This window comes from Amphiprion ocellaris, chromosome 11 (assembly GCF_022539595.1).
Source record: "Amphiprion ocellaris isolate individual 3 ecotype Okinawa chromosome 11, ASM2253959v1, whole genome shotgun sequence".
Lineage (NCBI taxonomy): Eukaryota > Metazoa > Chordata > Actinopteri > Pomacentridae > Amphiprion > Amphiprion ocellaris.
The window spans coordinates 9,940,695-10,003,292 of record NC_072776.1 but is presented as its reverse complement, the minus strand read 5'-3'; the positions used below and the strand labels follow the sequence as shown (position 1 = coordinate 10,003,292).

The following is a 62,598-nucleotide window of genomic DNA, read 5'->3' as shown; positions in this document are numbered from 1 at the left end:
ATGGTAGAGAGCACTGTCTCACATGTTGGTCCACAATCTGAAATTGTGCAACACTGACTGGTCTTTTAATTTATCACCTGTCCAGATCTTTTGTAAGCATGAGTCAGCATTTTAAGTTCCCCTTAGTTTCTCCTATTTACAACCTCTGAATGTGCACTGAGAAACACGTTTCAGTTGACAGATGATGCACATAAATCAATTTATTCAAATGTACTTCTCCCTTATATAAACATGTCTTGTGATACAATTGACTCAAGTTAGATTAATATAATCTGAGGAAAAGGATTTTTATCACATTTGTTTGATAACATGATTTGTAAGTCAAAGCATGCCTGTTCATTTCCTAACAAACGCTTTTCTTATGTTGAGATTTACCAAAGCCACATATTTTAGAAGCCAGGGCTTTGCATCAACACTACCTCATTTTTATTTGGTCACCAACATCTGGAACGACAAGCAGGCGATTTCAGAGATTCACGTTCATTAATGAATGAAGTTGATGCATAACTTTCAGTTGTCTGTGGGTATTTAATTCGTAAAAAAATGGATCTAAAGTGCAAACCACAGAGATGACTCAGAGGCATTAAGTATCAACTTTTACAGTAATAAGCTGTCGAACTGTTGCAATACTCATAGCAACCAAACCACAGTCAGCATTAGTTTCTTTCCAGAAAATGTAAAAGGTTGAAGTTATCCATGTCCATTTCCAAAATGAAGTAAGCACTCAAACTGTAATTGGTTCGGCTTATATTATTGTCTTGAATGTCTTGATATATTGAAAGCACTTATGAATGATTGTCTTTCAGCAAATGATTTTGAGTGGCATGACAATTTACTGTGTCAATATTTCTTCAAAATATTTACTCACTTCTGGCCAGAAAGGGAGCTTCAGAACTGACAATGTGTACAAGTTTATTATGTTTTCATTTCAATGGCTGCATGTTTGAGCAAACACCCATACAAAAAGCTAGAATCTGGTTTCTGAGTGTGCTTTGTGGCTTCTGGAAACTAAAGCATCTTAAGTGGGTGGAACATTTTATTAATTATTAATGACAATCCAAATATTCATTATAGTCCAACATTGCTTTTGCCTACTGTGGCTGCTGAACCCTGAGGGCAGTAAACAGGACGCTGATGGCAAAGTGCTGATTATTCCTGCCATTCTGTCTAACAACGATGATGTGATTATCACTTTGTGCCACACCCACTCACAGCACTTAATGGCTCGCATGTTGTTTCCCTAACAAGGCAGTGAGCACAGCAATTGAACTCTGAATAATTTTTTTGCCAGCCTGCTCCCAGAACTCAAGACATTATCACTGAAACCAGCTGGCAATTAAAATGTCACGATTCTTCTCCTTTAAAAATGTTCGCTTATTGTGTCAACCACCAACTGATGCAAGAGAGATTATGAAACGTAGTGAGCGACTGAAACCTGCACACAGCCTCACGAATTGCAACAAGTGGAGTTACAGATTGCCCATTTTAATGACCAGTAAATCAAGAATGATTCTGCAGATTCTCCCTGCTGGTTGCCCAGCAACAAGACATCAAACTCCTTGTTAAACTGCATTAGGGTGGAAGGTCGGAAGTTGGTCTGCCGTCCCCACCCCTGGAGTCTCGCTAGCCGGGCAGTGATATGTGGACATGTTTATGTGAAAGGATGTGTATTTGGCCTGGGACCTCGCCACTGGTATGCATGGAGGGCCTTAGTCAAAAACGTTTCAGAGAGAAATCTGAGAATGCTACCTATAACAGCTCTATAATTTTATTTACTGCAGATAGATGGGAAGAAAATCCCATTAGATTAGATAGTGGTGAGTTCCCCCCCTACCTTCCCAATGTGCTAATAGAGAGACACACAGACTGACAGAAAGACACACATGCATTCACTTTTTTAACTCAACTTTGAAATCGCGCACACAGACACAGGCGAACCACTCCCAAGTCAAAACAGCACATACAAATACTGCAGTTCACTGACAATAGCTTCTCAGGTACAAATATAATCATCAGATATTAGAATGATATATTTGGTGCAAATGTGTAAGAAAGCAGAAATTCCCAACTAACAATATTATACCTGTATGTTGACATTAGCAAATTAGCACATGCATGAGTGCAAAGCAAATTTCAAGTAACTTTTTTTTAATTATTATTACTGCAACACGTGGAAAAAGAAATAAAAGAGTTCATTAGCAAGTGAGCTGCTTGTATTATTGGGCATGGCGCTTTGATCAATAATGGTCTCTACAAACCACAATGGATATAGCCATTAGAATGCTATAGCAGTGTATCCCAGGGGGTCCATATTCCATCGTCTTCCTCTAATAGGTTTTCAGATGCATTCTTTGAAAGTGCAACAACACATACAGCATTTATTGCTCAATGCTAAGTACAACACCTCAGTTGTTCACCATGTAACTACTGTGTATTACTGAAAATATCTTTTGGATTTATTTATAAAGGACATAAAAGAGTTTGTGTTAATAAATGGACACTATTTATCACGTGTAATTACTCTTGTTAAGTAATCACGAGCAATATTAGTTGAAAAGTGTGACCAAAACTTGTGTGGCACTACACAGAAACATTTCCCATGGCTGAGCATACACAGAGCTCGATACCAACCTGATTTACTCTTTCATTGATGTGTGCTGTAGAGAGTAATGATTATGTGCCAGAGTTAGTGCTAAATAGTACCTGACAAGGCATGGAAAGGTCTCTCCTGGAACAGTTGCACCCATAGCTGGTCCGGCCATGGACTCAACATTGTAGACATCATACTTAACAGTCAATGCATGCTGTTACATAACGCTGGACCAACAATTCCCACTGGCTGGACAGAAATATCTTTCCACTGCACATGGTAAACTATGTAAAGATGTGCTAATGGTTGAGAATGTGTGCAAAAAGACGGGGTGAATGACAATATAGCTGCACAGTAACAAAAATGAGACGCACAAGTTTTTCCTTAGCCAAACAGAAAAAAAACAGAAGCCCAGCCCTACAAAAAGCCAACCACATTAATCCTACGTATGTGAGTGTAATCCAAGCCACTGGGCTCGCTCACATTATTTCCATTTATTCAAAGTAAGCTAAACTTACTTTGACCTTTGACATGCACTGTTTTTTTTTCTTGATGTTGCTTCACATGCATCTGGGTGGAGTTGTGGGAAATTGGGTGAAATGTACAATTGTCTATATTGTACAATATATATTCTTGGATAAAATATAGCATATTTTGGCACGATGTATTTTCCTTATTTTAACTTTTTATTTTATTTAAGAGAATTTTCTTTTGCAGAATGTTAACTAAGCTAACACGTTTTTATTAATAATGAGCTACTATTATTAGTAGTAGCAGTGGTGGTGGAGGTGGTTCTGTATTAAAAAATATTTAAAAGGGTAGTTACGCCACCTAGTGACGCAAATGTAAAGATGGGAGCAATGTAGTTTGTATGCCCCAAGTTTAGTCTGTCAGGCTTCTTTGCAGCCTAAGAGACCTTTTACGCTTGGCCAATTGTGGTACCACAAATTGAACCAAGTTTTTTTTTTTTTTTTTTTAGATTTACAAAGTCTTTAAACTAATCTAGCATTTTAATCTGCCATTTATAGCATAAAGAAGCAACATACAATAACCGTAGAAGAAGAAGTAGAGCCTGAAAGTAGTGACACAGGGAAGAAATACTTCCATATTTCTGCTTGTTCCTAAGTTACCGGACAACGCTAAAGGAGTTAGAGCAAGATGGCGAAAACACAATGAAAACTACAGTAAATATAGCTCTTATCTTAAGTTGTAGTGTAGCGAGAGACTAACAACAACCGTTATATTTACGTTTTCGGTTACTGCTGCAGCACAGTGTTTGAGCCAAGATGGAGGATGAAGAGACGAGCTTGGTAAGCGAACATGATAAAAACAACACCCGAAACTGCACATTAAAGCGAATGACAGAAAAGCCTAAATATCCTAGAGAAGCAACCCAAGTTGGTGTACATTTTAGAGAACGGTTCGTAAGTTAAGACTGTTCTCTCGTAAGTTAAAGTTAAACGGTAATGATGGGCCGTTAGCCGTGACGGCGACTGACATCGGCTAACGTGAACTAGCTAACATGTACAGTGGCTGTAAACGCAGCATCCCTCTCTCAGTTTGGCTTTGCATATTCAGTTACATCAAGAAAAATGCACTAGTCGCACAATGTGAGTGTTTAAAAGCTGTTTTTCTATCATCTCTTTTAAATCCCTGCAAATGCAATCACCTCTTTCTATCTTTTCCACAGGCTTTGATCAAGTATTACTGCTATGAGAAGTATTTCAACCACGCTGTAAACGCTGCAGCAGCTGCTCAAAGGAAATTCAGCAATGATCCTATCTACACTTTTTTCCACGCTTATGGTACCCTCATGCAAGGTGAGCTCAAATAGAGTAATATGTTCTGCTTAGATAAGAGCCTCCTGACATGCATTTATCTCGTTTTTTTATTGTTATTATTATTATTGTTATTATTATTATTATTGCAGATCAAATCCAAGAAGCTTCAGCAGAATTGGACACAATCAGAGATGATCGAGACATGTCTCTCTGCACGTTAATGGCTCTTGTCTATGCAGAGAAGAAAAAGACAAACCCAGGTGAGTGAGCAGAGTCCAGAGATTCATGCCGTAAATGTTTCTTGTAATGGACTGAACACACTTGTCTACGTGTCTTCGCTTCACAGACAGAGAAGTTATTCAAGAACTTGACGCTAAGGTCAAAGAGGATCGTAAAAGTGCACCTCCCAAGAGTCTGTACTACGCTGGAACTTTTCTCTGGCTATTAGGAAGAAATGATAAGGCGAGGGACTACACAGAGAGAATGATCAAATTCTCCAATGGCTCTAGAGAGGTGAGGTTTATGCTTTTGACATATGGCTGAGAGATGCATCAGTACTGCTTTTCAATTTTATGAAAAGGCTTGAAGCGTGTGGAATGATAAGAGGGATCTGTTTGCACTTTCGAGAAATGTGAATTGATATTTGTGTTTTTTTAGGGGATAATCCTAAAAGCTTGGATTGATGTGACATCTGGTAAAGACGCCTACGCCAGAAAGGCTGGAAAATACTTTGATGAGGGACTGAAAGAGAGAGCAGATGTTTTCGCCTTGATGGGAAAGGTGACATGGGAAATACAGCTCCATGCTGAATAGCCCTCCTCAACCACGGCTGCAGATGTTATGATGCTATAATTCCTCATAGTCCCTACACATTTTACATTACTTATTGGGTCTCTAATTGACTCGGTTCTTGATTTAATTTATCCCTTGCTATCATCTGTGTGTTTTTATGGTTTCTTGAAAATTCTTGCAGTTCTTTTCTACAGTATGCTATTTAAATGAGTCACATGACTTTTGAGATGGAATTTCTGCTTAAGACACTTGGATATTTCAGTTATATTGCTAGTCATTTGCTTTTGTTCATGTTCCTTTTTTAAATTCTGTACAACTTCCATGATGTTTTGTCTGTTCTAGGCACAATACTATGAATATCGTCAGAACTACTCTGGAGCATTAGAGATAGTTAACCAAGTCATCGTGAGTTTCCCAGGATTCATACCTGCTCTCATCAAGAAGATGAAAGTATTACTGAACCTTCAAGACTGGGAGCAAACTGTAGATGCAGCACACAGGTATCTCGTTAAGTGGTTTAGAGGTTTCTCCCAAATCATACCAGATTTACAAATTTTCCTTTACAAAAATCCTAAGGAATGGTAACAATGTCTCTGGTGAAATCAAAACATGCAAAAACATTTAGAATCACCACCAGGCATATGAGAAAAAAAAACAGTCTGCCTTTACAAATGGCCCAGCATTCAAGTGCAAATGAAACACCACCGTGATGCCTCAAACCAGTGCATACTGACTAAGCCATTGTTTGTGCTTGCTCCTCTGGACCTTAGCCAGTGTCAGACAGCATAAAAAGGCCTTTGAGCCAATGTGCTGGAATCACATACAGTTCCAAGGAGTCACAGTTCAGGTTTTCTGAACAGGAGGAAGAAATTACTCAGGTTACACCAAGTTCAGAACCGCTGGGGTGCCCTCAGCGTGATGTTGTGAATTTGGGGGGTGCAAGCAGCAAACAGTATTCCTGACATCCTTTGGACGCCTTCACAATTCCTTTTAGTTTTAATGTTATTTGTGTGGGAGCTCAACACAGTGCTGCAGGAGTATCAGATATTCTATGGCTATCAATAAAAGAAATCCAAGCTTATTAAGTGTTGGAAATGGACTTTATTCACAGCACCTTGTGTCATGTTTCAGGCTTTTACAGAAGGATAAAAATAACCCGGAGGCCTTACGGATGTTAGCTCTGCATTCTTTATGTAGAGATGGCGATATTACTGAGGTAAAATTTGCACGTTTTCACACGTTCAAACTTTGAATTCATGCAGTTACAATCCACATGAATCAAAATAAACGGTCGATAATTACATTGATGATGGAGCTGGGGCTCATCAGCTGTCATTAAAAGTTTTTTCATACCTTTTTTCAGTCTGTCAAACAGCTTTCAAACCTCATCAGCAGTTTGGACATTCTGGAACCACACAACCCTGAGCTTTACTACAAAATGTCACTCGCCTTCACCCGCGTTGTAAGACCATTTTCAGTGTTCTTTTTCAATTCAATACTACAGGTGTGATCTTTTGTTACTTCTTAAGGCTTTTTCAACTTGTACAGAATTACAACTTTTCTTGGTTTTGTGTTTTTACAGTGTGGACGAAATGAGAAAGTAATTGAGCAGACACTCAGAATGGTGGAAAGAGCTTTTTCTGTGGCATCAGGGGACTCAGATTTAGCAACAGAGCTCGGCTACCAGATGGTGCTTCAGGGCAGAATCAGGGAGGCTATGAAGTGGTACATTATCGACAGGGATAGGACTAGTGTTTCAGCTATGACTGGTAACATGTTTAAATATTTTTTTTGCTGTCTGTGTGATATTTTGGGTGTATTCACGCTTACAAAATATATGTTTTCATTTTCATTATGCAGGTATAATTCGCTGCCAGCTGATAGAGGGACATCTTGAAGATGCAGAACAAAAGTTGGAATTTCTTACAGAGATTCAACAATCTATTGGAAAATCAGGGGTAAAGTTGTTTTTTTAAGAGTATGCTAGAGAAAAAGGCTTATCAGAATTTGGAACTGTTTGCGAGGAATTAAGAGCTTCTGGCAGGATAAAGAGCAACTCTACATGTAGATCCTCAGTATTTTTTCTTCAGTTATTGTTCCTGATTGACTTTATGTTTTAATAATGTCATCTTTGTTCTTGAACAGAATACTCTTGTCAAAGGCTGCTTTTCTTTTATGAAACTAATTACTTTTTCTTTTTTCATTTCTTTATTATACTAGGAATTATCATACCTACGTGCTGTGCTGGCAGCGAAAAAGCGCCGTTCCCAGGAGGAGGTGACCAACCTGCTGAACGATGCGGTGGACACACACTTCTCCTCCCTACAGGGTCTGCCTCTGGGAGTAGAGTACCTTGAGAGGCTGAACCCTGACTTCCTGTTGGAGATTGTCAAAGAGTATCTTGCGCTGTGTCCTGCTAAGGTACAACTGGAAGAATCATCAGTGACAGGATGTCTTTTGCTCTTCCAAATGTACATGTAAATCTTGGCTCTTAAATTTAGTCAGTGCAAGACAGCCTCAATCAATAGTGTATTTACTTATCAACTATAGGCATTTTTTGTTTTACACATTTCTGGTTGAGTATGGGGATCTGCTACTAAACCCTCTTGCAATGAGACTCATCATAAAAGTATGTTCAAGACTGTCTGCAGTAAATAACACTTAGACTGTTTTAGCCTCCTGCCCAGGGCCAGGCTTCTGCTCCTCAGCTCCAGCAATGTGCCTCCTTGTTGGATAAAGTGGTCAAGATTGTGCCAGGTCTTCTTCAAGGGGTCTTCCTGCTAGCCAAAGTCAGATATCAGTCTGGTGAGTACTGCAATTAAAAATGTGAATTTTTTATTGTTATTTTTTTACAGATGTTGTTCTATATCAAATTGTTTCTGTGTTCATTCAGGCGACATTGACGCTGCTCAGAGCAGTCTACAGCACTGCCTGGACCAGTGTCCTTCTCTTGCAGATGCTCATCTGCTAATGGCACAGATTCACCTGCAGCAGGGTAGCGTGGCGTTGTGTTCCCAGTCTCTTGAACTCTGCCTCAGCCATAACTTTGAGGTAAAATCACCATCAACATAAAAATATATTTGACTTTGTCTATCACTTTTTTTAACCCACTGTAAAACAATAAATGTATAGTAAGTGTGTGCTTTGTTAGGTATATTACCTGCAGCAGAGGATGTGGATGAAAGGATGAAGCAAGTTTTATTGAATGCATAACCTCTATTGCAGGATGCTTTGAAGAATTTCTTAGTGCATCTTATTAAACTTATAGTCCATGTCTGTGTGTTTTGGATGTATGTTTGTGTGTAAGTAAGACGATGAGTGTGTTCTGAAAAAGAATGTTTCTTTATCACATTTCACAAAGTCCTGAAACCCTTTTGTAGATTTTTCCTGGTCCTTGGGTTTAGTGACAGCGATAGTTCCTTCAGTGATTCATAATTTTGATGAATAATGTGTTACTACAAGTTTTGGAAGTTAAACCAGGGTTTCCTTGTTTTTATATTTTTCCGACATTTATAGGCCAGAGAATTGGAAAGGTCACTGAAATGTTTGGTCATTACCAAAACAAGGTCTTTCTCCTGGTATGAGAGTTAGTTCACTGTTCATCCTTATCAAGGAGAACAATGGGCCTTTTGATATATTGAGGTCTCAATACTTTTTGTCAAATTACAAGCTGTAGTGGTTTGAGACGAAGCCAGGTCAGTGCAGAATCAGTATTAGTGTGATCAGTGAGAGTTCAGCAGAGTCAGACTGACATCCTGTGGTGATTATTATTATTTGCTCAAGTCTAGAACACAGTCAGAAATGAATCCATAGGAATTTATCCATATTGATGCAGGGATTGCTTATTCAAATTACTTGCTGTTTATTCCAGATTCGAGATCATCCGCTATACCACTTGATCAAGGCTCAGGCAAAAAAGAAAATGGGTGAACTTACTGAGGCTATTCAGACGTTGCAGATGGCCATGAGTCTTCCAGGTATCCGCAGAGCTGGATCCTCGTCCAAGTCCAAGAACAAGAAGACTGAACTGAGCTCTGCTGACTGTGTCTCTGTCTTCTTGGAGTTGGCTGAGGCCCTGTGGCTTAATGGAGAACAGGTAAAATAGTGAGTTTTGACTTAACAAGACTAGTGCATAATATTATTCTTTTTAGGTTTCTACATAAGTCTGGCATCAAAGGAAACAATACCGTATAACCTAATGAATGGATTTTATATTTTAGCATGAAGCAGCAAAGATGATGCAGGATGCCATCAATGAATTCTCAGGAACACCTGAGGAGCTGCGTGTCACAATAGCTAATGCAGACCTGGCCCTGCTGCGTGGTGATACTGAGCTGGCACTGAGTATGCTCAGAAACATTACCCCTGAGCAGCCTTATTACATCCAAGCTAAGGAGAAAATGGCAGACATATATCTGAACCACAGAAACGAAAAACGTCTGTATGCAAGCTGTTACAGGTGAGCAGTAACTCTGGATACAAATGAATGCAAAAACACCACACTGAAATCTAAGATAGTAGCTAAATATATATCCTATCTGAAACCTAATGCTTTGTAAATATTTGTCTGAATAGAAGTGGCTGGAACTTAATTGAATACAAAGCCATTGAATATCCAGCCAAAGTGCACCCACATGCCATCCAGTTAAGTCTGTAGTAGAATTTAGAAGACCACAAGCATAAGGTAAATGAAATAAAAGCTTAAATGAAGCCATTCATGCAGTTGAGAGGAAATGTACAGTTTCCTCCAATTGCCTCAAGTCTTCCTCTGCTCTCAGATGTCCCTTCTTATTGACAGCTGAGACTTAGTAGAGTATGACTTAACCACAGACTAGCAGAGACATATGTCTCCGTAATGAAGTAGAGCATATGTGATGTGATACCTCTTTCTTTCTCCAGAGAAATGGTGGAGAAGCTGCCCAGCCCGCACACATATCTCTTACTTGGTGATGCCTACATGAACATTCAAGAAGTAAGTGGATGGGATTCAGCTGTGCCATATGATATATTTTCTTTGGTTTGTTTGTATTTTAGCCAACCTATTTTGGCTGTAAATGTACAATTTCTTCAATCTACGACTTGCATTACATTGTTAGAGACACAGGTTTACCCAAGCTTTATAATCAGACAGTGTGCATCTCAGAGACTGAGTGGGAACAAATTCTAAGCATTCACTGGACATTAAGTAAGCAAATGTACTTCCTCTCTACACAGAGTTAAAATGCATTTATCTCAATAATTTATCATCAAGGATTTTATAAATCACCCACTTCATGGTAGTTCACGGGGGATCACAGGCAACACAGGAAGTGATCGTTTAGTTGTCTCATCCCTCTTCTCGTAAGGGAAATATCTGTTAGACCAAAGTACAAGAAAAGGAGAATTGACCTGAGGCTGGTGGTGTTGTAGTTTCTAGCTCTCACTGGTGATCAGGTAAAACAAAAACCTAGCCTTAAGTACAATAATGGTTGACAGTAAAAAGGACAGAGTGTATTAAATTAAATCAAAGACCTGGATACCAGCATTATTGTTTGGGTGGCAACCCAAGCGTCCTAAGATTAGTCATGTTGACACATATTTTGGTTGTGATGATGGGCAAGATAACGTCATTCTAGTCCAAAACAGACCTTCCCCCCTTGACTATGAGAAATAGTGTCTTTATATCAGCCTCCACAAAAACTCTGACTAGGTGCAGCAGCTTATAAGGTGTTTACCACATATTCAAAACTATTTATATTTACAAAAACTTAAAACCAGCAACCAGTTGTGACTCCACTTGTCGTCATGTGTGTTTATCCTCAGCCAGAGAAAGCCATTGAGGTTTACGAGCAGGCTCTCAAGAAAAACCCCAAAGATGGTGCTTTAGCCAGCAAGATTGGGAAAGCCCTGGTGAAGACGCATAACTACGTCAAGGTTTGTTTTGTACACTCATTTAAGAACGGAAACACAATTCACATAAACATAGATAAATTGTGTTTACCCATTTCTATTCTTACACAGGCAATCAATTACTATGAAGCAGCCCTAAAGACTGAGCAACAGAACTTCCTACGCTATGACCTGGCCGAGCTTCTGATGAAGATGAAGCAATATGAGCGCTGTGAGAGAGTCCTGCACGATGCTCTGGCCCATGAACCAGGTAATAAAAGGCCAATTCATGGTTTCTGTGTCCGTGTGAGCTGATGGATGCAGGCTTTGAATGCAGATGGTGTGTGCACACATGGTTCTGTTGATACGAAAAAAATAGGTTACGCATCAGTCTGCTACATAGACACTTTGCATTGCGTCTCACATCGAAAAACCTACAGGGCTGCTGTATATGGTTATTTAAAAATATAATTTTGGCTTTAATTTATGGACAGCTGAAGAGAAACAGGAGTAGGGGGAGCCAGAGAGGGGATGACATGCACCAAAGGGGTAGGAACTGAGCCCAGGCTTATTGCATGGTGTACACACTCTACTGGGGCGCCCTCCCATGGATGTTTCTGAAAGGCTGGCTGTGACTTTGCACTTTGTACAGGATATTGCAACTAGTTACAGCAGGGCTTGTAGGCTGTAGGGCTGTGTCAATGATTTTTCCTGGGGTGTGCCGAGAGCCATGGAAAAATCTGCATCTGGAGTTCGTTGTCTTCCCGTCTTAAGCACAGTGAGCGGACATAGCACAGGATTTTTGGAGAATTTGGAACTTCCTACTGTGTTTGGGTGCCATTGCTGGAAAGCATGTACAATTCAAAGCACGTCCAAAGTCTGGCAGTGACTACTTCAATTACAGCTCAGTTAATTGTGAACTATGAAAGTGTGGATAACAGCAAATCTCACTGAGCTGCTCCTCAAAACAAGCATTAACTTTGCTTTCCTGGCACTTGTGCCGATAGTGGGCAGATGGCAACTCTCACATCATGCTGAACCATGCAAACATGCGGATGTGGAAAGCATCACGGTGTTTTATATGCAGTGAACTCCTAATGTCAATCTCCTTAATAAAGAAGAATTACACAATCTAGTCATTATACTAGTTTGCGCACAGATGTTAAGAGCAGATAATTCTTCAGTTTAAACACCCTGATACAAAGATGGAAATTAAATATTCGCAAATATTTATTGTTCTAATGCCGCACACTGCTTGAATTTATGAAACGTGTTGTACTTATGTGATAGTGATAATGGCTTGTTGTGTTGCTGTTATTTCTTCTCAGTGAATGAACTGCCTACACTCTCAGATGACTGCCGTTATCTGGTTCTGTTGGCAAAGATCCAAAATAAAGTTGACAAAAAAGAGGAAGCACTACTTTCCTTACAAAGAGTAAGTGACGCCAGTTATTTGGCTCTCAGACACTTTGTGTTTCTTTTGCATTTTGTATGAGATATTTTGCTTGTTTTCTTTGAGGTACGCTTGCTGTTCTGCCTAAATAGTCAGAAAATAACATAAAATGAAGAAAACATTTTTAAAAAGTCTGTCTTCTTTTACTTGAGTCCACAGAGATGATATGTGATGTTTGTTACTGCTGTTATTTCCGTAATGAGGTTGTGTATTTGGTGTCCATAGGCCCGGGATGTCCAGGCCAAGGTACTGAAGCGCGTGCAGTTGGAGCAGCCTGACGCTGTCCCCATGCAGAAGCAACTTGCTGCCGAGATCTGTGCTGAGATCGCTAAACACTACACAAGTCAGAGAGGCTATGAGAGAGCAGTCAAATTCTACAAAGAAGCTCTTGTGTATTGTGAGACAGATCGCAAGGTCAGTGCAGCTGAATCAAAAACGTTCTGTGTACTTACTGCAGCTGTGGTTAACAAACACTGGCGTCTTTTTGAGTCTCTCGCCTGCATTTTTAAAATTTTGTGATTTTAGTTGTTGATAGTTTGATTTAAGCAGAGAGTCTGATTTATGTACTCTATATTGTTGGACCAGGAATTTTTGTCACATCAGCTTCTTCAAATGAATGCGCTCCCTGTTTCTAGGTGATGCTGGAGTTGGCACGGTTGTACCTCACTCTAGGCGAGGTTGATGCGTGCCAGGAGCAATGCAGCGTCATTTTGAAGAACGACCAATTTAATGAAGACGCAACTCTGGTTAGTTATTTCCTTCTGCCAACACAATTATGGCCATTACCTTTTTTAAAATGAATGTAAAGAACTAATTTCTTTCATATGTTTTTCCTTAGATGATGGCAGACATTATGTTTAGGAAAGAAGACTATAAACAGGCGGTTTTCCATTTTCAACAACTCCTGGAGCGTGAACCAGGTGCAAATGGGTCACATTTCTCTTGTTTTTGTGCTGAATGTAAATGTGAATTGATGGTTTGCCATTTTCTAAATGGAAAGCATAATAACTTACACCTGTTGTGTCCAGACAACTACCCAACTCTGTCACGACTGATTGACTTGTTGAGGAGATCGGGAAAGTTGGAAGACATCCCGAGATTTCTTGATATGGCAGAGAAACATTCTTCCAGGACTAAGTTTGAGCCTGGGTTTAACTACTGCAAAGGACTTCATTTGTGGTAAATTGCAAGAGTGTCTTCTTCAGATAATGGGGACATCTGTTTCAAGCTCGTTGACTAAACTTGTGCTTCCTGCTCAGGTACACAGGAGAACCCAATGATGCTCTTCGACACTTTAATAAGGCGCGGAAAGACAATGATTGGGGTCAAAACGCTGTGTATAACATGATTGAAATCTACCTAAACCCTGACAATGACACAATTGGAGGAGAAGTGTTTGAGACTTTAGACGGTGAAATTGGGTAAGTGGACTTAATTAACAGAGCAGAGCAGAAATCTCACACTTCACATTTGCGCCTAATGCTAAGGTGGTGCAACTTCGTCTCTCTACAGGAACTCCACGGAGAAGCAGGAGTCGGAGCAACATGCTGTGAGAACAGCTGAGAAGCTGCTGAAGGAGATAAAACCTCAGACGCCAGGCGGATACACACAGCTCCGCATCCTGGAGAACTACTGCTTTCTGGCGACTAAACAGAAGGCCAACGTAGAGAAAGCCCTCAGTGTTTTCACAGAGATCGCAAACAATGAGGTAAGTAAACTCCAGATGGTGCACACGACTTACATCACTCTGTCCTGTGTAAATATACCCACACCAGGAGCTTTGCATTATTTTAGGGTCCCTCTTAATGCCAACCACACCATTTGGTTATAAAGTGCACAATAAAGTGTCTCAGGCTGAATTACAATCACTGATGTTCGTCATTGGTTGCATGGTCATGCTGTGTAAGTTTTCTTACATCTCATTGAAGTAAATGCTGTGGTCAGATTCAACCCATGTGATCCTAATTCTTTGGTTCAATACAGAAAGATCACGTGCCAGCACTGTTGGCCATGGCAACAGCTTACATGATGCTAAAACAAACTCCTCGAGCCAGGAACCAGCTCAAACGCATAGCTAAGATGGACTGGAGCATTGCTGATGCTGATGAGTTTGAGAAGAGCTGGCTGCTCCTGGCAGACATCTACATCCATTCGGGGAAGTATGACATGGCCAGCGACCTCTTGACAAAATGCCTCAATCGTAACAAGGTCAGCCTGGAATTAAATCAGCACAGCTCCATTCACATTTAACTCTTTTTTTCCTTTTTTCGACATTTTGTGTTTCTTTATAATGCAGAAGTTGACTTTCATGTAAATTTCCAATTGCACTTTTTTCCAGTCATGCTGTAAGGCTTATGAATATCGGGGCTACATACAGGAAAAAGAGCAGGCATTCCGTGATGCAGCACTCAGTTATGAAATGGCTTGGAAATATGGAAATCGGACAAACCCTACTATTGGTATGTCAACCAAAATCGCATGACTAGTTCTGTTTACAAGGACAAATATTTCTAACATGAAGCGTCTGCTTTTATTTCAGGATACAAGCTTGCTTTTAACTACTTAAAAGCAAAGAGGCACGTCGATGCCATAGACGTGTGTCATAAGGTGAGTTGCCTGCGGATGTTTTCATTTTAAAATCCTCAATATGTTTTTATCCTGTGAATCACCTTCATTTTTGTCCGCAGGTTCTGGCTGCTCATCCAAATTATCCAAGAATGCGAAAGGACATCCTGGACAAAGCTCGAGCTGCACTGAGGTCTTAGTGCTGGAAACCACTGTTTCAGTAATGAAATGGCTTAGTTTTGATTTAATCCACTTCGATTGTTTGGATTTTACTGTCAAGTTGAAAATGTGCAGCGATTCGTCTGATTTCTTGGTGAACACATTGCTATGTACATTTTTTTTTCTCAGCGTATGAATAGTTGGTTGCTGGCAATTCAGAAAGAAAACACAGTGCAGACATTCAGGCTCATACACAACTGAAAGCATTTTTTTCTTTCTGTCCTCACAAAGCCAGACACAAAGCACCTCAAAAAAAAAGATTTAAGTGTAGGAATAAGGAGATCTTGCAGAAAGGACGTCTTAAAGAGCATTTAAGCTTTATTTATTTATAAAGTGATAGTTATACCTTTTAAATCTGATTCATGACATATCAACATTGCCTGTTAATGATATTTTATAGTTGTGTATCTGATGTTTTACAATGTTTTATCTTTTCATGGATGTTATAAATTTAGATCATTCAAAAATAAACTTATTTAGATGTATTTTGATGATGGTGGTTCTGTGCTTGATTTATTTTCCTTCTCGTGAGATTTAATGAATGTGTCAATAAACACGTGTAGCCTCCTGACTAAGGATGGACACGCAATTTGCACAGACACACAGACAGACAGCCACAAGCGTGACTGGAGTAGAGCGTTGGACACACAGTGGGCGAAGCATTTTAATGGACATAATAAAGTGGACGCCTGCCGTGGATAGGAAGCGGCGGGGAACACAGTCACTACAGATGGAGTCACTGTGCGAGTCAAATGCAGAAAGACTTCAAACTGGGCACCAGAGCAGACTCCCGGCGGGTGGATCCGCGTCTTCTACTCCTCCAAGCATCCAACTCTTTCTGAGCGCCATCCGCTGTGGGGAAATCTGTGAAATTTCAAGGCTTAGACGAGCTGTAGAGCGCAGCGGTGAGTGTGGATTTTACAACTTTTACGCAGCAGAAAGCGCAGACTGAACATTCGCATCCACGCTGAAAGGACGCGTAACTTTTTACCTATTTTAAGTTGGTGCGTTTTCAGTTTCTCCCTTCGTTCGCTCTGTGTGCAAGATGTGGCACTTCTCAGAGGACTGATTGGATGCGGTGGGGCAGATCGCGTTCCTCCGTTATTTGTAACCCAGCAACTGTCCCAGTGAATGACCAGTTGAACAAATCCTGTTAATGACACCGTTACTGAATGCGAGCAGCTCCGTGTAGAACAGAATCCAATATTCCTCCACGGAGTCACCGCTCAGCGCCTTTGCGCATTTATCGAGAGGTTAAACCACACATGTTGGGAGTTTGGAATAGTATATTTTTGTTGGAATCGTCTCATGTGTACTCCAGGTATGGATTTTGATTGTGGATGTGTTACTTTGACACGCAGGAGTCCTCTTTGCGCAAGCGCACCCGTGCGTCACCACCCTCTACCTGAGTGGAGCACACCTGGATCCAACGAGACGGAAGTTTAGCGAGCTCCGAATCTTTTTCTTTTTTTCTTTTTTTGTTTTCTGCCTCCACGCAAAGTTACTTTGGAGTCCAAGCAGCGAACAGATGAGCTCCAGTTAAAGCAGGATGCCATTCTTTGGATATTTCGACAGCAGTTTGAGGGACTTCGTCGACCTGAACCTGTAGTTCAGCGGCTCATGGTACGTGGTGTTTTCTCTGAAGGAATCCGGAGACGAGGCTGTTTGCTGATTTCACCAGCCGATTTTAATTCTGTGATTTGCAGATAGCAGCGAAGCGCTTTAGGCTTCACTGGTAGCTGCTACACACATTCAGTACTGATACATATGTTCCAAGCTTTCTATGCTTCAAACACCAAAAGATAAAAATGTGTTCAAAGTACATGATGTTAATGTAACATGGCAAGCAGTGTGGCATTAGGTTGCCTGTATTTTTTTTCTGATACTGTCATAAATTACAATCACATGAATGTAATCAATATTAAACATGTGGATATGTTGATTTATTACAGCTGAATTTCAGTCCAAAGCCAGCCTGCTCTCCATTCAAGAAGGATGACAACTATTCGCAGAGTGCTCCGAAGGCGATTGCACCCGCTTAAACTGGCCATAGTGGCCCTAGTCTTTGTCACATTTGTGTTCTTCATACAATGGGAAGCAGGGGGCCAAGGCCAAGAGGAGGACCCCTGGCTGAAGGAGATGGCAGTGAAGCGGGATGCCATGCTGGGCATGGTGATGGGAGCTGTCAATAACTTCAAGGATGCAATGCCAAAGATGCAGATCATAGCCCCTGTACGGCAGCAGGACAAAGCAGACACCGTGTCCTGTCTGCCGGGACGCTACACCGCTGCTGAGCTCAGGCCGGCTCTGGAACGGCCTCCCCAGGACCCTCTGGCTCCTGGAGCTGCTGGGAAACCTTTCCACACAGACTCACTGAGCCCCAGAGAGCAGAAGGAGAAAAAGAGGGGAGAACAGAAACACTGCTTTAACCTGTATGCAAGCGACCGCATCTCTCTGAGCAGAGATCTGGGTGCAGACACAAGACCGCCAGAGTATGTCAGCCTGTACAGTCTTTATGGTTTTGATTAACCTGTGCAACAGAATGACTACATTGTCCATTCAGAGTCTGAAAGAAAGAATAAGGAGATCATTGTGTTAATGGGCATAGTTGCAATGCAAAGCGTTCAAATTGTTTTACAAATAATTACAATTGATTTTTAAAGAAGAGCATTCCGCTGCACCACCTAGTGGAAGTAAACACAGCTTTTGTGCTATAAGCAGGCACCTACATTTCCCATTACTCTTACTTGAATGAATGCATTGGTCGAAAACACTAAAATATAGCCACGTAGATTATTCTAATGTAGATAGGGTAATGCAACCCAAACAAATTCCTCATATTTGCTATTTGCAGAAGGTAAAAATGTCAGGCAGAAACCACAGAGACGATTGTTCTAAGACTTCTCTGCTAGTGGCCACATTCAGGAACAAGTACAGCTTTATTTGGCTAATTACAGAACATCCAAGAACATGGAAGACTCTGTACATGTCAGTATGTGCTCAGAACAAAGCACAGACATAATACCTGTCCATGTACTGGTGACTTTCAAAGTCTCTTCCACTCTTGTGTGGCAGGTATTTCAAAGGCTGCCACACATGCAGTGTCACAGCTGAAATGGATTCCCCACTGGGGAGAGCCTGTAGATGTAATAACTAGACTATTCTGGCACTCGGGAACTGTACAGGATAGTCAGATCTTTGTGCTCTTTTTCCTTCTCCTTGCAGATGTATTGAGCAAACCTTCAAGCGATGCCCCCCCTTGCCGACCACCAGTGTGATAATTGTGTTCCACAATGAGGCCTGGAGCACTCTGCTGAGGACAGTATACAGCGTTCTCCACACCTCCCCTGCCATTCTCCTCAAGCAGATCATCCTGGTGGACGATGCCAGCACGGACGGTAAGAACTCAATGGGGTCCCTTCAGGATGGTGCTGCTCACTTTTGGGTTTGATTTCATGCAACGTGTTGGGTGAGCACCTCTTTGTGTGCTATGCAGAGAGGAGCTCCTAGCTCCTACTGTGGCCCATGAAGTGGGTTACAACAGGAAGCAAAGGGGCTGCTAGTGAATACTTTCCTAAGAGGAATTGGAGGTTGTTGTGCTTACAAAATGAGTCAGAGGTAACTCTTGTAAATAGGTCAGATGTTGGAAGGAAACAAATTGCTGGAGAGGACAGAGGTTTCAGGGAATCAAGTCCATCTGACACAAACAGTTATTTATTGAGAGCAGACCACAGAAATGGACAACAGATCTCCTGAGATACAGCCTTGTTGAAGATGGAAGGAGAACAGCTTTGCTTTGTGTTTTTCATTGTTTGTTTGAATCCTGTTTTATCGGCTAAAGTTGTGATGATTTTCTGTTTAGCACAAGTTTTTACAAAGCTGTTTTTAGAATGTTTGTACATTCATCAAATTTTTCTTATCTTTCTAACTCTGAGTCTGTGTCTAATGGATATCCTGTACTTTCAGATGCGTTGAAGGATGCATTGGATGCGTATTTGAAGCAGCTGAGCATTGTGCAAGTCGTCCGCCAGCGTGAGAGGAAAGGCCTCATTACTGCTCGGCTGCTGGGTGCCTCCGTGGCCACCGGTGACACTCTCACCTTTCTGGATGCTCACTGTTAGTACATACCACTGATGCCATTCACACATTAAAACTAGTTTTCACGCCTTTAATTACACGCAGGCAGCTTTGGAAAACGATGTCTGCTCTTCTTGAAAATTAAGTCATGACTGCCATGGGCATACATTTTACAATGAACAGTTTGTTGTTATGGGAGGAGTTGTGATGCAGTGTCCTGTGTCTATTACCAGGTGAATGCTTTAACGGATGGCTGGAGCCTCTGCTGGCAAGGATAGCTGAGAACTACACTGCAGTAGTGAGCCCTGATATAACCACGATTGATCTCAATACTTTTGAGTTTATGAAACCGAACCCATATGGCCAGAACCACAATCGGGGCAACTTTGACTGGGGTCTGTCTTTTGGCTGGGAGAACCTACCACATCATGAAAAGAAAAGGAGGAAGGATGAAACCTATCCTATCAAGTAAGCGAAAATCGTGCATGAATATAGAACACGTGAACCTTGTTTGTTTGTGTAGGTCTTTAAAATCCTTTTACCAAATTTATCCACAGGACTCCCACATTTGCTGGTGGGCTCTTCTCCATCTCAAAAGAATATTTTTACCATATTGGAAGCTATGATGAACAAATGGAAATCTGGGGTGGTGAGAATATTGAAATGTCATTTAGGGTAAGACTGCCTTTTTATTTATTACCGAACCTTTCACCCTTTGAATAGCTCCAGTATTTAGGCTGCTGCATAGCTGTGTTTAACTGTGTATCATTATGCGTCTGTTTCTGCTGCTTTACCATCGACCTGCAGGTGTGGCAGTGTGGCGGACAGCTGGAGATCATCCCTTGCTCTGTCGTTGGTCATGTTTTCCGCAACAAAAGCCCCCACACCTTTCCCAAGGGTACGCAAGTGATCGCTCGCAACGAGGTGCGGCTGGCCGAGGTCTGGATGGACGACTACAAGGAGATCTTCTACCGGCGCAACCAGGAAGCTGCACAGATTGCAAAAGACGTAGGTGCTGCTTCCGACTTGAATGTACCTCTGAAATTCTGCATTTCCATCCTGTGATTCTTTCAAATGTTGAACTCGCTGATTTTTCAAAGAGCAACAAATTGCTCAGCCTCATTATTTTTCACTTTGGCTTCTCGTGGCTGCTAGTAAGTGTTTTTTAAGCCACTCATTATTCCTCCCTTTAGACAAGTTAGAACAAATCCAACTCTTGTCCATGAATTGCATACAACAAGCATTAAGTGTGATTATGACTTACTTAACATCCTCTGCGGGGGAAGGCATAGAGTTACACTCAGCCGGAGAACCAGGGCCTTTGACCTTTTGTAATTCTCAATCCGTGAACCCTGTAGATTTCAAGCACAGTCTTCGAAATGTGGAGAATTAGATCAGCTGTTAGTGGATGAGAGCTGTTAACTGACAGCGAAAAAGGGGCCTCGAGGAAGTCTGCTCTGGTAAATGGCACGGTTTCTCCCAGCGTTTCTCAACATGTGGTCCCATAGGGGCCATAAACATTTCCCTCACGGCTATACCTCACAGAGTGGGCTAGCCCTCTCCCGCTGCCTTCAGACAGACAAGCAGTCATCAAGAGCCTCATGGAATCCACTGTAGTAGCTGTCAGTGCTCAGTAGTGTGAGCAGCATTCTCGTCATTATAGTGAGTACTCATTATTTAAGAGCATGAGGTGCCTGCAAATCCTTTTAAATGTGCCGTTACACTTCCGTTTAAAAGGAACAGTGATTAAATACTTGTCTGTAGTTAATTTAAAAAATGAGTCATTAGAGCATTGGAGCACAGTCACTCGCTTCAGAAATGTAAAGCGATGATGATAATTAAAGCAATATGAGAATAAAATGATCTAAAACGCAATAATATTGCTTTCTTTGAGGTTATCTTTGGATTTTGTTCCTCATCAATGGAATTGTGGGTTGTTGTTTTTTGTAACTGCATGACAGATCAGAGTGTCTCTGTGGTTCATATTATCGGTCAATCCACCACTTTGGTGATGAACTATTGGATGGTTTGGCCTGTAGTTCAGTACAGATCATCTCACTTTCAGGATGAATTATGCCTTCATTTCATCATTGCTAAGACTTTGGCTCATAATCTTTTATCTGTGAAACCAATGACTTTCCTATTAGCTTCAGCTGTGTAGTACTTCCTCATTAGTGCTAATGGAAAAAGTTAACATTGGAATTTGATAAACTATTGAACAAGATAAATATCAGCATGCTAGCACTGTAAAATGTTGGACAAAAACACTGCTTAGCAACACATTTTACTGCTGAAAGTCTTGTTTTTAAGTTTTTCTTTGCGTGTGATTCTTATTTCTTTTGAGCTCTAGATAATTCTTATGTTTCAGTGTGAATGGCAAAGGATATTAGTTGACAAAAAAATAGTGAGCTTGATCTGGGAATGCTGGTCTTATTAATCTGCAGTCTTTTTTAAAAATTTTTTTAAATGGACTGATTGTATCCCAAGCATTGTTTTTGTCACACATGTCAGAGCAACGATAAATGCAAAGAGAAGCAAACAGGAAGACAAGACGGGCTGTAAATTAGTACAATTCAACGTACCTGCCATGTGCTTTGAGAAACAATGTAAAGAACCTGTTTTGTTTTCCTGCCTTTCATTTTTCTATCAGAGGACTTATGGAGACATCTCCAAACGCTTGGAACTCCGCTCACAGCTGCAGTGCAAGAGCTTCTCTTGGTTTTTGAAGAACGTGTATCCAGAAGTCTTCATGCCTGATCTCAACCCACTCCGCTTTGGCGCAGTAAGATCACACGCCCCTCCACCAGCTCTCCGTCTCGCTCTTTCCAAACCTCACAGCTCTGTCTAGCCACTATGGGTTTCCACTTAGGATCTCCAGAGGGTACAGAGCAGTTCCAATTTAACACCACTGAAAGCACTCCAGAGGCTAAAGTTGTTTGAACAGCTTGCACTGGATGTTAGTTTTTCATTTTGTTTCCTCTCTCTGCTCTCCCCTTCACTTCTTCTGTAGGTGAAAAATGTGGGCAAGGACTCATGTCTCGATGCAGGAGAGAACAATGAGGGTGGGAAACAGCTGATCATGTACCCATGTCATGGTCAAGGAGGAAACCAGGTCAGTAAGAAAATGTAACTTCTGTCACTTTTTTACTCAAGACAAAAAGGCTTTAACCGCATGAGTTTTATGTGTCCTGCACTATAGTATTTTGAGTACTCCACACATCATGAGATCAGACACAACATTGAGAAGGAGCTGTGTTTGCATGGGGGCGAGGGGGCTGTAAAGCTGGAGGAATGCCAGTATAAGGGCAGAAAAACAGCCGTCGGAGCAGAGCAAAAATGGGAACTGAAGGATGTGAGTTTGGTCGTTTGCATTTCCTGCATACTAAGTAGTGATATCAGAGGCCTGCTTGGTCTTTTGTTTTTTTTTTTTTTAGGAAAGTAATAGTTGCATGTTCTTTCCCTATAGAACCAGTTATTCTACATCCCAGGATTGAATATGTGCCTGAGTGCCCGTCACAAGGATCCTTCTCTGTCTCGCTGCAACCCCTCAGACAGATACCAGCAGTGGTCCTTCGTCTGAGTGTGCAAAATACCACTTTACAAATAACTACTCTGTATGCAAGGCCATACTAGGACAGGTGTACACTATACTGTATGCAGTTAACATGCAGGGTTTTTTTAGATTCATGATCGTACTGAGTCTTAATTTATTTTTATACATAGAAGAACTGAACTCCTGCTGCTGCTGGAAAGTATGAACTTTGGAAGAAAACCACAGTGTGCCATTACTGGAAGGAAGCATGAGATTCTTGGAACAATGAAGATGCACTATGTTGACAAGTGCCACCTTTGAGATGTTTTCACTACTCCGAGTCTTCACAACCAAAACATGTAGTATTGGGTATTTTAAACCAACACTGATGTTTTCCAGTGAGATATATATGTATATGAATGTGAAACAAAAGAGGAAAGTTAATCATGTACAGTCTAAACAAGGATTCAAGCTGGAAACACAAAAATCCCAAATGTTACGCACCAAAGAGACAGACGGTAAAAACCTTAAACACGCTAGAATGATTTGCATTGTCCATTAAACATGTAATTCCTAGACTGCGAAAACCTCTTGTTTGGTACCGTCCAGTGCCTTTGGATGTAGTTTAATTTCTCTCTGGATGGGAAAGTGCATGGTTGGGTGATGGTGTGCTGAGGTTGTTGAAAATTTCTGTTGATACAGAACTTTGGCTTCTCCAATGCTGTGATCAAAAGGGACTCCAGACTTTGCAATATAAAAAGACATTAAGAAAGGAATACCAGTCTGTATTATCACTTGAGGGAGAGCGAGCTGGGTGTTAAACCTGGATTATGTACAGTTAGTGCAACACAGTTGACCCTTTATTAAAAACATGTAGTAAAGCATCCTAAGATTAATCATTCTTAAAATGTCTTTTGCCGCAGTGTTTTTTCCCGTATTATTTAAAAGTCTAGGCTTTGGCATCCTTAAAAGGGAACTTTTGTATTTAAATGATTGCACCCATTGAACTCCACTTGCTTATCAAATGCCTGAGACTCTCCCTCTACATTGAAGCAGGAGTCCACAAATGAATTTCTGGTGCAGGCACTAGTGTTTAGATGGCTGTGGAATATTGTAAATTACTTTGTGTTTGTGACTGGGGTGAGGAACAGGTCGAATGTGTTTGTTTTCCTCAATTGGAAACTTTTGTGTTGTCAGAACACCTTGGTGTAAAGATGTTATTTGTAGCTCAATAAAACCAGCTGGGTAGTACTGAGAGCTACTTTGTCATTTTCCCAGTGGTCTGCAGAGGGCGCTTTGCACTCAGACATTACCAAGCTTTACATTGTCGACTTAAACTCACAAAGGTTTTTCAGTTTCATGCTGTGACGTGTGCATATATATGAGAACATATAACGAGTGACTTAGATCAGAAAAGAAATTTTAATAAAATTTATTTCAAAATCATGTTAAAATGAAACTACTGAAAATGAAGTTGGCTCTATCTACAGTCCAAAACCAAACACATTGAAAAAATCTCAACCATTTTGTGCAAAACGTATGCATTTCACAGAATATGAAATAGAATTAAATAAATCAGGCACATGAAGCTTTACAACTCACAACCAGCATGAAACAAAAGACAGTTTTAAGATAGTGAAGCAATTTACTCAATACAGACTTTTAGTAAACCACAATAAATACACATTTCAATATATCATTCATAATAAATACTGGAAAATAAAAATGAAACACAGGATTCCTAACTGGATGCAGTGTCACTGTATCTAGCCTTCTCACACTGAATGCTTTGGCACATTTAATCTGTACTATAGGCTATGTTGATGCCACTGATTGCCTGAAAGCAGTCTGTACACTTCTATGTCCAACAACAGCGGCATGAGAGGTCTCAGCTACTCAGCAGTGACACAGAACCACCAAAGCTCTGGTACTAAACCTTCTGGCTTTAAAGTTGTAGATATTTGCAAGCTTGGAAAAGGGGCAAATATCTGTATTCATGCAGGAGCAAAGAGCTCAAGGTAAAGAACTTCAACAGTACAGCGTTACTGTTCACTAAATTATTGCAGTCCCCCATTTGTTGAGCAGTCACTTCAATTTCCATTTTGTCAGTAATTTTATAAATATGTGTCAAAATGTTATTTACAAATTTTTGGTAAACAGTTGTCATATCTGGCTGTTCAGTGATTTTTTAAATGGCTCACAGGACTCGGGAGTCATACCGTCTGGCTTTTTACTACTCATAAGTTGAAACTTGTTTGAAAATAAGCTTTGATTGTCATCATTGAACATTTGCTTACCTCATATACAATTACTACAACTGTGGCATATTTTAAATGATTCCAATGGTGCTTTAAATACAAATATTAAGTGCTGTGACCATCAATAAAAGGCTATCTTAGTCCACTTTATTGAGGATTTTCTCTAGAAGAGAAAGAATGTTAAAAACCATCAATCTATTGCACTTCATTAGAAGAAATCAATATCTCTATGGGATCCACATAAATAAACATCATAGTTGTTAGATAGTGAAATGTTGCTTACACTGCATTCAGTAATCCTCTAACCAGTACTGTTACATTATTCTGTCATCAGGACTGGTCACTGTTCAAATTGGGCTATTTCTGCTGATTTCATGATAAATCTGGTGTCATTTTGTCTATGATCAATCATAGAGCTTCTCATACTTGTCACAGATATGTCAAAATCTTATTCTATTAGTATCCCTGTGTCAAAGAAATGCTTCAAAGAATAGACTTTCTTTTGTAGCGACGTGTGTTAATTGTGTTACTGTAGTAATGAGCAGGTGGGGGGTGAGTGGGACAAGTATTTGTCATTTAAAACCAACTGCATGCCACTGGACCCCTACACATAAGTGCAAAAGGCTGTGAATTGATTTTGACTGTATTCCAAACATACAAATAAGAGTTCAGGCTTTTTCATGCTTTTCAAAATCATAGAAAAGCATATAATTGTGACAAAAAGAAGAGAAATGTACATTATGTATAGGGCCTACAACACATTTTTTAAATATAAAACAATGGCATTTTTTTCCCCCGAAATGTCACTGAGATTCCCAAAACAGCATGCGTATTGTTATCAAAACATTTACAATATATAAGTATACACATAATTCAGAAACAATAAATAAACTGACGATAAACCTTCTTTTGCACATTTGACACATACAGTAGACATAGAAAAGTTCCATCTACAGTACAATATCTGCTTAAAACTAGAACTTTACATCTGAAATTACAGGATACATTGCACAGCATGACGTGAATTACGTTGTGATGTTTTTGATCTGTTCAAATTTGCAGCTTAAGCGCACGCTGTAGTGGAGAAACCTTCAAGGCTGAAGAATCCCTCAAAACCATTTCCATTATGAACCTATGGCTTTATAGTTACAGATGAAGATCTAGTACGTTGCTGTAAATTGCTTTGAAATTTAAGGTCAGATAATGCAAAAAGGCCATGATCATGTCCTCTTAGAATACCACTTGGTCAAGCTCAAGTAAAGACGTAATAATGAAAGAACACTTAGAAAGGTGAGGCCCACTAAATGGCTGTGACCTCAGGGCAATGGTCTGGTAAAGGGAGGTTCTTAGTAGTGTTTGCTAGTAAGGTCAGATCAGAATGTCCATTAAGATTTGACTCTTGTGGTGGCTGTTCAGCTGTCATACATGAGCTGTGAGTGCTGTAGGAACCCTGATTGTTATTGTTCAGGTAGTTTTGAAACTGTGTCTGATTCTCAGGCTGCTCGGCAAACGCTGCCTTGGACAACACCTTCTTCTTCTGATCAGGTGTGTAGCAGGTCAAAGGGGTGGCAGGAGCACTACTGGTCAGAGTGAAATGGTGATTGGCTGTGTACTGTTCTTCAGGCTGACTAGAGTAGTCTGTGTACTGCTCAGCAGTCACGTTGAATGGTCCCCGGGCCACGCTGCCGTTGGTCGTGCTAACTGGATCTTGGAATGCTAAGGCTTCCCCGTAGGGTTGGCTGGGTTGGCTGGGTTGGCCATTAGAGACGGCACTGGAGCTCCCCAGCTGATAGTACTCAGCCGAGGAGGAGTTCATCAAGTAAGTGTTTCCATTTATGTGGTTGTCATGTGCCACAGAGCCATCGCTGTAACACAGCACAGAGGACAAGGGCACCACTTCAGTATGAGAAACCGCTGGGGTCGTCATATCGTCCTCGAAATTCTCAGACTTCTCTTCATCCTCATCATCCCCCTCCTCGTCCTCAGAGTCGCTGTTAGCTAAGCTCTGGGTGCTGGAGTCAGACAGTCCGCTGCAAACGCTGCTACTGTCCTCCTCATCCTCCTCATCTTCCTCATTTTCCTCTTCCTCCTCGTCGTCTTCCTCGTCTTCTTCCTCGTCTTCGTCATCTAGTGGCTCCTCCATCTCGTCTGCAGCCTGCAGGTGCATGGTAGTCGTCTGCGGCACAGCGTCTGACAGAGAGTACTCCAACCGGTGCTGCGACTGAGCAAAAGGGTTTCCACCTCCCAGGTCGTTGGTTTCACTACGGTAACCGTTGGTTGGGGATGGTTGCTGCTGCTCACGACTCTTCTCCAGTTCCAGCTTCATTATAGTGTGCAAAAAATGGGTGCGAACACGGATGGGGTTAAACTCCACTCTTCCAGTTGAGTTGCTGCAACCTTCTTTAGTGCAGCCACATGGAAATGACATACGGTCCACCTAAAGAAAACAGAGCATTCACTGTGCAGCTTGTTTTACATATGTAGGGTGATAATGGCATGCTTTAGCATTACATTCAAGGGCTTCCTGTAATGTACTGTATCCTGATGGATTAAATGTTTTTCTCTTCACAAGTAAGAAGATGTGTGTCACTGGGTTTACCTGGCACTTGATCCCTGCGATGCTACAAGCACAGGTCTCTGGGTCACAGAAAACTCTGCAGTCACAGCCACAGTCCTCTCTGGACATGCGAATGGCCCGAAGTTCATGTTTCTCTTCCACATCAATCTTCTTTACCCCAGAGGAGCGCAGCAGAGTGCGGCGCTTTTTAGTGGTGAGAGGCTGCAAGAAGAAGTACTCGTCTACCTCTGTGTTGTCCAGATCAATGTCATCATCTGAAATGTCCTCGGCTGTGAGTGTGTTGGCCTCCTCAGACTCCACTGTGCCATTCTTAGTCAGCTGAAAAGAAGACAAAAATACATTCAGGCACTTTTATAATAATAAGCAAACAAAGAGCTGAACCCTAAGACCAACTGGTTTTCTTTAAACATGTAGTCATTCAGACTGAATTGTTTACAAACCAGATTGTGACATCTTTTGAATAATGCTTTTCAAATCAGCCGCACAGACCCATTTACAAGTATGATTATGTTCAGAAAAAGATTACAAAGCTTTTACCTTGAGTTTAATAGAGGTGAGTTTCTCCTCCTTCAAGTGGTCTCTGAGCATGTCTCTGTGGATCCTCTCCTGCTCCAGGGCGAACTCACCCAGGGAGTACTGCCTGACCCAGCTGTGCCTGTTGGACATGCCCAGTGTGCTGCCTCCCTGGCTGGGCACGCTGGTGAAGCCCTGCCGCCGGCTGAAGTAGTACACTGTCACATTCTCAAAATGCACCCTCCTCGTCCGCAGGCGCTTCTCCCTCTTCAGTATTGAGTCAGCTGCAAAAGGAAAAAGAAAGTATGAAAAAAAAAGTGTTCCATTGTATGCACTTGTCATTTTTCCTGTAAAATGTTTTATGACAATTAATTAATCCCGTGTGGAAAGAAATAAAGCTCCACACTGTGTCATGAGCATTTCAGCCCTGCTGATTTTTTAAAAATCATTTATATGTTCTTTTATGTCGGCGCAGAACACTTACAGCCATGTAAAGCCTGTTAAGATAAGTGACATTTTATAGCAAATGTGGGACACTTTTTTAGAGAGCATTGTCCTCAAATGCCTAAAATATGAGGGATTCTTTATTGCCAGCTTTACAACAAGCTGCTACATATGTCGAACTTGAGGCACAGATTTTTCGGTGGGGTTTTCGTCACATCTCTGCGCTTCCGCTTGGTGTGCGAGTCCTCGGCGTGTCTTTTTATGGAAAGCTCTGCAAAAGAGAGGTGCAAAGAGGAGGGCAACGCTGGAGCATAAATAATCCCCTGCCTAGCACTGAGATGAAGAGTGCTGGTTCACAGAAGCAGTGTTCCCAGTGTTCACCCCACCACCCCCCTCCCTATCAGACAGACAGGACAAATAGAAACCATCTGGTTCCAACAGCTCTCCACCCCATGCAAGAGGGACAATGCATTTCATTAGAAATGTAGAGCTGTCGGACTGCGGCTACTGAGCCGAGCTGACTTTCATTATCTACAAAGAAATGGAAAACAGCTTGTTTTAGGTGTCAAAACAATTAACAGATGTTAAGGCCTATGTAATCAGAGTATGTGTATATGAAAAAAAACACATATCTAACAAGTATTTTTCACACAAGCTTTCTTTTACCCTTTAAAGGCTCCCACAGTCTGACCTGACGGTTTTCTCAGACGCTCTAAAAAACACATTACAGATGTTTTTTTTCCTCCGTTCCCCATCACCACAGGAAGAGATGTAAAGTAAAGCCACTCAGGACTTAATAGTTTCATCTGCCTGCCAAGACAGTGAATCACTGCATGCACACGTCACTTCACAGGAGCGCAGCCTTCGTAGCGCACAGCTCCCTCGTCGCTGCTGGCCGACCTTCTCGAGGCCCCGGCTACCAACAGCTGCAGCTGACACAGAGGCAAAGAGCAGCCTCCAGGGACTCAGCACCATACTGGTGTCTCTAAGCCCCCTCTCCACAGGGAGGGGGTCCTGTGTTTGTCATTCACACAAGCAAAACACACTAATTTAGTGGTGACATTTCCTGTGATGGAAACCAAAAAAAAAAAAAAAAAAAAAAAGGAAAAACACCTTTTGTTTACTTGGCTTCAAAATTTTAAAATTTTAAAAATTAAATACCAAGGAGGAAAACTGTGCAGATACTCACAAACACACACATGCTGTCCTTTCTTTTGCTCTTTAGGAACACATTATTGGGAGTTTTTTTTTTTTGCAGCAAGCATCTGAATGTTTTCAAAATCCCTCCAAGGATTACTAAAATACTACTGTACAATCTATGTCATTCATATTCAGTCTCATCTCCTTAAAGGTATGATGGTGCACTTTGTCCCTTGTTAGAAACGACTCCCGTATCTTTTAGAACCTGGAGAGGACACATGTTTTGTGATTGGTTTGTCTTTGATTAAGGCTGTATTCTTTAAGTCACCATCAGTTCAAGAATTAGTGTGGAACCTTCCAGTAATTGGCCTCTTTTGAGGTATTTGTATTACACAAAGTAGAACCAAGCTTCAAAAACTCTCAGTGTTGATCTTATCCAGAGAAACCAAACTGATACTTACAAATGTGTTCCATTTTAGTAAATGTACATCTCACCCGTCAAAAATGTTTTGTTCTAAACTACAGCTAAATTAAATGATTAGCTGAGTGACTTAAAAATAATCTGCAGTGGCAGTAGCCTTTCAAACAAAATGCATTTGATGTTTTCAGCTTATTTAATGTGAAGATTTGCAGCTTTTCTCTATACTAAATGATTGTCGACAGAATATTTTTCAGTTTTGTACTGTTAATTTAACAAAACAAGACATTTGAAAATTAGGTTTTAAAAATTGTGATTCACCACATTTTATAGAAAAAACAATGACCTGATCAGTAAACTGACTCTTAATCATTATCAACTAGCCTAGCCTTCATTCACTGTGCAGCATCTCTAAATTGGAATCCACCCTCAAAACAGGGAAATTTCATCAAAACTATGCGATTCACATAGGCAAATAATTCATTAAAACGGTGAGCTTGTGTTTATTTGCTGCACTGCACTAAGAGCATCGTGCATCTACATGTACAGTGGAAGCAGTATTACACACACAGCTTGAGACTGCATCCTCATTCATCTGGCTGGGCTTGTACGCTGATGCTGTTCCTAATGAGGAAGGCTGCCTGTGCATGCTTCCCCTTTATTACAGCTCTACACTCTTAGCTTCACTCTGCCTCCTCTCCTCTCTAATGCACAGCCACGTCTGTAAATTCATATTACACTCCCTTATCAACAGACATGCAGATTTGTTTTCTTTGACCTGCAACCTGCAATGATTGTGAGCTACAAAATCTGGCTTCCTCTCAGTGTTACTCCCATCTTGATTAAAAATCCTTTTCAGTGCTTTAGCTTTGTTTTCCTTGAGATGAAATGATGACATTAATCTTACTGTCAATAGCGTGCATTTGCCACACGGAGCACAAGGCATGAATTTAAAAAGACACAGGCACTCACGGGTGAAAGGGCCCGAGGCAGAGGGGTTGACACTGTCGCTGCTATCCCCACTCTCACTGCAGGAGACCTCATCATCAGACTCCCGCACAGAAGAGCACGGGGAGGAGGAGGCTTCCACCTCCTCAAATTTCCTCTTCAGTATTCCGCTCATGGCCCGCCGCATCTGCACCTGAAACCGAAAGACAGCAGAAGGGCCACACATTATTTAATATCCAGTTTAGGGCCTTCATAATCCTAAACACACTCAATTAGCAACCAGCACAGACCCCCACCTCCACCACCACTTTCACTCACACACACAGAATCTCTCCTGCTGCTATCCTGGCTCCCTGGTGTTCCCTGGGCGATTGATCACCTTGGCACAAAGAAGCAGAGAAGGAAGGAGAAAGCTGCTAATTACATATTACGTCTGTCTTACAGGAAGTTCATTTCACTGTCTTTGATTGAGAGGCTGGAGGAAAAGACAGACTGGACAAACTCGTCGTGCACTGCTACCTGTCAGGATGAAATTATGTACAGTATATATATCTGTATGTATTATGCACAATGTTAGGTGATTACATTTAATTGCTGCTACATCCATAGAGCATAAAAACGGTGAGGAAAAAAAAATCAATCCACTGGCTTAAAATTTATTACACAGCTTATGGGGAAAAAAAAGAACCAAGCTCATTCTAAAAATATTGCAATAAATTCTCAAATGCATAATTATTGTGTAGGATATGGAAATGTGTCTTGGTAGTTGTGCCAACACATAGTGATGTGTATTTCCCAGCTGTGACAAAATTATTCTAATGAAATTATACATATATGTGGGGCTAGATGAGGAACAGGTGAAGCTGCTGTTGAAAGCATCACGACTGACACCTTGTACGTCTGTAATGAGCTTCTGTTAGGTCAGATGCTTCCCACAGAGGGAAAAAAAGGTGAAAGTAGCTAAAGTCACTGCAGAGAGGAATAAAAATCTAAACTGTGAAAGGTCTTAGAATTGTATAACCTCAAATCATTGCACCATAAATGTGTAATAATGGCAAAAATGGACCAATGGATACGGACCTTTCAGTGGCAGCTATCATAGCACTAGCTCTGCAGCGGCAAAGTACAGCAGTGTTATGCACAGTTCCTGAAAAATAAATCCTTGTATCTGCCTGCAGGTCCAGTTAAATGTTTGTGCTTAGCACTTTACACTTCAGCACAGAGGTTGTTGTAACAGAAGTGCTACAGACCACTTTAGTGTCAAGTGAGAGGGTCCATTAACTCCCCCTGAATGATGATGCAATTAGACAAATAAACAAGAACAAGCTCATCAGTCAAATATACTAAAACTAATTACCATTAAACTGGAACTGGCTTGAATACTACTGCAACAGTATATTATGCCAATTGCTGCTTTTTCCCCTTTGAATAATATCCTGCCATCATTGTAATGGGTTGTAATAGTGCAGGACTTGTAATGTTGATCAGTACTCATAATATCAGACATTGCTGAAAATATAGTGCTTTAATGTATTAAATTGCACAGCCTCGTGTTCTGGGTTTCAACAGCAGTAGGTGGAACATAAAGTCACATTTCAAAATAACACAACAGTGCTGCAGTAGCACAGCAAGGATTGCTATGACTGGCAGCTTTTCCCTCACTGCTTTCTCTCTCAGAACCTGGATTCAGTAAAGACAGCGTGTATCTTTACCCAGTCCCACTCTGTCTATCTGCCAGAGCAGCTTGTGGGGGAGTTCCATTCACAGACAGCCACAGTGTTTCATCTGGGCTCCGCTATCAAGTCATTACAGATGCAAATGCTGCCTGAGAGACATGCTGCCTGAGAAAGAGGTGCAACCCAGAGAGGACTAGCGCTGCCAGCAAGCAGGTCATTGTTCCCAGGAGGCTGTGCTTGTTCAGCGCAGTGACATGGCACTGCCAGCATTTGGAGAAGCTCCAGAGTCAACAACTCTACCTACAACTAAGGAATGTGAGGCATCCTCCATCTGGGAGAAAGTGAAGGAGAGAGGAGTCAGTCAGGGTAACCTCACTGATCTGGAAGAGAAATAAGAGGCAGCATCCTGAACTACAGGGAAATGTCTTTTAGATTCTGTAAACCCGGTGCATGAACTGGCAGACAAGAAGCTGAAGATCGATGTACTTTCTCCTCTGAATGAGCATGACAAAGATTAACTAAAGAACAAATGCATTACATAATCTTGCCTTGTGAGAGTTAATATTTTGATCAACACAAGCTGCTGATCTCACATCAAAACAAGAAAAAGAAACAGATTTATTTAATAATCCATTTCATTTGTTGGCAAACAGGAGAGGAAATTTCCAGCAGAAATGACCTGTGCAATTTTAGGCCATTTCCTAGCGAGGGTCCTAATTAGATACCATTGTTGGAAACCTATTTGTATGCTTAGCCCTTAGCTGATGCTGCACTAGGCTTCAATACCAAAAGTGGTTTCCATGGAGATTCTAATGTACTCTCACAACTAGTGCTTTCCCATATGGCCGTGCTTCCAGTGTTACATATGAGGACTCTTCACAATAAAACACTGATGCTACAGCAAATTAGGTTAACGTCTAATTAGATTCTGCTTATGTATTGGCACACAGTTCCGCCCTTGTATTAATACATTATTAGTTCATCTGCATTCTGTTATGACAGCATGACAAGTTTAAATCTTGACACTGGATGGGCATGACATCATAAACCAGAGTGGTGTGGGTAATCTAGGGTGAACCTCTTTCATCTTGGCTAAATAAAAAACAGAGATTGTTGCTCTTCTCCAACAGCTCTTTCTTTGTCTTCACTGTTGCCTTACCACTAATCATGGCTGGGCAGCATACTCTATGGTACAAGGGAAGAAAATCCCAGAGAAAATAATGCAACAAAAGCCAGCTTGGAAAGCCCCTCCCAGTGTTTGCCTCTATGTGCACACACATCAAATGTGGAAACCAACTCTTATCCTTAATCAACTGTGCTCACACCACTGTAGCACAAATGCATTACGAATGCAGTTATTTCCTCCACCTCATCACCATTCACAAGGTTTCCACGATCACAGTAAGCCGATGTGACAACGCGAGGCTCAAAACACTCATCCCAAGTGATGCCAACAAGCCGATGGCATCTGGAGCAAGTCATGACACATCAGTCCTACAGTGACCACATTACACTTCTGTGTGCGTCCTGGTCCTCACAGGAACAACTGACCTGTATCCACTGGCAGAGTGTGACTCCTTTCACCTCTTCTCACAGCAGTGCAGCCACACAATCACAAATGTGGCTATTCAAAAAAGGTGAAACATGATGAATAAAGAGATTCCCATTTTGTTTCAGTCCACTGACTTGCAGCGACCCCTGAGCTCCACGGGCATGAGAAAAAAAGGATGCAGGAGTGTGAGAGAGACTAGTAATTTTCCAGCTCTGACTGCACTGTCGGTACCATATGCTTTATTGTTGCAAGACGACAGTCTTTCTCACTTTAACTCGCTATCTGTCACTGTGTTGCTCTCTCTCTCTCCCTCTCTCTCTCCCTCTCTCTCTCTCTTCCTCTCTTTGGCCACACAAAGGCTCATTAGCTGCAGCCGGCTGAAAGGCAGGAGGCTGACTGGAGCAGAGTGGAGCAGAGCAGAGGCAGCCTGTGAGATCACATGGGTGGGATGTCTGAGAGAGAGAGTCAGGCGTGCCTCTGCTCCTGCTGTCTGCAGATATTTTTACCAACATGAGCTGGGGAGGGGAGGGGAGGGGAGGGGAGCAGGGAGAAGAGTGAGGAGGGAGAGGCATGGAGTGGGGGGTGAGAAGAAAACGGAGAAAGCAAGATGTTGAAGAAATTGATGAGGGGAGGTACATGGGAGATGCAGAGCAGTGGGAAAATGGGCAGGAGGGGGTAAAACAGAAATGCAGAGGAGGAGATTCCGGGGGGAATAGTGAAGGGGAGGGGGAGAGTGGGGGAGCAGAGAGGTAGAAGGGAGAGAGAATGGGGCAAAGACAAGGAAAAGGGGAACCATCTGATGCCAAGAACAGCACAAGAGAGAAATGGAGGGGGAAAAAAGAGAATCAAACCACGAAATACACAAAAAACACCAGATATTCGATATTATTCATTATTCAGAAATGTGAGCAAACTACTATAGAGGTCAACAAGTAAATATCAACATAAACCATCTCGCTCACAGGAAATCAGATTTGTCAGCACTGTAGTAAATGTGCTCCGAACACTTCCTATGCCAGGAAGTTCTGCTGAAGAGTCAGCGGGGCCTCAGCTTGTGCAGTCAAACAGCCATGATATCATTCTTGCACTCAATTGGATCGTATATCAACATAAAAGGTCCTGCACTTCCTCTTACAGGACAGCTTTAAGCCAGCAGACTTATTTTCTGATAGCCAGTGCAGTATTACTGTCATTACAAACACGTGGCAATTTCTGGGCACAAAGACAGCAGATAATGTAGTAGGAATAAAACTGTATCATATATATTCTAAAAAAAACAAAATGTGACAAAACGGGTAAACTTCTGGTGGAAAAAATGTTTTGTTTGATTATTAGCAACACTACATTTGCATTTTTTGTAGTTCTTAAATGAAAAACAAATTTACGTATAAGCTATTTAAGGATTTAAGTGCAAGTTAGTTTATGCAGTTTCTGATATTGACAATGTTACTAGAAACGATTTGTGTGGCTTCGTCAATGCAGCTTAAAGAAAACAAATGTTTTTGGGCCCTGCAGTGTCCTGCATCCTCACCAGTGTCCTCGCTGAACCTCTGCCTCACAGCACTGCACTATATCTCTGGAGCATTGTCCTCATACCACCTCTCTCTTATAACATCATCAAGCCAGTAACACACATCAGAAAAAAAGAAATAAGTTCAGCTGGTCATGAACCTTTAAACTTCACCATAAATTTAAACAGCTTTTATAGCAAAATCACTCCAGGGTGAAGCGAAGTCACTGCCGAGCATTTTATGAGGGAAATATTTCCTTATTGTTCTTGCTGTCTGTATTTCATCATTTTTGATGATGCTACTTTACTGTGAAGCAATTTTGAGCTGCATTTCTACTAAACAGGCTACACTGATAAATTTAGTGAAGGTGATAGTGGAGTATTAGTGGTCATAGGTCATGGTTTATATTCCTTTTAGAATGACTTTGGTTGTTGAAGTATCTCCTATAAAATATGTGGTCTGCACACAGGAAGCCAGTGGAAGAGTACTGACGGTACTCTAACAGACTCTGCTGAGCACTCAAACATTACAGTTGGCCATTATGGCTGAATCAGAAGGACCGAAGAAGACAAGCAAGCATTTTAACACAACTGCAGCAGTAAACAGATACAGACACAAAAACAGGAGGATCTGTTCAGTCTAACACAGTCTAGTAAGTTAGCACTCCAACAGAAAGTGCTTCTAAGTCTTTGCTCATCCTGTCTATGTACCTCTAACATAATGTTCACCAAGAGTTTACAAAATCATAAATACAGCTACTCAGTAAAGTCTGGATTACTGTATCACTGTTACCTAACTGCATATTGTGATCTGATCAAACTGATCAGACTAATGAAAAGGCTGATGTCCTGATTTCAAAAAGACGCATGTTTATTCATGTCACAGTGGATGTTTTTCTCCCTCTGTACTAAAAGATCCTGAAAAAAATCACTGACGACAGCTTAGTCATTCTAATAGGTGGGAGCATGAGCAACAATGATCTGTGCCTGCTGGATCTGGTGTCTTGTTCTTGGCTACCAGGCAAAGCTACCAACTAGATCTCTGTCTTAACTTCAGCAAAATGACATCTCAGTGGCATAAACAGACATCCTGTGTGTTTTGAACAGTTTGCTGTTGAAATTTTCATATTTGACATGAATTTAAATAAACGACATTTACGCTTTTGATATTTATGGAAATGTTCCTAGGCAAAAGTTCGTCTGCCATACTAAACAATGTACACTGCTTCTAATTTAGTAGGTTTAACGTTTGTAAATAAAAAGCAATATTCACCCATGAATAAGACGTTAAACATAGGCTATATAAAATCATTGAAGAATTCTGGTACAATGCTTCTCTGCTATCAAATATATGAAAACATGTTAAAGTGCATTGATATAGTTTAATTAAAACAGGAGCAAAAACAACCTGACCACCCTGTCCTACTGCCCTTTACTCTTCAAATGTCAAAATTGAGCTTTAAATAGAAATGAATTTGATTATTATATTACTGATAAAAAATGTGACTTAAACTATAAGGATAATGCATTATGATAATACATAAACAGTACATTCCTCAGTTTTGTCCAATTTCCTCCAGAACCTTTGATGAAATGTGTTATTAGACAACCTTATCTGCATTCCTTTAATGATTTACCCATTAGCACCTCACATAGAGTATATGCTGGCCTATTATATAAAAATGCAAAACATAAGCTGGAGAGATGGCATTTGTTACACCATTGCACCAGTGATGATGACCTATATTTGCTCTGACTTCAAGAGGCTTTCTTATCTCATGAAGGAAATTGAAGACAGCAGGCAAAAATAAACAAGGAAAAGGTTTAGAAATAATCTAATTCCATTTATTTAGCCATACTCTAATTGGTGTCATTTGCATAAAACTTCGACTATAGGAGACAAAAAAAAAAGAACTGTAAAATATAACGTGTCCTAACAGGCGCCTACTGTTTAAAACTGCCAAAGGAAAATGGCTTTTGTCAGAGTTCTTCAGACAACATTAGTGACACAGGACCACAGTGAGCATGTGTTGAGTTAAAATGCAAATCATTACATAAAGTCTTCAGTGATCTCACTAAAACATTCGGTTTTGAACTGTCTGGCTTCACGACAACATAGCAGCAACTTTTTAGCAGCAGTGGCCATGAATCACAACCTTTAATGGAAGGAAATGCAGTGAATCAAGGATGAATCATTGCACCCACCTTGTTTATCACCTTTATCACAGCCGTTATCCGTCTTAACACCCAACACAGCTATTTCACAGTACGATCAAATACCATATAGACCAGATGGCAGCTTCTCCAACCTATTAGGTTCAAGACCAAGGGTCTCCATCAGCTGGACTTTTCAGATCTGAATGCCATCTGCTGTCATTCAGAAGAAGCTCTGCAGTGCAACCACTGTACACAGAGACATTAAATATATGTGGACAGGTCATAAATACAGTGGGTAGATGGACTGTACCAGATCCCACAAGTGTTTTTTCTCTACTAAAGTTGATACTGACACAGAAATGCATCATCACATCAGCTATGCAAGCGTGCCTTTGCCAGGATCTGATGCCTCCGCTGCTGTGTGGTGCAGAGGCCTGAACTACTCACAGCACTAACATCTCAGTGCCTTGCAAACAGAAAGCCAGAGATGCCTCCTGAAATCATAGACACTGGCTGGAAGTCTCAAATCTTAGTATGCAACTAGGAAACAGTTTCTGACTGGAATTCAATTATCAGCCACCATCACCAAACATCAGTTGAGGCAGGCAAATACTCCAAGCATCTACATGCGAGCTGGCAAGCTCTTGGGTAACAGAAAATATTCCCCGAGGTCAACCTAAAAAAAGATCCACATTAATACCAAATAACAACACAATTCTGCACAAGCTCACCTAGAAGTTCATGAAGGGGCCCCAGTTAATAATAAATGCCTGCAACAAGCAGCAACGGACAAATGAGAAACTGTACAACCAGAAAGGCAGATCCATGATACATCACCATTACTTTAATCATACTGCAGTAAAATCCATGGAAACAGACAGGACTCTTCTGCTAAGTTCATACTGTGTATTTGCAAGACATATTGTCGCTACCATACCCATATGGTTAATGTGAGAAAAAGATCATCAGGGTCACACTAAAAATGCATCAAATGGCATCTAAACACTCCAATTCTGCAGCTCCTTTAAGCTTATTGTTTTGGGTGACTGACACCCTGTATGATTGAATCTCATGCCGATGTAACTGTAAGCAGTTAACTCCAGTGAGCAAGCTCAGACAAAGGAAGAATTTATACATATAAAAAAAATCAAAAATCAAAAAAAAGGGAAAGAAAACCAAAATCCAAGATGGTGCCCCATTCATTCCTATAAAAGCTGCTCACTGGGCACAAAAGCTTTTGAGGCTTTGGTGAGCTTTCGTGTTTTTGAGCCTACAGAGAGATTTCCTCTGGCTGATCAAACTGAATTTCTGTTGGCTTCCCACACACATCAATGGCATGAAACGGAGTACTGAGATGCCTCTTCTGGACTTTCCAAGTTTTATTGGAATTAATGGATCAAATTCTAATTATACGAAGCATAACTTGGGCGGGTTTGTGACACTCAGTGCTGTTCCTGAGGGCTTGACTCAGACAAGCCAAGCACACGCCACCTGCCCAGCGGGAAACAGCAGAGAGCCAAAGTAAACAGTTACCAGCGGAGAACGTTAAGGATTTAGCAGGATGAGGACCCAGATTTTTTTTTCTTAGGAGATGGTGGAGACCAAAAAGGCCATTAAAGATTAAACTAGTCAGGCAGCCAGAAACTCTAGTGAGATGCCCAGATAAAGAATAGCTAGGTATAAACACAGTATGAACAAACTAATGAAACTAAGAAAATACTGTTCCTCAAAGAATACCCACAGACTCATCTTGGAGTCACCGTTAAATGATATGATATTGATATAACATGATATAGGATTGACATAGACTGTAGGAAAATTTGCTAATTTGCTTCCATGTTCTGTCTGTGTCTGCCAAATGCCCATGTCATTCAATATGGCTGGTCGCATCACAGACTACTAGTGTTTCCACAGTGATGAAGTACACATTTATACAGACCAGATGGCTTGGCAGATCTCTTTGTTAATTCTTTCTTTCTTTTTTAATATGAGAAACATTTGTTTTTTCACTGCAGTAGACTCTGTGTGTCTGAGGGTGCATTCCGCTAGAACCAATTGATGGGATCGCAGAGCAAAGACAAACCCTGAAACCACAAAAGATCCTCAGCCAGGCAGCCATGCAGTCTGAGATTGTGTTCGAACTCATCCATCACTGGTGTCACACGCAGCCATAAACGGCAACCTTGAAAGAGAGAGGGAAAGCTTGGCAGGGAGAGAGACTAGGTCTCAGCTGGACTCCCCTGAGGAGAGGCTGTGGCCTGGATGATTATACAGCTACAGATGATGTCAGTGGAGGATCCCTGCCACCGAGAGAACACAAACACACTGCTTATATATTCATTGACACTATTTTGTAGAAAAGGGTGAGGCAGATTCCTAAATTATACATGAAAAAGGCCACTGTAGAACGTGTTTTGTGAGAGGTCAGAGGGGCATCCTCCTTAGTCTGTATGTGCTACCATGATGTTCAGGGGTAATTTAATAAACACAGTCATTTGCATTTTGTCTCTGGAGGGTGCATAGTCTCAGGGACCACACACTAAATATAAATTAATGCAACGGATGGATAAAATCAAAGGGGAATGACTCGTTTGTACAAAAAGAAAAATTGTACAATACATAAAAGGCAGCAGGAGAAAAGATCATGCAGCTATTTTAAATGTGCAAATGCTGCTGTTGAGCTTAAGCAGTATAGAGAAGCGAGAAAACGGTATCACTGAGATGGACAAATAATACAAATAATTGTCAAATACAGTCACCTCCGTTCTCCGTCAGGTTTGAAATAATTACACAAGAACGTGCACCACGGGGGGAGGGGGGGGGACATTCGCCAATTAAACACAAAGGAATCCATTTAAAGAAACGTTGCGACATCTACAGATTTATGCAAATGAGACTTCACATGCGCTCCGTACATTTGTTAACTTGCACTTGCCTGGGGCTGCAGACAGATCTGCTCCACACACATGAAAGGGGGGTGGAGGGGGGGTAAGAGAAGAGAGGGGGGGGGAAGGGGGGAAGGGGGGAGGGAGTGTAGCCCACTGTTCAGCACTCAGCACACGGAGGAGCTGCATCCTGGTGATGCCTGCTGCAGCCTCTCTCTTCTGCAGCTACAGTAACAGCCCAGTGCTGGGAAGCATTGATCTGCTCTTCCTCCTCACAGAACAATAGAGGAGGCCTGATTAACCACATGGGTCCACTCCGTCGCTACATGCACCACTTTAACTGTAGCATCTTAATAACACACGAAGAGCTGAGAGATCTCTGTAAGTCTTATGAATGAGTGGGGTATAACTGTGGTGCGGGAAATTATTGGTGAGAATATTCTGGCAAAAACTTGTTGTGAGCTACGAGAATGTGAACTTGTTTGACTCCTGCCAAGACTGCGCGTTTCCTCTTCCACAGCGAGCAGAATTAGCAGCGATTTTGCCGAAACAGGGCTGCACGCTCAAATCGAAGCGTAATCTTTAAGAGGACATTTCATCCAGCATCTCATCTGTCTGTGTTTTTACAAGCAGTGATCAAAATACACCGCAGCAGACAAGCACGAACGAAGGAGCTCCACATTCAGACTGATGTTTTGATTTGCCGTAATTCAAGCCTCACACCGTGGAGGCATAATCAGGTACTCTCACCCTCATGTCAATCACAATGCTCCCCTAAATTATTCATGGCTCTATATTTTATTTATGACTATATTTTCCCATGCCACCTGAAAGTTCGCAAAAGCCGGTTTGCTGGCAGAAACAGAGCTGCCAAAGCATTTCATAGAGACAGGGCTGCTTTTATCTTTCACACAGGCTGGGAAAGCTGTGGGATGTGGAGTTCATATTCTGCAGACAAGCCTTATCATTTATATATAGCCAGTATCATGTTGAGATCTTGAATAATTTTTTATATGCAAAACATTCGCACTGTTATCTGAGAAAAACGGTGAAGTAGGCCAGCTTTGCATGCGATTAGAGCATATGGTAAATTAGAGTGATATAAAAAACACAAGTGACACAAAGTAGCTCCTGATAGGAATCTATGTAAATTGTTATCCAGGACACACACCTGACTTAAGCAGTGCTATTCAAGGTGTTGTTGGCTACGATTTTAAATTCCATGAAGATATTTTAATGCTTCCCTGACTGTGATATCAGCCCTCTCTGATTGTGAGAAAATGAATTGAGATTGCAAAGTTGTGATATATGCAGTGATTAAGAATTGTGTGTGAAATAGGCAATATTGGGCTAATTGTTACCTAAGTCTGTTTATGCAAAATGGCATTAATTTTTATACTACCCTTTGTATAATTCAAATACATACTATTAAACGTCGGTAGTACCAGTAAAAATTAAAAACTGGATTACAATTCTTTCATTAAAATAAATTATGCTGGGATCCATTGACAACAGCAATTGTGTTCAGTTTTATTGCTGTTTTTCTGATTAATCTCTTTTGCTTTATTAAAAAGCATATGAGCGATGAAATCATTTGGTTTAACTGTGCTAAAATCAAAAAGATCCATCATCTACACACTAATATCCATTGCCCAAAATTCATTATCTCTGCTTTTGGTTACAAAGATCTTCACCAGAGTGTGAAACCACATGCAAAGCAGTTGACCTAATCAATGTTCCCTGTAATTTTTCATGAGTCTGAGCAAACACACAAACTCCCTGAGCGTCCCTTGGACCACTGTGAGCAACATCAGACGTGTGCACTGTGGTCACACCAGCATCACATCCATTCAAGTTACATGGTTCATTAAAAGAATCAAATTACAGCATTTACATTTCTGTTAAAACACTTTGTCAACAGGAGCCAGTTGAAGGCTGCAGTGATTTTAGTGACACTACAATGTATAAGAGTGAAGTTATTGAATATTTGTCTCTCTTTACTGTTGTAGCGGTTTTGCAAATTGCAGATGGACCCTGTTCACTCCATAGACACCAATGTTATTCCTGTAGCTTGAAAGACAGCTACTTTTGATAAAACTGGGCTTGTAGCACATTGTCTGCCTTGCAACAATGGGAAAGAGGCACCGTTTATGTTTTGACAACCTATATCTAATGAGTTATTGATGCTGGAAGTCTGAATCTGTGAATACCTTTCCAACTTTACTGAACTTGGGGCCACTACCACCTAAGGAGTGATATATTTAATTTTGAAAAAAGCATTTAGCCATACTTAAAGCTTCAAGTGCTTTATTAACACGGAACTAAAATTTTTGTATAGTTTTATTATCACAGGTTCTGTCTGAAAAGAGGTGGCATCATTTTAAACCGTGAAATCAAACTAACAAAATGTAATGACCAACCAGTGAGCAATACTGGATTCTGCAAAAACATAAAACAACTTTTTTTTAATCTAAATCTTATCTAAACACAGTTAATGTGTTAACTTATTTTTGTGTGTATGCATGTATTTAGTGATTTATTTAGTACTGTTAACATATCAGAGTTCTGAGTGAATTTTTCTTAAGATAGGCAAAGGCCATTTATTGATTACATATAGGCTGTTAAATGTTTATTAAAAACTAAAAAGCATTTAAAAAAAAAAACAACTTAGGCATTTATTGAGTCACTAAAATACTGTAGAGTACAGACCACATCAGCATGATTATAAGCATCCTCTGGTAAATTAACAACCAGATACTGATGTCTCTCACCATATGGACTTCAGGAGATGACTGGGGGATGATAAACTGTGACCTACTGGTTGGGTTCTCTCTGTTCTCATGTTTCTTACATGTTTGTCCCCTGACAGCCGGGTCCTAATGTTTTTTGAGCAACACACCATACTATGACATTTTTATAATGATGGTTCTACTATGGAACCAGTTTGACATGTTCAGTCGTTGTTTGTGTGAAAACGCAGAGATTTCAGGTATCAGAAGGTGGTTTTCAACTTTCTTTGTTAACTTTCTGCTTCAAATTTAAATTAAATTTCCTTCACTAACCCAGCCCTCTGGACTTCCAGGAAGCTGTGTTCCTATTGGCTGTCCAGGTGGCTGCTTGGTGTTATCAGGAACACCTGAGCAGCTCAGTGTCTTCCTGCTTTATTTAGCTGCAGCCAAACATTTCCTCTGCTTCTGTTCACCACTGAACTGGGTTTGGCTCCGTTGCTTTAATTTGTTCTTTAGGCGTTGGCTTGCAGCTTCCAGCAGTAAAACACAGTTTAATGTGCTTCTTGGTGTGTTTTAGGGCTTTGTACTGGATAGTTGTCTTGGTAAATGTGGTTCTTTAGCCACAGTTAGCACATGGTGCTAATGTGTGCAGTGATTAGTGGATTTGATGCAGCTGAGTTGTCTTTATCTTGGCTGTAGTGAGTCTTTAGAGGTTTTTGGCCAGACACATTCTGTATTCTTGTTTGTGAACCCACGTTGGTTGTCCAGAAGGTAAGAGTTCCTGTCCTGATTCTCTGTTCTCAGAGCTTCTCTGGTAGGCTGCAGGAGACTTTAGCGTTTGGGTTGTGCTAGTTTGGTTTTTGTATGGTTTCATTTGGACGACTATCTTGAGGCCCCTCCATGTGGTTTAGTGAGGTTTTCTGGAACAGTTCTACAAAGCAACCTGTAGCAGAAGAGACTTTGAGAGTTTTAGGAAGTTCTGGAGAGCAGACTTTAGAGCAGCAGAAACATTTGTCAGCAGTTTGAGCAGGAGAAGGTGAGCTTCAGAGTAGAAATGAGACGGAAATCTTCTTGACCCGTGTGGTGAGGTCCTGTACCAAGAGTTTGAGCAGCTTGTGAAGAGTCTGTAGTTCTTTGGTCTGAAAGCACAAGAAGAGTGGACTCATTAAAGGAGAAAACAGGAGCTATTGTTGGTTCTTCTGTCGCACTGCAGTTTCCTTAGATTGAGTATCAAGTTTATATTTTAAATGATTTACTATGTGAGCCCAAGAAGACTTCGATAAACTCCCTCCATCCCCTGGACACAACAGATTTTATTACGATGTTAAATGGTTTTTTGTTTTTTTTTTTTGGAGTTTTAATCATTGTTTTAGCATAGTTTTTTTTCTCTTTGCTTGTTTAGTTTTGTCATCTGTGTGAAAGGTGCTAAACAAATAAAGTTGAATTGATAAACTGAATAATTGACTAACTCATGATTGTGACAACAGAAGTATTTTCATGGTGATTTAAGGGTTTATTTCATTTGTAAGGTTGGGGTTAAAATCCTGACAGAAAAAGAAGATTAAAGAAATAAACTACATAACAAAAAGCAATGAAATCAAAGGAAAAAAGCCTTTAATACAATAAAATTTTTTAAAAGTTTTATTATTAAAAAGTATTTTTTTAAATGTTTAATGTTCTTCTTGTCAAATTGTATTTTTTAAATGTTTAATATTCTTCTTGTTGTATTTTTTTAAATCTGTAATTTTTAATATTTGTATTTTAAAAATTTTGTTTAATTTCATACTTACATGTATTGTATCTTGTTGAATTATCTCATTCAATATTTTGTCTTTTTAATATAGTTAAACATTAAATACAATTAAATGATGTTAAACAGAACGTTAAACCTTAAGATTTAATCGAAACATTAAATATTGGGAAAGAAAAAGAAACTCAAACAAGCCGATAAAACATTTGAAAAAAACAAACATTAAAAAGACAAAACATTTGGAAATCAAATCAGACATTAGAAAAGAATTAAAGGTGAGAAAAGAGCAAAACTAAACATTTAAGAAGAATTAAACTAAAGACAAAACATTTGAAAAGACACCAGTTAGACTTTAGAAGATCAAATTAAACAGAAGAGACAATAAAATGATCAAAAAGAGCAAAAACAGATAAAAGTCTTAAAAGTGTTTTCTAGTCTGAAACGAAAACATCAAGTTGTTTCTTCAAACATTTCCTCTTTCTATGTTCTTGGTTTGATTGTGGATAGATTTACTAAGAACTCATTTCAGAAAACTGCTTTCCAGATAAAGTCTACTAGTAGTTGAAGGCATTTATCAAACTAATGTTACCTTCTGATCTCCACAAACTTTACTGTCCAGTGAAGAGAATCAAAGTTTGTTGAGGATTTCTAAAAATCCCACAGGTGAAGGTCTGAGAAGAACTCAGATTGATGGTCTAAATGTGAAATCAAGACTCATGGTCACAAGTTTTAAGGCTTCTGTTAACCAGAAAGTTCAAACTAACAGAGAAGTACTGAGAAACTTTTAAAATTTCAGTCCTCAGACTGTCTGAAGGTTCAAACTAACAGAGAACTACTCAGGAACTTAGAAGATATCAGTCCTTGGACTGTCTGAAAGTTAAATCAAACAGAGTTGGACTTGTTGGACTGTTGGACTTAGAAAATTTCAGCCCTCAGACTGTCTGAAAGCTCAGGTCCTGAGGACTCGGGAGGTGTGGAGGCTTTGGAAAGTCTTGGAACTGAGGGTTCCACCCTCCAGCACAAAGGCTGAAGCCCAACCTCCTGAGAAAAACGGTCGAGACGAGACACGAGTTAAAAAAAAACTCGAAAACAACAAAAAATAGATGATAAATGTGCAAAAAAAAGAAGAATCAGTATCTGAGCGAGTAGCTCAGGGGATAAGAAGACAGACTACCAACTGGAAGGTCGCAGGTTCAAGACCCACCACCGGCCTTTTTCTTTCTTTGTCTTTGTCAGGATTTTGATAAAATTTAATAAGTGTCTGGTCTTGAACCAGCGACCTGCAGCTCCATAGGCAAATCCTTAACTCACTGAGCTACAGATCAGATGAAAAAAAGTAATTTCGTCGTCCCTTTGTCATCGTAGTTTCCAAGTGACCACACAGGTGGAGCCAAGGCGGAGTCTGGGTGGAGTCAGGGCGGAGAGTAGGCGGGGAGGTGGGTGGCGGCCTCCTCCCTCTACTCCCCCACCTCCCCCCACCGCCCACCACACCTTGCCCGACGAGTTCTTCGAGTCTCCACGAGTTCTTCGAGTCTCGACAGGTTTTCCTGAGTTTCCATGAGGTCGGAGGCAGAACAAGTTTTCATGAAGAGGTGTTGAAGTCGGCCAGGATGGACTGACTTTTTACAGCGACTAGAAGGAAGACGACTAGAAGAGCAGGTCTTTAACCACCATCCATAAAATCCATGGAGTCGGCTCCAGAGAAATGAAAGAAGGTCAACTTTTATCAACCTACATCCAGATGTTCAACTTGATATCTTTACATTGACATTTTTAGCACCACAAACCTTTAGTATCACACTTTATTATCATTTATTAGGACTTTAATGGAATCCACCAGCAGATTTAGTTTTTGTTGACAAACTTTATTCTTGTCATCGTGGGACAGCAGTATTTAAAACTGTTCCTTCTATTTGACCTCATGTTTATTAGTTTTAGTGGAGAAAGTTATTTTAGTTGTCCATTAGTCTCTTAAAAACCAAATAAATTGGATTAGTCAAGAGGTTTAAATTTCTTACTTTGTCATATTTTAAATATGACAAAAAATATAAAAATAAAGTGTCTTGAGACAATTTGACCTGTATTTGGCGTTATATAAATAAAATTGAATTCAAATTGTATGTATCTTGTAATGTTGGAGTAATTCAGCCATATATGTTGGAAAACACATTTTCTTTGTCCATTAATCAATTGATTGTTTTCTCCAGTAATTCATTTCTTGTCTTGGTTTATAAAATGTCAAACCCAAATATATTCAGTTTACTGTCATAAAAACCAAAAAGATTTACATTCATGATGCAGGAATCAGGCAGTTTTTCACTTTTTATCTTAGTTTAGTCAGAAAGATAGTTGACAATGTGTGAATTGTTGCAGCTTGTGAGCCGCAGAAGGTTTTAATCTTTGCGGCAGAGTGTCAAAAAACATTTAGAAACAAACATCAACAAAACAGCAACAACAAAGATTTGAAAATCATTAAAGGGAAATCCAACTTTTGCATGACAATGTCTAGTTAAGGGACGTTTATTTCCAATATAAATGTGTGATATTCATCCTCTGGAGCTTTCTCTTCACATCGTCTTCCACCTGGACTGGTTTGGTTGGGAGCATGTGCAACAAACATTTGAAAAACTGCACTTTAACATCAATGAATGACACTGAAGTATAATCTCTACATAAATGAGACTGAGTCTGGATGTGCTGCTCTGTCATTAACTCCTAAGTTTAGGGAAAGTTCAAACAAAAGAGGACAGTTCAGATAAGACTTGAGAATGAGCTTATTTTGAACAAACATCTCAGACTTTCTGAGCTTCAGCACTTCTAGCAAGATATTTTAACAACAAGCAACTCAAGAGATCCAGAAGTTGGAGAGAGTTAGCTTTAGCTGAGCCAAAGAACATGTGGGACGCTAAGCTAGCAAACATTTCAGACATTTCTCTGTGAATTCTGAGAAATAATTTCCTATTTAATGACAGAGCTACACATCTTAACTCAGTCTCATTAAAACAGACTCTAATTCAGTGTCATCCATCCATATTAAAGTGCAGTTACCCAAAATGTTTGTTGCATGAGCTCCAACAAAACCTGTCCAGGTAGAAGGCCACTTTGACAAACAGGAAGTGGAAGATTCCAAGCAGATTTATAGAAGGGGAAACCGGACTGTACTAAGTGTAGTTAAGTATAGAGGGGTGTTTTGTGGGTTTTTAGGGCTGATAATGATTATCAGTGAGACATCTGGAGTAGATATTCATTTGCAGTAAATGAAAGTATTTAAAATCTTGGAGTTAAACTTAGAAGAACACAAACTCTAACAGAAAACTTTGTTGATATGTTTTTGTTTTGTTTACAGATGTTAAGTTAAAGGAGTTTTATTCGTGACGTATAACCAATCACATCACTCCAGAAGACAGAGCGACCACAGGTAGATAAAGGTTCAGAGCCAAAGTAGCGCCATTTTTAAATGTATTTATTACTGTAAATCAGTAAAAAATAAAATACTGATAATCAGTAAATCAGTCAGTCCACAATTACTACAATTCTACAATGTATGTCTCTTTCCTTTGACTTGTTATTTGTACAATATACGATGTATATTGTGCCGTTTTTTCATACCAAAGGCTATACTATGATGTTTTCTAAGAGACATACGATGCTACTCTGTTCTGGCTCTGGGCTGCTGCACTCCTCCTCTGTTGTTTTCTGGATTGTACTCAGCTGCATGCCTTCGTCCACCCGGCCTCCGTTGACTCGTCCCGCCTGCCGTCTCTGGAGCTGAAGCTGGATTAGAACAGACCAAAGTACAGTCCAATCACGATGCCAGCTGCCTCTCAAAAGGCTCCTTCATCTGGCAGGTGGCGGCACTTCTTCTGAGGGGAAGCTGAGCTGGCCCAGCAGAACTTTGGAGATGTGTTCCAGTGGTTGGTGGATGTGTGGGGAGATAGAGAGGGACCTTTGAATTATTCAGAAAGGAAAACAGGAAACCCAATGGTAGTTTTGGTTTAGGGTGCTACTGCGGTGTGTTCTTGGGTTTTAAGAGGTGAACAGGAAGAGTTTTTTTTCGTATTGATTATCTTTTACTTTGATCCTGGTTGGAATGCCCATCAATGTCAACATGAAGTTTACTTTTAGTTCTGTTTATTTATTTTTATTTTACTAACACCCATTTGCTTTTAACCCCCTCACATGTTGTGTTGTTGTAAACTTACTCTTTCAAATAAATTCTCGTCTAACCCTCTGGAAACCAGCGTTTGGACTGTTTTTGTGTTGCTCCTCACCTACTGACAGCTGTGGACTAAAGGCTATACTCTGACGTTTTTAGAGCGACATGCTATACTATGATGTTTGTTGGGCGACATGCTATACTATAGGCTTTTTTAATTGACATATTACTGACGTTTTTTTTGTTTTAGTTTTTTTTGTTTTTTAGCAACATATTATAAGAATTTGAACAGTTTTAAAAGTTACTATACTTTTACTTGTGCAATGAAATATTATTCTATGGCATTTTTTAGATGACATATTATACTCTGATGTTTTCTTGAATTACATACTATTTTGACAATATACTGCACTATGACATTTTTTGAACCACATATCATACATGACAATTTTAGGCAACATCCTATCATTTTGCGCTTTTTGAACCACATAATAATCTATGTTTTGTTTTTTTTCTTGCCAACATGCTGTACTATGAACTACAGGCCATACTATGTTATTCTTGAGTAAAGCATACTATACTTTGACATTTTCTGAACTAAATCCTATACTATGGCGTTATACACAGAGTGCTTTGGTTACATGTTGATTTATAATCTAGATTTTTTTCTGTTTTGTTTTTTGACAGGATTACCACAGACCTGACTGTGAACACCGTCGACACCCACCTCAGGGAGACGCTGTCTAAGATCTCAAGGCTGCTTGGTCGTGGTCTTTCTGGCACATACTCTTCAAAGGTGAGCCGGGAAGTTTAACACTGATGGAATGACACCAGGTCTAGGCCGACAAACTTCCAATTCCTCCTCAACCCATAGTCTCTGAGAAACCTACATGGAGTAAGAAAAGTAGACAAAGTAAGTAAGTCTGTACACAACATATTAAAAAAGAAATCATGCTAATAAATTAAGTACAAATAACCGAATTCGCCAATATACTGGAGACCAGAGCTATTTAATTTGATAAGTATAACCTTGTTCAGTAACATTTCAATTATTTGAGAGCAGTCCTAAAGAACTGCCTGTAATCCCAATCATAAAACGGGTTTGGAGGAAGAACATCGATGGTAATCTGGATATATATGAGTTAGGCTTTATAACTACTATTGGTAGTATTGGTGGTAGTAATAGCAATATAACTTCTACTAGTAGTAGTGGTAGTACACACTACTGCTGCTGATACTGGCACTGCTACTACAATTTGTAATACTATTACAAATGCTGATACTACTTCTACGACTCTAACAGCTGTTTATACTACTACTGCTGCTTGTACTTCTAGTATTACTACTACTGCTTGTACAACTATACTACAGCTACTATTAATCGTCTGGTATTTGGTTGTCAAGCTGCTAGCTCGCCTTAGCGTTTTGCTAGTGGCTAACTAGTTAGCTCTCATAGACTGGAAGCTCTCAACAAGATTTCATAATGAAAAAAGAGCCAAAAACTATTCTTACCTATGAAAAGTCATTCCAAGTTTCCTTGTCTCAATCGTACGACGCAGTGTGTTATTGTATGCAGCACAGTGAGCCGGCATACTTCTTGTTTCCGTTTTCACGCCGTCTACATCAACGGAATGCACTGAAACTTTGCCTCCACTAGCTTAGCCTCGCTGTAGCACGCAGTTCAAAGGGGCGTGTCCTATCTACTCATTCATATCTATGAGAACAACGGTGGCTACACATAAGGACGCAGGACGTTGATTAGCTGCGTAAATACCATTATATACAGTCTATGGCAGCCCTATTCAATTAGCGGCCCGCGGGCCACATGCGGCCCGAAAGCAACCCTCGAGTGGCCCTAAAGCAACTGCCGAGTGATTGGGAATTGGGTCCGAGAAAAACAGAAAAAGCATCTTTCAGTAACACTCACAAGTTCTTACAAAAATTCCAACATTATTGCAAACATTGAATGCAACACTTACCGTAACCTAGCAACTAACCCACAATGCCTTGCGTTGAGGAGACGCGTTTGAAAAGTTATCATTAGCAGTTCTAAACAGGCGAAAATAGCAGCATGTCTTTTTCTATCCTGAAACGACAAATCGGCGAGGAAAACCGTCGGTTTAATCCTGCGTGGACTGACAAGTATTTATTTATTTACCACCAAGTCCGAACGCCAAACCAATGCGTTTACTCTGCAACGAGTGCTTTGCAGCGCTGAAAGATTATAATGTCCGAAGACACCACATTGAAAAACATGCCGCGTTTCGGACAAACTTTCCTGAGGGATGTCATGAGAGAGCGGCTATAATTCAGAGTTTGACTGCATCTTACAACCGGAGCTGTACTACAATGAAGCGGACCTGCACAGCTCAGGAAAGGGCCACGAAAAAGAGGCCGTTGACAGACTCAGAAACTGTGAAGGACTGCATGTTGGCTGTCGTGGATGAAGTTTTAACGGACGATAAAGTTAAGACGAGTGTGACATCTGCTATCAAACAGGTCTGACACGTCAAACATTCTCGCCACAGATGTCTTCGAGACATGGTAAGTGCAACAAAGCAGCGTGCTGTAGCAGACACTAAAGGTAGTTTTATGTATTTATGTGACTATTTTCTGTTCACTTATTATAAGTTTAATATTTAAGAAAGACATTTTGTTTTGACAGTTATTTCACTTAGTATCACTTTATTGTGCACTTTGATGTCAGCTTTATTTCGTTTCAAAGGGATAGTAACTATCACTGTGCCTACTGTTTATTTTTTTGATTATATGCACTGAAGCTGTGACTGTCTCAGATGAGACCAAATATGGACAGGGACAAACTCTGTTTTTTGTTATTTCAAAAGAAGAAAAATGTCTCAAGTTCTGAAAAGTTACTGTTAAGCAAGTTACTTTTTAATGCACTTTGAGGTGTGACCAAAACAAAAGATGGTGTTTCTAATCGGCATTTAGTTTTTATGTTCATATGCACCTTAACGTGCTTATATTTACCTATCAAAATGTGTTGAAGTTGTGTGTTTGAAATGTAACATTTAAAGAAGCAGTATTTCAGCACAGGTTTAGTTTAAGTACTGCTCTTCTATTGTGTTTATGTCCTTTTGGATGTGGCAATACGTTAGTAAACATCCAGTGGGTTTGTTATCTTATCTGTTTGTGTTTATTTTAAATGGTTAACTTTGCTCACTGTCTGCTAAAAACATCCGGCCCAGCTCATGTTCTTAGTCTGAAAATCCGTCCCAAGTCAATTTTTAATTGAATAGCCCTGGTCTATGGTAAATACGTATGTGAATCGCATCATTGGCTGCAGCAGCCAGTCACCGGTCACTCACTGACTCACACTGAAAAATAGCACAGAATGAAATGTTATGTGTTTATTTTATTTACAATTTAGGTTGGATTTTTTTTTCTGTGCACGCAGATTTTCTGTGCGCGGAGACCGTATCAGCAGTGCGCAATTGCGCACGCGCGCAGCTTAGAGGGAACAGTGGACCTAATGTATCTGTCATTTATTTTTGCAGACTGTTTTGTTTTTATGTTGGACTCTGCCACTTATGGGAAGAAGCTGCCAGAGAAAAGAGATTTTAAATGTTTAAAGAAGCCTATAATTCAGATTTTTACACTTTAACTCTGACCTTATAAGTACTTCATATAGAGAATCATTCATTTCACCTTTTTAAACAAAAAATTCCTGATGTATATTATCGCTTTTACAAAAGCTACACGGTCAAAATGGCAGCCTCGATGAATTAACAAGTCGCACAATAACATGCACTTCAATTACGTGAAATCAAAATCAAAATGTACCCTCTACAGCGATTGCAAAGAAAACAAACAATTATAAAATCACTTAATTTTGTCTTAATGGCTGCACTTACTTTAGCTGTATGGAGCATTTAAGTAATGCTTTACCATGCACCGACAAATGAAACTCATTAAGCCGGGAAAATATGTCTTCTTTTCTTGACATTTGATTTGCTGGCAGCAGACAAAAGATTCCAAATAGGTGTCATGGCAACATCTCAAGAGAGTGCAATCCTGAACCGTGAAAGCCCGGCATAGCTCAGCCAGGAAGGAGCCAAAGACACAAAAAGAGTCACATCAAAAGCTTCTAAATTGGAACCATGAGCCCTGCTGAGACACACAAAGCAGCTACGTAATCTAAAAGGTTGATATTAGTTCACACTCTAATCCTGCTGTATACTTCACTGATGCTGCAATGTTAATTTTGTGTTTGTTAGAAGAAGCGTCAATTAAAATATACAGTAACAATTAAGGAAAATGACCATTGAATATGGAATGTGGAAGGCAGAGTTATTGAGTACCAAACCGCTTATTGTTCTTGTTAAGAGGTTAACAAAAACAGTGTATATAAAACTAGAAAATGCTGCATGATCAGCAATGCTGTATTCATTTACCAGCCTGTTATTCGATGGTCTTTTGCTAAATAATAAGAAAAATTTCTGCGTTTCAACTGAAAACACAATTTAATTTACCCTTGAAGAGAATCTTTTTATTATGATATTCCTGAAACATGTCAATTGGGCAATATAATGTCACATTCTCTTATCAATACACTAGCGACAAATAGTGAGCATTTTATTAAAACCTGCAGACGTTCTAAACAGATTCCCAAATCAATTTGAGTTACTACAGTCACTACTTTGTGACTACTTGTGGTGGCATTTATCAGATGAATGAGGGTAATGTGAAGTGAAGTTTATCAACCTGCAGTGAAGAAGAAGGAACTAAGAGGGAGAGCGCACACAAAGTGGGGGAAAGGGCAAATTAATTGAAATGACACATTATTAAAACTGAATTATAACAATAATACTCACACACACTGATTCAGTATTGCAGCAAACAAATATATGTCTTGAAATGTTATCATCTGTGAATCGCTGCATCGTCTGTCATGATAGTATGGCATCCTGCTAATGTGGACAATCTTTATATCCTATTTCTGCATGGTCACTGGGGTAAAAACATGAGGAACTAACAGTGCTCTTAAACTGCAAATGAGCTGAACCAACATACTTCTGTGTGTATGTAAACTTCCCTTCTTTTTTCAGTGTAATTCCTATGGTTCAATATTTTACATTTAGAAATGTAGCCTGCTTGGGGAGTGAAATAGGGGTGGTTTTCTCAAACAGCAGAATTATTCTTTACACTTCACTATCAAGTTCTATTTCTGGCATTTTTGGATACATTTTAGTGACGGAAAATACACCAAGGGAATTGTACATTTCATTTAAAAACAGTCCTTGACTTATCCCATACATGAGGTAAGACATCAAACCAGGTGTATTAAAACCCACTGTACTGAACATCACAAGAACTACTACCACTCCGGCATATTTTTTATTACTTGCCTCACAAATGTACAGTAAAAAATCACAAACCAGTTAGTCCTCTGCAGTGCTTCCAATCTGACCTCAACTCACTCTCAGTCTCTCTGAACCTCCAAGTTAAGCTTAAAGCCGTGAATTCCTGTTGTCCCCTCATGAAAGGGAACAACACAGTTTTATCTGCGCACGTGGACCTTTGTGTGCAGACAACTCACCCACATCAGCCTCCTGCAGAGAGACTCTCCTCAGTGCTGCTAAGCCATAACACCTCTCCTGTGAATCTTTAATGGACTACACTTACTGTTATCAAGCTTTAGCCATCTGCGTTACAGTATGTAATACCAGCATGGCTGAATCACTTATTCAAATAAGCCAGCTTAATGATGCCGCTTTTCACAAGTAAATACATCTACTTAATGTTTCAATGTCCTTTAACTCTGTGCCACATGTACTAATTAAATTCGGCTCCTCTGAGGACTGGGTGCTGATAGATTGAGGAAGCAGATGGATTGAGGAGGAAAAATACATAGAAAATGAGAGGCTGCACTGTCCAAACACACACACACACACACACACACACACACACACACACACACACACACACACACACACACACATTCATTCAGCCCAACTCCTCACCTCTCAGATCTCAACCACAAATATGGAAATGATTGTGTGACTGTGTGCGTGCATGGTTGCATGTTGAAGTGCATGCAGACAACTATGGACCGTTGGACTGCCTTTTTCCTGACAAAAGAGGAACAATAAAGAAGACAGCACTGGATAACGATGCTGCCACATTCACATCCAGCAGTTCACACGAGGATATATGTGTAGACATAAATGCCTTAGAACTACATGGTTTGATAGGCAGTAAAAAAGCTCATCTATATGTCTTCTGTGCCATGAACATACGTTGAGTTCTGTGTTTTCTCATTTTTGTAACACTGGTGGTTTACAGACAAAAAGCAAATATCAAACATATAATATGACATATTGTAGAAAGAATATGTCCTCTTTTCATCATTGTGATATCAGAGGCATCTCTCTAGTATAATCCAGTGAGAATAGCGCAGCTGTCTGTATTGACTAAACACTGCTGTCTGCATCAACATCACATCATATCTTGTTATCCGAGGGTCTTTTGTGGCAGCGCAGCAACAGTTGTGTGAGCTTTGAACACCATCAATCTCGTAGGCATGAAACAATACATTAATGCATGTAAAGACTAAGCATGATGAAGATTTAGTCTTACCTTAGGATGAATATGTTACACTGTAACGACCCAGTTCGGCCCTGTGAGGAATAAAGAAGAGAAACATACACAATATTTATCTGTGCAGCCAATGTAAAATAAACTGACAGCATGACAACTGTACCATTTATAAAGAGATCATGCAAAATGCGCCTTTAAGAAATATGATTTACACTGTTTGTAGATACAAAATAAGATGGATACAAAGTATTTACTCTGGAATATTTGTTGCTATCACAACAGCAGGCTTTGTCACGGAAACTTTGCCATTTCAGCACTGACATATGAATGATTGACACAGCTTTATCTAAATCTCTTTGTGAGCCACTCTTTCCTTTATAGCTGAAGGGGGGGATAGAGGGGAGGTGGGGGTATCCCCGGGAGGGAAAGGGGGGAGCTGGGGGGAGAAACAGCCCTCTTCTGCCTCCTCTAACTGCTCTGCACTTGGCTCTGCAGGGAGCTAGACTGTCTTCTCCTAGTGGTCTGCATGAGAGGCCAGTTGGCCATATACCAGCAGAACTGCATGACACACATGTGTGCCCTCAAAAATGATGCACAAAGGGATGGGAGCTCCAACGTGAATGGTCCAAACTGGCTCTGAGTCTGTTCCATATATGAATATTGAACCTTTTGTGCACAAAGTGAGCAAAAACAACTGAAAATAGCTCAGAGATATTTTTTAAAAAAACAAACAAAAAAAAAAACTTGTCCTGAGCAGAGTGACTGCTGAGGTGTGATGCACAGTGTAGTTTAACAAATGGACCATTCAGGGACAATCCGCGTACTGAGGTAACAAAACAGCAGCAAATAAATGGGAAAATGTAAATTTACGCATAAGATTTTAAACACAAACAATTATAACAGGCCTGTCTTTTCATCTAACATACGTGTTTAAATACATTCGGCCTATCACCTATGATTGGTCATACTCACCATTCATTTCGTTACTATCATCAGTATCCAGTCAGTCAATGACGCCCCTCTCTCAGTGGACTTCACAGTTTCCCCCCTTAAACCATGTCGCGTTTTTTTTTTCTCCAGTGTGGGAGCGATAAAAAAAATAAATAAACCGGTACCGGACCCCGAGTAGCACCGGACTGACTGACCGGCACCGCTGTCGCATACAGCAGAGCTTAAACAAGCACTCCTTCCTGCTGTTCGGGGAACAATGGTGCAGCATCAGACTGACAGCTTCACGGACAACGTGACTCACTCTGTCCAATCATGGCTTCATAAAGCAGGAATCAGCCGCAGAGCGCTGCCTCCTGCCCACTGGAGCCTCAGCGCAAATCCCCCTGTAGCATGTGCTGACTGTGGCCATGGAAGGTGGGTTTGATCGTGGCTTTAAACATTTCAGCTGGAATTATGCTGTTTATTAGGCAACAATGTATTCAGATGAATAAATAACGATTGTACAAAAAGACAGTTGTATCCAGATGCACTGAAAAAAAAGTCATGTTTGGAACCAACCAAAAATTTAAAAATGTAGTTATGACAACTTCTAAAGAAATTATGTTCAACCAACAAGCTACATTGAATGTGAAAATTGAAAATTGAAAATGTCCCGGCATGTTCAGACAGAAGAGGGACATGAACTTCTGAACTCAAGGTGAAAAAAAATGAGCTTAAAAAAACATTTCTATTGAGTTACCTCAATCTGAATTCATTTTTACACCAACTAATGCAGAAAATTTAATTTGAATTGCACATAATATTAGGTTGATGCAACAATGTATCTAGAAAAATAAAGACAAAGAAAAAAACAATTGTATCCAGGTACACTCCTTAAAAAATGATGTTTGGGATCAACAAATCAAACTGAGTTATGGCCACTTCTAATGAAATTATGTTCAATTCTATAATTCTACAATTTCATTTATCAAAGCGGTGTACATCTGAGAGTAGATAAGCCAGCAAGCTACACTGAGTTAAGTGAAATAGTTTTTCCTCTGCAATCAAAGCTATTTTCAATTGCCAGTTGTAACCATCTGAAAATGTCCAGGCATGTTAAGACAGATGAGGGACATGAAATCCTGAACAGAAGGTGAAGAAAATTTATCTTATCAAGCCTATATTACTGAGTTACCTCAAACTGAATACATTTTTAAATCAACTAAAACAGAAATTTGAATTTAAATTATGCATAATATTAGGCTGATGCTCTTTGTAATTCAAATCTACATCAGTTACATTTCTTTTTTTCTGTCTTGCAAGAACACATTTAATTAAGTGAATAGACCCTTGAATTACTTTTAGGATTTGGATTTCCTGAAATAAGTCTGGATTTATTGTTTTGCTTATGTCATTAAAAGAATAAAACACAAAATGTATTTGTCTCGCACTTAAATGTTCCACTACAAAATATTTTAAAGAGTTATTGTGTCTCCAGGCTTTGAGGAGTTTTAGAAGCTGAACTTTATAGTCTAATACTGCTGCAACATTTTTACGACATCCGTCTTAAATGTATTGTATTACTGCGGTTTCTGGAATAATTATGGTTTTCAAACTTGTTACACATGGCAATGAAACTGATCAAGTTAAGAGGCTTATAAAAAGAAAGCTGCTTTGGCAAACACCCAAACAATACATTTCCAATTTAACTAGCCCCTGCTGCCTTTTGTGAGTTAAATCAGCCACATGTTAAAAAATCGAGGTTACAACAGAATGTGATGGCAAAGTTCTGCTTATTCTTATTCCTGTTTATTATAGTAAATAAAATATTCCACATAAAGCCCTAAACATGACTTCAGCAGGGCTAGAACAAATCAGCACAGCCCACTGCCATCTTGTGGCTGAAATGTCAAACTACAAATTGGAAAATATTAAAATATCTAATAATTTCGAATGGACCCAAACTGAACATTTAAGCACCACGTTTTCTTAACATTCTGCAAAATACATATTGTCATAGTATGTGTTATTACTTTAACTGAACATTAGTGGAGGAAGAATGAAATGAGATGATGATAAAAATTGATTTTCATATTATATGTGAATATTAGTGCAGTGTTGTGCATGAAATAAGACAAAACGTGTTTTATATTTTAGATTCTTCAAAATAGCCACCCTTTGCTTTGATCACTGCTTTGCACACTCTTGGCATCCTCTGAATGAGCTTCATGAGGTAGTCACCTGACGTGGTTTTCCAACCATCTTGAAGGAGTTCCCAGAGATGCTGAGCACTTGTTGGCCCTTTTGCCTTCACTCTGTGGTCCATCTCATCCCAAACCATCTGGACTGGGTTTATGTCAGGTGACTATGGAGGCTTGATGGTTTTTACAACTGCACTTGGGGATACATTCAAAGTTTTTGCAATTTTCCGGACTGACAGACCTTCAGTTCTTAAAGTAATGATGGACTGTCGTTTCTCTTTACTTAGTTGATTGGTTTTTGCCATAATATGGATTCTAACAGTTGTCAGATAGGACTGTCAACTGTGTACAACCTGACTTCTGCACAACTCAACTGATGGTCCCAACCCCATTAAGAAGGCAAGAAATTCCACTAATTAACCTTGACAAGGCACAGCTGTGAAGTGAAAACCGTGTCAGGTGACTACCTCATGAAGCTCATCCAGAGAATGCCAAGAGTGTACAAAGCAGTACTCAAAGCAAATGGTGGCTATTTTGAAGAATCTAAAATATAAAACATGTTTTGTCTTCTTTCACACTTTTTGTCTACTACAATATTCCATATGTGTTCATTATTAGTTTTGATGCTTTCAGTGAGAATCTACAATGTAAATAGTCATGAAAATAAAGAAAAAACATTAAATGAGAAGGTGTGTCCAAACTTTTGACTGGTAGTGTATATCCGAAGTGGCATTGTATGTAATATGGAACCTACAGAAGATGAATGTACTACAATACATTATGCATTGCTATACATACTGTATATGTATATACTCTGTATATTGCATACTACTATGGTACTAATGTGTTACCAGCATTTCTGTTATTTCTGTTTTAATAATTGGATATTAATGGCTAGTGAATGATGCATTTGGAACCTTTTTGAATTAGGAAGTGTACACGCATTCTCTTCCACTAAGGCTGAAAGCTGTATCAGCCTTGTAATGGTCAGCAAAACGCAGGCATCACTACTGATGTGTCTGTGCTCTGTTGATGTGCCCCAGCAGGCCATGACCGTATGACAGTGAGCCAGCATGAATGATACCGGGAGCATAAAGCTGTAGCCACTAAATGCAGTTCAGCTGTCATTCATTTTATTATTTACACACGATTTTCCTACTGTCCAAAGTCTGAATGCTTGTCATGGAAAGGCTATATTGTCAAAAGTATTCATACATGGAGCTGCTCCCCTTTCACCTTTCCCACCCACTCACATCTCTAAAGCTGCACTGTCAGCCCATTATCCCATTTACTCCCCTACTTTGACAGATGTCTGAGTCACACTGACCTCACTGAATAGGATTAGACAGAGTCCCTGTGCTTCTCACAGAAAACAGCAGATGATGCTAAAGATCTCTTTCTGAGAGACGTTTATGGAGTCATAAAGCTGTTTGCTAAGGAGGAACCATAGGCTGTGTTTTTTTTTTTTATGCAGTTGGTAGAAACAGACAGAAGATATCAAAGAAACGGCACTGTGTGAGATGTGTATAAAAGCATCTACACTATGAAATCCTCAGTTTCACATTATCATTAAACAGAAACACGCTGTTTACTTATTTCAAAGTTGACATTACAGTGTTCACACAGACAGTATTTTAACAAGGTGGAGTTCAAACGCAATGTCTCCTCTTTGTAAGCAGCGGGAAGAACAGATACATTGTTGGAGGAAAAACAGAAAACATTTCATAAAGAGAAACTTCTTTCATTATGTGGCCTTTAGCAACACTATTGAGAAAAATCGACACAAACTTTATAGTGAAATAACAGTGTGTGAATTTAGATTGTACCCAGTAATATGTTAACATGTATCACATGAGCTCAAACACATAGTTTTGAACCTACCAAATAGAAACCTTGAGCCAAAAGTATCAAATATCCATCTATCCATTATCTTCACACCGCTTAATCCTCATTAGGGTCGTGGGGGTTGGAGTCTATCCCAGCTGACTTAAGGCGAAGGCAGGGGACACCCAGTCTGTCGCAGGGCTACATATACAAACAATCACACTCCCATTCACACCTATGGGCATTTTAGAATAATCAGTTAACCTCAGCATGTTTTGGACTGCGGGAGGAAACCAGAGAAAACCCATGCATGCACAGGGAGAACATGTAAACTCCATGCAGAAAGATCCTGGGAAGGCCAGGACGTGAACTGGGGATCTTCTAGCTGCAAGGTGAAAGTGCTAACCACTACTCCACTGTGCAGCCAAGTAGCAAACAGTTTTGATAATTCACCATGAAATTGCTTCCATGTTAATATTGTTATAATAACCTCAGGATATTGTACACTTTTTGTTTGTGAATAAAAAATGCATTTTTCTTTTTTACTGTTTTCTCACATTTCATAGATCTAAAATTTAATTAGTGACCAGATCAAATAATTAATTAATTAGCAGTAGAAAGAAAAAAAACATTTAAAAAAAAAAATTGTGTATCTATTTTCAAAAATACAAAATGTTGTTCTTTTTCATGGGGTACCAACAGAAAAAAATCCATAATAAAGCTATAGTTTAAAAGGGTGCATTTAATACTTGTAAATAATGTATCTAGAATGAAACCTATGTCAATTGTGTGCTATTTAATGTTCTATCTACAATTAAAAAAAAATCTGCAAATGCTACATAAATAACAGAAAATGTGTTGGCAGCACATTAACTGGAAATTATATGTTATTTTATGGTTCACGTAGTGTAAATAAAACATATTTTATGCTACTAGCCAGTAAAAACTGAACTGTTAGTTAATTAGTTAATTATGTTCTGTAATTTAAAAAATCTTTTTTTATATCTTTTTTTTTTTAAAAACTACAATAAAAAGAAAATGTGTTTCTTTTACCATTAAATTGCTGCCAGTTTGTTCATTCCTGACATTCTGTCTGAACAATACAAACTGACAGAAACAAAGACATGACAACAGTTGCATTAAGTGGTGATAACATAATTCAAAACTGTAAATAAATGTAAATGTGCATGTGAATCAGACAGTTTCTGTTTAAATATACAGTCATACTACTGTTCATGCACAGATATTTCTTGGAATGCAGATAACTGTTTCTTCTTTGTTTCTTTCTTTTCTTTCTTCTCTTTGTCTGGCAGTTCATTCACTCATCACGTCAAATGGAAGAATTGTTCTAATAAACTAAGCTCACAGGGTCCACATACTTAAAATGCTATTGTAGCGCTGCACCAGAACTACACAATTATTTGTGACATATTAGCCTTTATTGCATTGCACTATAAAAAGAATATACACTGCCACTAAATTGAACTGGGA

The 62,598-nt window shown here is 39.9% G+C and overlaps 3 protein-coding genes across 6 annotated transcripts; 2 read left to right on the top strand and 1 right to left on the bottom strand.

Moving 5' to 3' along the window:
* Positions 1-3,640: 3,640 nt before the first annotated feature.
* On the top strand, positions 3,641-15,753 carry ttc21b (tetratricopeptide repeat domain 21B). Its single transcript, XM_023284904.3, has 29 exons — positions 3,641-3,900; positions 4,281-4,410; positions 4,521-4,631; positions 4,718-4,884; positions 5,029-5,151; positions 5,506-5,663; positions 6,295-6,379; positions 6,527-6,625; positions 6,746-6,932; positions 7,024-7,121; positions 7,384-7,584; positions 7,839-7,968; positions 8,057-8,214; positions 9,035-9,259; positions 9,384-9,622; positions 10,063-10,135; positions 10,966-11,076; positions 11,164-11,302; positions 12,360-12,466; positions 12,710-12,898; positions 13,120-13,230; positions 13,323-13,404; positions 13,513-13,663; positions 13,744-13,905; positions 13,997-14,192; positions 14,468-14,692; positions 14,823-14,943; positions 15,024-15,091; positions 15,172-15,753. The coding sequence occupies exons 1-29, from the start codon at positions 3,877-3,879 to the stop codon at positions 15,247-15,249; spliced, it is 3,948 nt and encodes a 1,315-aa protein (XP_023140672.2). The 5' UTR covers positions 3,641-3,876; the 3' UTR covers positions 15,250-15,753.
* Positions 15,754-15,979: 226 nt separating this feature from the next.
* On the top strand, positions 15,980-34,408 carry galnt3 (UDP-N-acetyl-alpha-D-galactosamine:polypeptide N-acetylgalactosaminyltransferase 3 (GalNAc-T3)). Of its 2 annotated transcripts, XM_023284905.3 has the most exons (12): positions 15,987-16,173; positions 16,630-16,891; positions 17,221-17,760; positions 18,494-18,666; positions 19,235-19,384; positions 19,579-19,813; positions 19,903-20,020; positions 20,153-20,353; positions 21,996-22,127; positions 22,356-22,457; positions 22,545-22,697; positions 22,812-24,128. In XM_023284905.3, exons 3-12 carry the CDS (start codon positions 17,264-17,266, stop codon positions 22,923-22,925), a joined length of 1,875 nt encoding a protein of 624 aa, XP_023140673.2. In that variant the 5' UTR covers positions 15,987-16,173; positions 16,630-16,891; positions 17,221-17,263; the 3' UTR covers positions 22,926-24,128. The 2 variants fall into 2 exon arrangements, with proteins under 2 accessions (XP_054871209.1, XP_023140673.2); XM_055015234.1 differs by lacking the exons at positions 22,545-22,697; positions 22,812-24,128 and adding an exon at positions 31,621-34,408 and having other exon boundaries at positions 15,980-16,891.
* On the bottom strand, positions 24,294-57,375 carry csrnp3 (cysteine-serine-rich nuclear protein 3). 3 transcript variants are annotated; one of them, XM_055015235.1, is made up of 7 exons: positions 57,125-57,375; positions 56,192-56,232; positions 50,319-50,477; positions 31,201-31,369; positions 28,251-28,510; positions 27,735-28,031; positions 24,294-27,572 (listed from the first exon to the last, which is right to left on the bottom strand). In XM_055015235.1, exons 4-7 carry the CDS (start codon positions 31,361-31,363, stop codon positions 26,436-26,438), a joined length of 1,857 nt encoding a protein of 618 aa, XP_054871210.1. In that variant the 5' UTR covers positions 31,364-31,369; positions 50,319-50,477; positions 56,192-56,232; positions 57,125-57,375; the 3' UTR covers positions 24,294-26,435. The 3 variants fall into 3 exon arrangements, with proteins under 3 accessions (XP_054871210.1, XP_023140677.2, XP_023140678.2); XM_023284909.3 differs by lacking the exon at positions 50,319-50,477; XM_023284910.3 differs by lacking the exons at positions 50,319-50,477; positions 56,192-56,232; positions 57,125-57,375 and adding an exon at positions 34,404-34,543.
* Positions 57,376-62,598: the final 5,223 nt, after the last annotated feature.

Excerpts from the sequence above, each read along its gene's own strand:
- galnt3 (XM_023284905.3), top strand. The coding sequence starts at position 17,264 with ATGACAACTATTCGCAGAGTGCTCCGAAGGCGATTGCACCCGCTTAAA. Across the intron at positions 17,761-18,493 it reads GCAGACACAAGACCGCCAGA|ATGTATTGAGCAAACCTTCA; the intron begins GTATGTCAGCCT and ends TTCTCCTTGCAG. Across the intron at positions 18,667-19,234 it reads GGACGATGCCAGCACGGACG|ATGCGTTGAAGGATGCATTG; the intron begins GTAAGAACTCAA and ends CTGTACTTTCAG.
- ttc21b (XM_023284904.3), top strand. The coding sequence starts at position 3,877 with ATGGAGGATGAAGAGACGAGCTTG. Across the intron at positions 4,411-4,520 it reads TTATGGTACCCTCATGCAAG|ATCAAATCCAAGAAGCTTCA; the intron begins GTGAGCTCAAAT and ends TTATTATTGCAG. Across the intron at positions 6,626-6,745 it reads CACTCGCCTTCACCCGCGTT|TGTGGACGAAATGAGAAAGT; the intron begins GTAAGACCATTT and ends GTGTTTTTACAG.
- csrnp3 (XM_055015235.1), bottom strand. The coding sequence starts at position 31,363 with ATGCGGCGGGCCATGAGCGGAATACTGAAGAGGAAATTTGAGGAGGTG. Across the intron at positions 28,511-31,200 it reads TGCCTCGGGCCCTTTCACCC|CTGACTCAATACTGAAGAGG; the intron begins GTGAGTGCCTGT and ends TTCCTTTTGCAG. Across the intron at positions 28,032-28,250 it reads TCACCTCTATTAAACTCAAG|CTGACTAAGAATGGCACAGT; the intron begins GTAAAAGCTTTG and ends TCTTCTTTTCAG.